Genomic DNA, 70680 nt, shown 5'->3' on the forward strand with positions numbered 1-70680 from the left:
GCGCCTTGAAAAAGCAACTCAATGACGCTGCAGGAGTCATCAGCATGAAGATCTGCAATCGACTCTATCCCAGCCTTGTCACTGAAGAAAACAAAGACAACGGCTTTCTCTTATGGCGAAAAATCACTACCCAGTACTCAAGGTACACGGCCCATCAATTCAGCAGATGCACCACGGCATGGGATAATCTCCGATTCAACGGACACATGCTCGACTTTCTAGATGGTCTTGACCGATGCCTCACCAATTTTGCCGCTATAGGCAAGCCACGCAACAGCCGAGACATTTGCGGATATATTGTTGCCAAGCTTGGATCCTCTCGCCGTGCCCTCACCAACTCATTTCTTATGCAGCCTGACCTCATGCGCAATCATGAGCTACTCATAGGCAAATTACGGGATATTGCTGAAGAGGAGGAACCAACCAAACGAAAATCTCCATCCGAGAAAACCGCGATTGCACTCAGCGCCCGGACCAGGCCTCCTCCTGGTTGCCAAAACGGTCAACACAATCCAGAGGCAGCACATACTGAGGATCAGTGCTGGGCACTTCATCCCAAGAAACGACCTGTCAGGAAGCCTTGCACCAACCCCACTCAGCACAATACCGTTGCCTCAGAACAACCACCTCCTGCAACATTGACATCCAATTTCAAGCGTCCGGCGTTTGCCAATGTTACCATGGCCAGTCTCTTTTCAGCCAGCCCCTCCTTACTTCCAACTGTCTTGGACTTGGGAGCCTCGCATCACATGTTCAATAACATGGCCTTCTTCGTGGAGACAATTGACTGCAACACTCCAATCAGCACTGGGAAGAACTCCATCGATCTCACGGCTACAAAAATTGGTACTGCCAGCATCGTGGACTCAAAGGGGAGAATTGTTTCCCTCATGGACTGCCTCTTCGTGCCAGGGTTGACTCGCAACCTGCTATCCATGGGCAGATTTCTCAGCAAGACCGTCAGCATGTCCAGGCAGGGTGATTCGTGCTTTGTTGCAATCGATGGATCCATCAGCTTCAACTGTCTTCTTCGAAATGATATTCTGGAGCTCAAAGACAGTATCGGCCCAATTCCTGCCACCACTACTGCCCTCGTGACCAGTACTCATTCGCAAGAGACCACCCCATTTCAAATGTGGCACGCTAGATTAGGACACGCCGGGATAACCAGAATCAAGCAAGCGGTGTCTGATCACAGCCTCATCAACGATGCAGCTTGCAACACATGCATGAAGGGCAAGGCCTGTCACACGTCCTTCAAAAGCCACTTTGACAAGACCTCTCATCCCCTGGAAGTTGTTCATGGCGATTTGGTTGGACCCATTACGCCAGCCACCAACGCCGCCGGCGCCAGGTACTTTTTGACCTTGGTGGATCAGCACACGGGATACATCAGTGTCACGCTTCTGAAACGAAAATCCGAAGCCACCGCGGCAATCGCCAACTTCAAAACTTTCTTCGAACGGCAAACTGATCATCTCATCAAAAAATTTGTGACGGACGGAGGCGGCGAATTTTGCAACAAGCTTCTGTCTGAAACTCTTCGAGCCGAAGGCATCCAGCACAACATCTCGCCACCCTACACCCCCCAGCACAACGGCATCGCTGAGCGTGCGAACAAAACCATAATTAACATGACCAGATGCATGTTGCTTCAGTCCGGGCTTGCGAAAGAGTGGTGGGGAGAGGCTGTTCTGACCGCCATGTCGACCACCAACTGTCTACCTTCCCTCGGCAAAAGCAAGATAAGTCCCATTGAGCAGCTCTTTAGCAAATCTCCCAATATGTCGTTCATTCGACCCTTCGGCTGCAAGATGTGGGTGATCAAGCCCAACCACCTCCGGATGACCAAGTTCGAACCCATCTCATGGGAGGGAATACTACTTGGATACACCAACAACTACTCGGCATACAGGATTGTGCGTCTAGAGGACAAAAAGGTGGTCGAGACAAAGCACGCATACTTTGATGAATTGAAATTCCCCTCCTTGACCGCCATCAACCCTAGTTCTGATCTCTGTCCCAACAGTCCACTTCCTGACTTCTCTGGTGATCCGCCACTCCCTCTATCCAACGACGATAGCAATGAAGATGAGGAACTTCCGGCTTCCGAAGAGCACAATGGTGAACCACTCCCCAGCTCGGACGACGACAGCAATCGGATGTCCATTGATGAGGAAAAGGCACCTGAGCGCCCTAGACAACGGTTAATTCTTCGCCTCGGTCCTCACCCCACGCAAGTCACAAGCGAAATTGACACCTCAAACATCGTTCATCACCCTAGACGAGCTCCTGTGTCGTACTCCACCTTGACAATAGAGCCCAGCAATCACTTTCAGGCCATGCAATGCAATGAGCATGAACATTGGAAGGCTGCCGAACTCAAGGAAATTCAGAACATGCGGGAGCACAACGTATGGACAGAGATTCCTCGTCTACCATCTCACTCAACCATCCCCTCCACCTGGGCGTACAAGAAAAAGTTGGGCGCGGATAACCAGGTCACTGAATACAAAGCCAGGATCTGCGCGCAGGGCTTTGGTCAAACCTATGGCCTCAACTTTGAAATGAAATACGCTCCCACTGGAAAACCTTCCTCCCTTCGCATACCGCTCTCTCACGCTGTCACCCATCGGCTCAAAATCCATCAACTTGACGTAAAAAGTGCCTTTCTTACCTGCAATCTCGAGGAGACAGTCTACATGTTGCCTCCCCCTGGCTACAAAAGTGATGACAACATTGTTCTTCACCTCAACAAGGCGATCTACGGGCTTAAACAGGCGTCTTTGGCTTGGTACAAAAGACTCAGCTCCTTTCTTGCCTCCATCGGTTTCTTGGTCTCGATTGCGGATCCCTGCGTATTCTGGCGCTCCCTCCCCAAGCCTCTTTGGATCTTTGCGCACGTGGATGACTTGATCATCGTTGGGGAGGACCCGGAGCCCTTTTGCTCTCAAATGTCCTCCGAGTTCTCCATCAAATACATGGGGGATGCAGCCTTTCTGCTTGGGATGAAACTCGATCGCGGGGAGTCTGGATTCACTCTACATCAATCACAATACGTGGAACGGAAGCTAGTCGAGTTCAACGTGGCCTCTCTTCCCAGCGCCTCGTGCCCGCTCGATCCTCGCACGCACCTATCCAAAGCATCTGAGTCTGTCATTTGGCGCTTGACACCCCTCAACGTTAACTACAGGGTGCTCATCGGATCGCTCAACTACCTGAGTATATTGACAGGCCCCGACATCTCTTCCGCTGTCAGTAAACTATCTCAGTTTCTGGAACATCCTGGGCTCTCGCATTACATGGCGGCTGTCCAAGTCTTTCGGTACCTAAAAGGCACCATCAACCGCGGCATCACTTTCTTCGCCTCCAGCCCGTCTCCTCTACTTGCCTCCGTCGACGCAGACTGGGGCAACTGCCCTGATACGCGTCGCTCGCACACGGGCTACGTTGTAACTTGGAACGATCACTTAGTGTCCTGGAAGTCAACCAAACAGTGCACTGTTTCGCTCTCATCGTCGGAAGCGGAGTACAAAGCTCTCACGGACGTAAGCAAGGAGTTAGCCTGGTTGAGCAACCTGATGAAGGAAGTCTTTCCTGATCCATCTCAAGGGCTGTCAGCGGCAGCGATACCAAGACAATAGTCTTCTAGCTACGCTGGCTGCAAGGATGAGATAGAGATTTAAGACTAAGCCCGGATGTTTCTAGAAAAACACCGGGAAGTAGAAATAGTTTTATTTTTAATACGGAGGGGCTTGACTTTAGAGAAAGTCAAGAGTATTTAAGTGCCCTCCGTTAAGATTTCAGGGCCTGTAGAACAGGGGTGGTAGAGTGCCTGAAGTAGCGGGGGCCTGTAATACAGGTTTGGTTTGCTAATATAACCCCAGAACAGATCTTTTCTAACAAAGAATCTGAGAAAAATAAGGAAAGTTAAGCAGACTCACTAAGAAACTAGGATTTCGAGGAAGCTAGCTGAGAGTCGGCTGAAAGTTCCTTTTGCGATGAACAGCGGAATCTAGAGGGGAGGCGATGAGAAGCGTACCACCACGTAAATTCTAAGACTTCAGGCGAATCGGACAAGACAAATGGGTAAGCAGGACGAAGTTTGAGGTCAAATGTTTACTGGGAAGGTTTTGTCGGGATGTCTGAAGATGTCTCCTCTTTCTTTGGCGGAGAATAGTCTCTTTATATAGAATTCTCTATGGATCTCTTACTTCACCGTAGAGATCCAGGTCTCTAGGGATCATTCGCGACTTTCCGCGGGAGCTCATCTCTTCGTCATGACTTCTTGTCACGGAGATGAGCCCTTCTTTTTTTTAGGGAAGCTAAGATGAGCGCTTTCTATGCTACCGCAAGTCTTCTTCGTAATGTTTTGCTTATGTCTCTTGTTTTAGCGATCATAGTCGCATGTCTCCCATTGCGAGTGTAGCAGCTTTCTTGAGCTATCTTAGTTTCAAACGTTTTTTTGTATTCTTTTGTACTTCTGTGCCTCCTTTCTTATTTTAAGGAGGCGCTATTTATTTATGTATTTTTCTCTTTATACTTAGATTTTTTATTACACATATTCCTTTTTAGAGGAATGTGCTTTTTTCTTTGGTTTTTCTATACTTGCTTTGTAACAGCATTCTAAACTCGCTTTGTAACAGTATTTTTTTTTTATGTATCTTTCAGCTAACTCTGGTACAGTAGCTAGCTGACATTCCCCCGCACAAAGATAAGTCTTCTTCGAAGAAGATAGGGAGCTAGGCATTTCTTTTTGTGGCTCTGTAATTTCTCAAAAGGATCGGCCCGTCTGGAATGTTATTTTCAGGGAGCCATTCATCTTTGTCGGCTGAAAGTCCTTTATATCTGACAAGGTAAAGCCGTGTATCCTTTCCGTTGAGTCTTGCTTTTTTATCTTTGAGAATCTTGGCTACTTTAAGGCGCGATGCAGTGGGTTCTTCCTCTATTGGTACCGGAATCCGGTCAGGGTGATCATTTCCTGTACGGTTGTTAAAGTGTTTGACCAGGCTGACTGGGAAAACAGGGTGTTTCTTGGAGAATTCCTCACTCAAAATCACTTCTACCGCATTGTTACCGTGCAGATTAATGATGGGAAAGGGTCCTACGAACGCTGGTTTGAGCTTTTTATTACCTCCTAAGTTATTAAAATTAACCGTAGAGAGCATAACTAAGTCGCCTATTTGAAAGTCAGGTTCTTTATGAGACTGATCCCATCTCTGTTTATTGTATGCTACAGCCTCTTCGACACATTGAGCTGCATGTTTCGTGGTAATGTCAAGCATAGCTTTGAAATCCACCGCGGTTGGGTGCGCTTGAGGTAAAGAGTTATTAATTGCTGCCACTGGCATACGCAGAACCCAACCTCTCTCGAGGACAAACGGGATCTCTTTTGTAGTAGAATGCCTCCGGCTATTGTATGCTATCTCAAGGGCTGGGAGGAGGTTAACCCAGTCGTGGGTATATCCATCATGGTTCTTAAACTCCAGCCCAAGGGCACAGAATCGCCGCAACATATCTTCCAATGTCTGTATCATCCTTTCGGCTAGTCTGTCTGTTTGAGGATGATAGGCAGTGGAGAAGGCTAACTTAGTACCGAGCATGTCATGGAGGTTCCTCCAAAACTCTGAGGTGAATTTCGGATCACGATCACTGATGATTACACGAGGTATTCCCACATCAGAAAGGATTCTGTTCCAGTTGGTCATCGCGACTTCCATCGCGGTATCGTCTTTATGATTCGGTATAAAGCGGGTTCTTTTAGAGAACCTGTCTACTATAACTATAACAGAGTTATATGAGTAAGGTCCTCCGGGAGGGAGTCCGGTAACAAAATCCATGTTGATAATTTCCCACCTTGCTTTAGGTTCTTCAATAGTCTGGAGCAAACCGAACCTTTTACCTGTTAATTTATTTGATGTTTGACAGGTGCGGCAACTAGAAACATACTCTTTGATTTCTTGCTTCCATTCGGGCCACCAAGCTGTTTGGCTAACTCTTTTGATCGTTCTATCTAACGAAAAGTGACCCGCGCTAATGTTATCATGACATTCAGACAAGATGTCTTTAATTTGGTTTTTATCCTGCAAGACAATAACACTGGAATGTCGGTGACGATAATAGAGTACTCCATCCAGCAATGTGAACTTACCTTGCTTGTACGGCACAAGGATATACTCAGGCATGCTCGCTATGAGTTCTGGGGAGCTGTTCTTGTTATCTAATATGTTCATGAGTTTCATTAGATCAGGGTTTTGCTCGTAACTGAGGCGGACTAGATCAAAGAAGGCGTCGTCAATATCACAGACGTGAATCCCTAGTATCGGAAAAACGTCTTCATCCTCTGGATTGTAAGCCGGATTATCAGGTGTATTAGGCAGCGCCCATCTACTGAGACCGTCGGCATTCAAGTGTTTAGCTCCCGCTCTGTGTAGGATAGTCATGTGCCCTCGATAAAGCTGTATAGCTATCTGCCATCGCAACATGTGTCGATTTGGAGTCTTCATATTCATCAGGGTTTTTACCGCTGTACAATCTGTTATAACTACTACGTTGCATCCTTCTAAGTAATAGTGCAACTTCTCCAGTGCCCAGACCAAACAAAGGCACTCCATTTGGCTAGCGCCGTACCTTCTCTCAGTCTTCCTTACTTGCCGGGATATAAATAGAATAGGTTTCTCTGTTGGGATACCATCTATTACAAATTCTTGGTGCAAGGCTGCTCCAATTCCTTCAAAGCAAGCGTCAATATATAGTATGAAGGGGAGACTGTAATCTGGTTGAGCTAACACCGGGGCAGAAGTCATTAATTCCCTTAATAATGCGTAGGCTTCCACTCGCGTATGAGTCATCTCGAAGATTGCATCTTTGCTGCATAATTCATATAAGCACTTTGTTACGTTTGCAAAACGGGGTATATATTGACGATAATAGCTGCAAAAGCCTAAGAAAGATTGCATCTCGGTGATAGTTTGTGGCATATCTTTGAGAAGGACAGCTGCGACCCTATTCTGATCAATAGCTAAGGATAGGCCGGACACTATATGTCCTAGCGCTTTCAACTCGGAAAACCCAAAATTGCATTTTTTGATGGATAACTTCAAACCAGCTTTAGCTATACGCTGTAGAATGATACCCAACTTTTGTATATGATCCTCCCATGTTTTGGAGAATAGAATAATATCGTCTATATAGACCATCAGCCATCCTTGGCGGATGAACTCCCCTAGTATGCTATCCATCATGCGCTGAAAGTTTGATGGGGCGTTCTTGATGCCGAATGGCATACGCAAGTACTCATACACACCTAAGTGACAGATAATACGCATATACTGTCTGCTGTCTGCTTTAATGGGGATTTGATGGAATCCTTTGAGAACATCCATAGTAGTGATGTATCTTGCTTGAGCCAGATTATTCAGTGAATGATCTATTCTCGGGATCGGATAGTAGTCAGCCTTGGTGTAGTTGTTAAGAGCCCTAAAATCACCTACCATGCGTGATTTATCATTGTGCCAAGCTATGAGCACCGGAGTGGTAATATTAACTTGTTCATTATGACCTACCTTCCTGATAACTCCTAAAAGGAGGAGTTCCTCTATATGCAATTCCAAGGCTTCTCTTGACTTTGGACTAGCTGGATAAGGAGCTCTTCTGAGAATAGGAGGGTACGGTGGTTGACAAGTAAGTTCTAGTTTAATATCGTGCCCTTTAACGTCACCTATTGGGTGCTCATTAGTGCAAAAAGCGTTGATGTGTTCATAACAGGTGTTTAAAACATCTAATTGTTGTTCTTTCGTAAGTTTTTCGCTGACCGCCGCTCGAGAAAGGTAGTCCTTTTTAAATTCTTCTGCTGCTTCTGACGGCTTTATTTCTTTAGAGGGATTGTTTTTTAGCCCTTGAGGCATGATATTACATATTTGGAATTTTCTTTTTGTGTCTCCTCCGATGGTGAAGAAGCGACCTCTACTTTGGAAGATGTCGAATCCGTACATACAAAAAGCATCATTGCCTAATATAAAGTAATCACACAGCGCGTCTTGTAGGACCACGAACTCAAGATCAAGTTTGAGGGATCCTTTTGAGTGAGGGAAAATCAATGGTATCGGTATTACTCCCAGCGGATTCATAGTGGAATTACAACTACTAAATTTGGCTTTAGGAGTGGGTAAAAGACTCTGCTTCCACTCAGGATATAAGGAGTCTAAAAATGGTGCGCTGACACACGAGCAGAAAGCTCCTATATCTAACAATATTTTGCATTCTTGTCCTGTGAATAATGCTGTCGTATAGCTAGTCTGCCCCAGGGTGTAACTCATTCCTGGTGCAGGTTTATTAGTAAATAATTTAGCTTGTGAGATATGTCCGACTGGCATCGAGGCATCCCATTTCTGAGGTAAAAGAGAATCTCCATGAATGGAGTTAATGTTGATTTCGTCACCCATATCAGCCTGTATTACCATAGTACGAGCTCCTTCCTCCTCGGGCTCTGTTCGGATAATATTGAACATTGACTCTTTATCTGATTCTTCTTCCGAATCGTAATTAATGTTATTAATTCTCTTACGGGGGTTAGGACACTCTGGTCGTCGATGTCCTTTCTCCCCACAATTATAACATTCGATAGCAGTATTCTTTTTAGGGATTTCCACTGAAGCGTTTTTAGGCGCTTCTTCTTTAAGGGTTTTCTCCAAGGTAGTCTGGGGTTCTTTATAACTTCTCTGTAATCCCGTATGTTCTACTATCTCTTCCATAACTCCTATAAGTTTGGTAAGATTGATATCTAAGTTATGTATACGGCATCGGACGGCATGTTCCATTGAACCTCTACATTGATTCAATATTTTCTCGTTTATTGTTAATCTGGAAGCGTTGCGGTCCATGCATAGAATCCTTTTCTTTTGAGTTAAACACCACTTGTGGGCTTGGTGTTTAGCTGCGTCAAAGTAATCGGTTTCAAAGGCTTTGCGCATCCTATTTTCCCATATACGTGTACCAAATTGCTCATGGATGAGCTCCTTCCATTCTTTCCAAGTTATATCTCTTTCTGATTCATTAACGTTAACAAACCAATCTAGCGCTACTCCTTCAAACAGGCGCGGTAATCGGCTAATTACTACTAGCTCATCCGCCTTATAGGATTTGAGGATATGATCAATATATTTTATAAAATTTACATGATCGTATTCTCCCTCTCCACTAAATTTTGGCCAATCTTTGATTGGGGGGAGTAGTTTGTTGAGGGTTGTCATGTCAGGGATTCCTCCTGTGTAAGGACTCCTGGTGAACTCTGTCCGGCGGAACTCAGGTTTTTCATCCATAGGAGGAGGATTCATAAAAGGATTATTAAAAAGAGGATCCTCTCTCTTATTTTCTTCGGGATCAGGGAATTTTGCTGAAGGGGTATCGGTGGAGAGATTGAAATGTGGGGGCTCATCTTTACTCTTCTGCAGTAATTGGTCAATTTTCAAAGAGTTTATATTGCTCCTTTTGATTAGTTCATTCACTGCATTTATTAGATTAATTTGTGAGCGGTTATCTTGTTTGGTTTTTGATTTATATTCTTGGAGAAATGTTTCTAAATCAGACCTAACAGGAGCTTTACACGATGATTTCTCCAAATTGCTAAGTCTCTCGGCTATGTCTTCTATGGCGATCTCAATCGCTTTTGAGTTATCTTCTGTGTTGCTTAGTTTTTTGTTAATATCCAACATGATAGTTTTTAACTCAGGAATAGCTATGTAGGGTTCTAAAGATCTTTCCAAAGCTCTCTTAAAAGTGGTTTCCATGACATTTCTTAAGTCAGTATGGCACATTTTAATACTGGCTATTATATTTTTGTGACTTTTAGTGTTATTCTCGCTCATATTGGCCATGTTATTATATACATTGGTAAAAAATGAAAGGAAATCTTTGCTGCTTAGTCCATGTTGTTGTAGGCTTGGTCTAGAGTCTCCGCTACTCGCATCAGCCTCTTCCATTGTTTGGGGTTGTGGCCCTTCTTCATATTGCTGGAAGTGGAGCTCCTCTTCTTGCCTTTGTCGGCGTTCTTTGCCGGAAACATGAACTTCATGACCGTCCACGGATTCCATCCTTGGACGTGAGCTTCGAGTTCGTGCTGCTTCATGATTTTCTGGCAGGATTTTTGTGATTCCTGAGCTTTGCAAAGTAACGCTCTGAGCTCCTCGCTCGCGCCAAGGGGCTGGGATTTCGCGCATTCTAGCCAGAGTTTCACGTGCTCTTTGACCAGGTGTTGGGTTAACTCGAGCTTTGTCATTTTCGAAGTGTCTATGATTACCTTTTCTAGGTGTCTCTGGGTACTGCCCAAGGAGGGGACTATCTCGTCTACTTCCATTGCTCCGGCTGTCGACGTACTCGGATTCGGAGCTGGAGCCGCGTTCTTTTTCTTCGGCTCTTGTCGGACTGTTACCACGCTGTCTGATCTTCCGAGTCGCGGCGGGGAGAGGGCCTTCAAGTTCAGGTCTGCTGGATCTGGTAGTCATTTTATGTATTAGTTTTTCTATTCTTTATTAATGAGTAAGAGAATGACTAACAGAAACCTTCGTCTAATTCCTCGTCGGAGAAAGTATCGCTGGCTGCGCGGTGAGCGTCACGGGAGGCAGTCGCTGAAGTCTGATCTATAGAAGTCACTATAGTAATGATACTAGTTAGTGAGTTTTCTTTAGATGAAATATGTTTTTTTTTTTTTTTTTTTTTTTAAAAAAAAAAACGTACTTTTAAGAAAACGTTCGTATTCTCTTTGCTTTCTAGTAGCTCTGTGGTTGGCTACTAAGAACTGAAATTCAATCTTAGCTTCTACGTCCCTAAGATGATTTTTCTCGATACGAAGATTGGCTATCTGAAGTTGTTCTTTGTAAGTGAGAAGCTCCCAGTCGGACGGTTTGTAGTTGGCTCGAAATTCTTCGGATCTGATTCTAAGATAATTGAGATAGTATCTTATTAGTTCTGCGTTTTCTTCGAGATCATGATTCACTTTTTTTTTTTTTTTTTTTTTTAAGGAAATATAAGAAGAATTTTTGTTTTTTAGTATTTTTATCAGGTAGGAAGAGGATGAGTTTTGATTTGTTTGGTTTTTTGTATAGTAGTATCCTAGGGTAGGCGGTTTAGAGGATAAGTTCCCGGCCAGACCCCCAATTGTCAGCGGCAGCGATACCAAGACAATAGTCTTCTAGCTACGCTGGCTGCAAGGATGAGATAGAGATTTAAGACTAAGCCCGGATGTTTCTAGAAAAACACCGGGAAGTAGAAATAGTTTTATTTTTAATACGGAGGGGCTTGACTTTAGAGAAAGTCAAGAGTATTTAAGTGCCCTCCGTTAAGATTTCAGGGCCTGTAGAACAGGGGTGGTAGAGTGCCTGAAGTAGCGGGGGCCTGTAATACAGGTTTGGTTTGCTAATATAACCCCAGAACAGATCTTTTCTAACAAAGAATCTGAGAAAAATAAGGAAAGTTAAGCAGACTCACTAAGAAACTAGGATTTCGAGGAAGCTAGCTGAGAGTCGGCTGAAAGTTCCTTTTGCGATGAACAGCGGAATCTAGAGGGGAGGCGATGAGAAGCGTACCACCACGTAAATTCTAAGACTTCAGGCGAATCGGACAAGACAAATGGGTAAGCAGGACAAAGTTTGAGGTCGAATGTTTACTGGGAAGGTTTTGTCGGGATGTCTGAAGATGTCTCCTCTTTCTTTGGCGGAGAATAGTCTCTTTATATAGAATTCTCTATGGATCTCTTACTTCACCGTAGAGATCCAGGTCTCTAGGGATCATTCGCAACTTTCCGCGGGAGCTCATCTCTTCGTCATGACTTCTTGTCACGGAGATGAGCCCTTCTTTTTTTTAGGGAAGCTAAGATGAGCGCTTTCTATGCTACCGCAAGTCTTCTTCGTAATGTTTTGCTTATGTCTCTTGTTTTAGCGATCATAGTCGCATGTCTCCCATTGCGAGTGTAGCAGCTTTCTTGAGCTATCTTAGTTTCAAACGTTTTTTTGTATTCTTTTGTACTTCTGTGCCTCCTTTCTTATTTTAAGGAGGCGCTATTTATTTATGTATTTTTCTCTTTATACTTAGATTTTTTATTACACATATTCCTTTTTAGAGGAATGTGCTTTTTTCTTTGGTTTTTCTATACTTGCTTTGTAACAGCATTCTAAACTCGCTTTGTAACAGTATTTTTTTTTTATGTATCTTTCAGCTAACTCTGGTACAGTAGCTAGCTGACAAGGGCCATCGGTGATTTGAATCGACAATCGAGGCGCCATTGATCTGGCTCACAGTCAAACCAGCCAGAACAGCTTCAGGACCAAGCATATGGACCTCAGGCTTCACTTTGTCCGGGAGCTAATTCAGTCAAAAGTCGTCCGCCTGCAATTTGTCTCATTGGCAGGCAACATCGCCGACTTTCCCACTAAACCCGTCGGCCGCAGCAAGATCGCTCGTGCTCTGCGATGTCTAACTGGGGACGCCTCCAGCATCTCTGCTTCGCGCTCCAACGCACGAAGCACGGCAGCCTGTCAGAATTCAGGCCCAAGAGACCCGAGCCCGAAAGACCCTGAAGCAACCCTCACTTCTTCATCTCCATCGACAGCTTCAGAACTTCTCTTGTCTCTCGCCGCCCAACTCAAGCCATCTCAACAGACAGGACCAGCTCATTGTAAGTAACCAGTCCCAAGTCTAAGTATATCACAACAACCAATGCAGCTTAACCGGTTTGGATAAAAATACTAATTAGTCCCTTTCAAATACCGTCTGAACCAGGCGACGAGCTCACCCAAAACAACCAGCAAGAACAATGTACCCTGGGCGATGAACAGCCCAATATTCAACCGAACACCATGGTTGTCTCGTAAGAAACACCAGGACCCTGTGGCTCAAACCAGGTCAAAAACACAACTGTACGTGTCTCGCAGATGAATCACCTGCATGACTCAAGAAGCTTAAATAGTTGATCTCAATCCTTCTTTTCGTTCATCCTCAGCTCTTGTCCACTTCCCTTTGACTGCACACAAGCTCAAATCAGCCCATAAACCCTTCCCCTTTATCTTAGCTCAGACCAGCCTTTTTCAACACCTCTCATTGACTCCAGTTTCATTTTTTCACTTTCATCATCAGCAGCTTGCAACGACCTCGTACCGCACTCGTGCCATTCTCGGACCTTTCCTTTTTCTTATCTCTCAAACATATTCTTGTTCTCATACTTAGCCGTTTCACCTAAAACCGTTATCTTAGTTGTCTACCACTGCCCTTAAGGTACAAATTGTTACTTGTTTCTTTTTCTTACTCTCTCCTCTCATGAAGATCACCATGAGCTGACAAAGATGAAATTAAACCCTTAAGTTTTGCTATTCTCACAAATAGGAAGAAAGTGGATTGAAGCCGTCAAGCTTGTTAGTCTTGACGACGATTCTGCGGGCAAAGTGGAGAGCATCCTGAACCTGGCCGGTCATGCTCAAGCCTACAACCGGCAAAGCAAAGCCGTTGGTTGGCCGTGCAGACGTACTTAAACAGTCTTTCAGGGGCACAAGCTTTGTCGTACTGCACCGGGCCGTTGGAATTAACCAGGACAACCTTGCAGGGTCGTGTACGGCTAACAATGGGAGAGTATAGACAAGCAAGTTGGCCGACCAGAATTCCGGCCGGATTGGTCCGCCCATACCACCAAAAATACACCCTGATGTTTCAGTCAAAATTTCCCCCGAGGATTGTGATCTCAATCCTACCTTCCACTGGTCCTTCATTGAGCACCAGCTTTCTAATTCAAGGTTGTGCCATTGTTGAATCGCTCCCAGACAATTGTGATTGATCAGGATTCAGCCCCGGGTGGATGCTGACTGATCCTCCACGTGCCTCGGCTGGATCCTGGGCAGCCGAAGCCTTGGGCCTGGCGCCTGTGGCTGAAGCTTGCAATAGAATACTTGACAAGACGTTCCAATTTGATAGAGTGCTACCTAATACGCACATAGAAGAGTTTTGAGCCTGAGACCTGGTCTGTGAGACGTTGTTGGGGTGATTGGATTGAGTGCTGATTTCGTGCTATCCTCTCTGCTACAGGAGGGGAGTAATTGAGATACTCTGGGACTCAGACCGGAGGCTCCCCCTATGGGTTGAAGCGCTCCATGCGAGGTCAGTGTCTTGGCCCTGAAAAATCAGCCAGGCCTGCATCAGGGTTGTCTCTTCTGTTTGGATGAAGGGGCAGAGGTGGGGGCGGTACCACACCAGGTGTTGAGCTCAATCTGGCAGTTCAGCGCCTTCTTGGGAAAATAGCTGGTCAGTTGTTGGAATGTGGAGTGGGAGACAGTTGGCCGGCCAACAGCCTTGAAGTGATGGAGAGGGCGAGATTGCAGTGGAATCTACCTTCATCGGCAGGGCTGCATGGTTTGTAACTGGGGCAGTGGCGTGGCGGTGGCTTTTTGTTGTTGCATGGGATGCGGTGGAGCTGCTGTATTGAGTTGGTCGGTGGGTATAAATAGGAGGTCCTTGGGTTCAATAAATCCCCAGGGCGTCCCCTGCCGCTGTACATTCAGCGTGTGGTTTGTCCTCACCCCCTCTCCTGTTGCACTTGCACAGTTTGAGGGGTTAAAATTGTTGGCCCCCCTTTGCATAATGCCTTCAATGCGGCGCGCTGGTGGTCATCCTCTCACCATTTTTTAACCCTGCTAGACAGGGATGGATGGTGGGCCACAGTGCATCAGCTTGCTGGGTGCAGATTATTGTCCTATTTTTGGCTGTTATAATATTGTGTTTTTTTCTTATTAATTTTGATATTTGTAGAGGAAAAACCCTAAGTTTTCTTTTCTGGAAGTTGTAGAAGGGAAACCCTTGATTTTTTTTTGTGTTTTTTTGTGATTTGTAGGGGAAACCCTTGAATTATTGTTTTGTGATTCAGAGGCTTTAATAAACTTGGATATGTAGTAACAGTAAAAGAGTAAAGACAAAACAATATACACTACCTTTTTGTATCATTAGTAGCGGCACAGAGCGCCGCGCACAAAAGAGAAAAATACATTTATTATTGAATATTAAGTGCGGAGCAGAGCGCCGCTCAAAAGAATATTTATTATGCATCCCCTTGACTGCGGAATAGAGTTGAGGAGACATTTGACAAAACTCCTGCCAAAAGAATTGGCCGGAGAAGGAACATATCTATGTTCAAAACCCGTTCTCAGGCCAAGAGAACGGGTTTGCAATTCTTGAAATATACAAATGACAATAGAAACTTCGATTGGAAACAGCCGGAGGAGAGTAGTACTGCTTCTCCCCCGGCTGAAGATGAACAACCAAAAAAAACAACACAAGGAGTAGAACTCTTCCTCGGACCGAGGAAGAGAACCACTTGTTGTTGAGTAAAAGGAACAGGAGTGATGTGAATAGAACACTTGATTACTCCTTTCAGAACTAGTCTTTCCCGCGGCCGAAAAGCTGCGAGGAATTTGCAAAACAAAAAAGGCGACCCCACCGGTTGCTGCAAGATTATATAAAGGGAGGCTTTTGAGCAAGTAAAAGCCTCCCCAGATTCATACCAACCATTTTGCAGTACCGCCAGCCTTGCCCTCGTCTATCCAACTTGTTTGCCAGCCTGCCCGTCCTTCGATCTCGGTTCCTTTGAGTCATCTGTTGCCTTTTTTGTTGCGGACTCTCTCTCCGAGTAAGTCTGCTATTTTTGTTTTCATATCGGGATTTTATCCCAAAGCATCTCCTGGGAACGTTTTATACATTCTAAATACCCCCTTAACTGGGCCCCAGACATCACAGGCTTTAAAACACCTCTGCGCACCCGTGCGCAGACCCTGTAAGACTTTTGGGGGGCACTTAAACACCCCAGGCGCTCCTGGCCCCTCCGTTAAACCCCATTTTGGGTTCATTAAAAATAACTTCAAAGTTATTCTGCACTTTTCACCGCGCTTTTGCCGCACGCACCACCGCACCGCTGCGCAGTCAAGGTAGCTCTGGGCTCATAACCTGTAAAGACTGTAAAATGAAGATGTGTCTGGTGAGAGTCGAACTCACGACCTCAGCTATGCTGAGACACATACTAGAGTGCTGCCTTTACCAACTAGGCTACAGACGCTGTAGGACTTGTGTGGGACACTAAATATAATTTGGTGAAAATATCCTCTGAGGGGGAAATAAATTGCTAATAGGTTGAAAGGCTATTACAACTTACGGGTGGTTTGAAAGACCTGCCCCTCTAATGGTACTATGCAAATAACTAAGAGTCTTGTAATCAATATTTATAAAGATGTGGCTGATTCCAAGATAGATCTTACTTTTGTATAGTAATCTCTATCAGACCTAGATTCCTCAAATCACTATTCTTGCAGATCTGTTACAACTTCTGATGCTGGAGGGATAATGTAATCCAGTGGGATCAATTATGTAAAATACAATTGTTGTTGATGTTGGGTTGTTGATGAGAAGGTTGGTAATGATCTCTTCCTTAAGCAATCTCTTGATAAGGCACTTTAATCAATACTAGAGCTCCTGGTTGCTACTACACTACTACTACTTGTTATAATTGTTGTTGATGAAGTTGGTAATAATCTCTTCCTTAACAATCTCTTGATAAGGCACTTTAATTACTACTAGAGCTCCTGACTACTACTACTACTACTGACTCAAACTTAACACTACCACTACCACTACCACTACCACTAAAATACCACTAAACTACCACTGTAACTAAACTAAACACTGTGACCAAACCTCTGTAGGCTGATGGGGAAAAGTCTGGTGAGGGGGGAAAGGGCCTCCTTATATATTGAAGGGTGAGGGATTTTTGCTCCAGGGAAGCTCCTCATGAGGGATTATTGCTGCAGGGGATCTCAACTACACAGCCTCTCATGCATGTACTGCGCTGCATGTGCAAACAACGAGGGGTTTATGCTGCAGGAGACACTCAACTACACAGCATCTGCATGCGTGTGCTGCACTGCCTTACAAACAATGAGGGATTTATGCTGCAGGAGACGCCTCCTATACATCTTATCTACCTGCATATGATGTGCTTCATGTACAAACAATGAGGGATTTATGCTGCGGGAGGCACTTCCTGTACAGCTTATCTACCTGCATATGCTTCACTATGCATACAAACAATGAGGGATATATGCTGCATGAGGCACTTGAGCTACACAGCACTTTCATGCATGTACTGCGCTGCATGATGTCATGTGTTGCTATGCAACCAAGCCATCTTCCATCCTCTTCCACACACTCTGCATCCACTGTCCAACCTGTTCCATTCCCAATGTTGAGGGTCAAGGCCTCTCCTCCCATCTTGCTCCTTCTTCCCTACTTCCCCCGCACTGTATTACACACTCCCTCTACTATAATACCTCTGCAATGGGCTTTTGGCATTGTCACGCATATGGAACACCACAACGCTTGTGGCTGCCAGCTGGGTGGTTGGTTGGTAGTGCTCATGGGTCAATCCAACAGCCCTCCATACTGTGGTGATACATCATGGTAGCAGACTAACAGACAACTCAACATGTAGCAATGTGATGGCTGTGCTGGACAAAATGGCCGCTTTTTTTATTGTACCGCGGCGGTTACAATATGCTACAGTGCTTGGCTATTCCCCAAAAATTTCAGGAGCTTTAGAACAACTCAAGAGTATTTGTGTCAAGATTGCTTGAAGCTGTGCCAGTGGTGAACTACACCATTGTTGTAAGAGACAGAGAACCAAGCAAGTCAACAGATACAACCAGCAGAATTTGATGTCAGCCAGAAAGTACAAAAAATAATATTCTGCACTGTCATTTCTCTCATTGATCAGAGCGGGAGGGGGTTTAGAAATTTACTTAGATAATTAACAATGTTTGATTTTAAAGTAATAGAGCTTTACAATCAAACATTGTTAATTCTAATTATTGGCCCATGTATATCAAATTCTGACTCAGATTTGATAACAGCTGGTGAGATACTTGTCTAGTCAGGATCTGACAGCTGCATATCACAGAGGAGGCCTATCCAGGATGAACAAAAAGGGTTTGGCCAGTCCGCCAATAAAATAGGAGGGAGGTGGTAGCATCAAGGCAGGGATCAGTGGTCGGGGACGTCCAAGATGATTGGCAAGAACATATGATGGGCAATTATATGTGCCAGTGTTCTTCCAAAGATCCTCCTTGATTATGCTGAGTGCCCCGGTCAGGCCAGTCTGCGTGAGAACTTCGTCGGGGATGAGAGTGGTGTCCGGAGGACGCGGCCAGCAGCAGCACTCACTGGGACGGAGAGCAGAATACAATAGGAGCTTGTCAATGTCGCAGACGGGACCATTGGCGGGGGTGTGCGCCAAACCAGGAACTTTTGGATCACTACCTGGGGCCAACAGATGTTTGGGAATCCCAACCCAATGGGCTTTGGCTGCTTCAGACAGGGATGAGCCAGCGGCTTCTGGGACTGAAAATTAGGCTGACGCTTGTATTGGCATCTGCCTTGGCCATGCTTGGGGTGCCTGGTCAAGCATTCTCCGGCTGCACGGTGTGGTGATCAATCTCGTGGCGCCGCTGGCGCATTCAGTTTCCAATCTTTTTCTTTTCACTCCCCTCTTCTCAGATTTCCACTCTTACTTCCTCTCAGCTCACCAGCTTTTGTTTTCAGCTTTCTTGGTCCTAACACAGCGCCTGCTGTGGGTTTTATTTCATTGTTTGGTTTTTGGTTTCTGTTTCTTTCTTGTTTGTCATTGCCTGCCCTAAGTGTTTTCTGTCTTTTCCCTTTTTCTCTTTTTCTGTTTTGTTTCACTTTTGGTTCTTTTCTTTCTGCTTCCTATCACTGTGTTTTCCTTCTTTCTGTGTTGTTTTCTTTTTTCCTTCTGTTTCTCCTGGTTTTTGTCGCGCGCTTGTGCGCGCGGGGGTATGATGACTTGTCCGCAGCATGTTACAGTCCCCAGAGTCTGAGTTCAGCTCGAACTCAGATGATGGGGCGGCATGGAATTCGTCTGAACCATAAAATTTGTCTCAGATCATCCATCAGTCAGAAGAATCCCGAATCTTAATTCTATTGATCCTCTTGTTTGCCGATATACTCGCGGAGCTTCTGAGTTTCTCCTCTCAGCCCCGCGCCAATCCTCTTCCAGATTCCCCCCCCCCCCTTAGATCACTTTTCTCCGGCTAAGTTCGCCGGCTTTTCTTTTCCCTCAGACTCACAACACCAAAACCACCGCCGACGGAAATCTACTTTCTGTCGTCTCTCAAAAATCCCCCTTCCCAAACGCTACCCCCTTCAAATCCCAGAATCCTCAGTTTTTTTCCCGGACCACCGCGAAGGCAGCGCATCAGCGCAACATCCCTTCCAGTAACTGCCGACGGCCCAGCACTGGTCGGAGTTCCACACCGGGAGGGACTCCTCCCGGTCAACAGTCTCGTATATCAGTCAATCAGGAGGAGTCCCTCCCGGTCAACAGCCATATTGAGCAGTCAACCAGGAGGAGTCCCTCCCGGTCAACAACTATATACAGCAGTCAACCGGGAGGGACTCTCCCGATTGACAGCCATATTAAGAAGTCAACCGGGAGGAGTCCCTCCCGGTTGACTGCTGTATATAGTTGTCGACTGGGAGGGACTCTCCCAGTCAACAGGTTTATATTGTGGTCGCCCGGGAGGGACTCCTCCCGGTTGACAGTCACATATATCAGTTGATCGGGAGGAGTCCCTCCCGGTCGACCCCAATATGAACCAGCCGACCGGGAGGAGTCCCTCCCGGTTGACGTCCCTCCCGGTTGACTGCTGTATATAGTTGTCGACTGGGAGGGACTCTCCCAGTCAACAGGTTTATATTGTGGTCGCCCGGGAGGGACTCCTCCCGGTTGACAGTCACATATATCAGTTGATCGGGAGGAGTCCCTCCCGGTCGACCCCAATATGAACCAGCCGACCGGGAGGAGTCCCTCCCGGTTGACAGCCATATCAAGCAGTCCTCCTGGTTGACCACAATATAAACCTGTTGACCGGGAGAGTCCCTCCGGGTCAACAACTATATACAGCAGTTGACCGGGAGGGACTCCTCCTGGTCAACAGGTTGTATTGTGTTGATGACCGGGAGGGCTTCCTTCTGGTCGACACGGTTGTTTTTGTTGTGTTGTCGACCAGGAGGGATTTACACGCGTGAATGTATGCCCTTGTTGACCAGGGGGGATTCCTGCTAGTCGACACGGGCGCGTATTCTTGCCAACATAGGGGGCATTCTTCCCAGGGGCTGGTCAACAAGCCAGCATGGATGACCTTGACGCGCAGGAGGGACAAGGATGTGTAGAGCACCCAGCTTAGCATTTGCCTCAGGAAGGATATGCACCTCAGACTGTTTGTACCTCAGTCTAGTGTGTTGTGCACTGAGGACTCAAGCTGAGGAACTTCCAAACATTCCAGGGTGTACCACCTGGGATTAATTTGTATGAGCCTGGTATGAACTAGGTATGAACTTGAGTATGCTGCATGTCAACTGACAGCACTTTCTTGAGTTTTTTTCATAGTGATGTGATCTGGGTAGATGTTTGAGACTAGGAGGAGGGTTTATCCAAGAGAGGGGTAGTGTGGGAATAGGTATCCACAGTATGGCCATTGAGTGGGGATGTTGAGGGCATTGGGCATTGCTGACAAGGGAGCCAGAGGTATGGGATTCACTCTTGAGGTGTGACAGCCTTTTGATTGATGGTTGCTGGTTTTCTGGGTAGATCAGGATTGGCTTATCACACCAGGGTGGTAAACCGGGTTGCTATCCCGCATTTACCAACCCAAACCCAAAAAACACCACCCACTGGGGGTGCCAAACGAGTTTCTATTTTGGCTTGGGAGCTAAAAATCTCAATTGGGTTGCTATGTTTGGCAACCCACTAGCAACTCAATAGCGAATTGCCCAAGCTCATCCACCCCACCCTACCCACCATCAGAAGTGCCTACACCTACCCTAGAACAACTACAAATATGTACCCTCCACCAAACTGGTCATCAAGAGCACTGCAAGCTATCAATGACTGGCTGTCCTGCTAACTGCCTGCCCGGTCATCAAGAGCATCAAAAGCAATCAATGACCAGCTACACATATAACCAACCATTGAGAATATTTCAAGATCTCAATGACTGGCTATACTGGTGATAAAGAGCTCTCTCAATGACGGGGTATACCGGTCATTGAGAGCCCTCTCGATGACTGGATATACAGTTGTTGAGAGCTCTCTTGATTGGTATATACCAGTCATCAAGAGTGTTCTCAATGACTGACTATACCATTCATTGAGAGAGCTCTTGATGACTGATGTGACCGTTCATCAAGAGAGCTCTCAATGACTGGAGAGAGCTCTCAATGACTGGAGAGAGCTCTCAATGACCGGAGAGAGCTCTTGATGACTGGAGAGAGATCTCAATGACTGGCTACACCGGTCATCAAGAGCAATGACTGACTATACCGTTCATTGTAAGCTCTCTTGATGACTGGATATACAGTCATTGAGCTCTCTCAATTGGCTATACCAATCATTGAGAGCCTTGCAAGCTATCAATGACTGGCTATGTATTCTGGTCATTGAGAGCCTTGCAGCAAGCCATTGACAACTGGCTATACCAGTCATCAAGAGCTTGGCAAGCCATCAGTGGCCAGCTATACCGGTCCTAGGGACCTTTTCAAGCTATCACCAATTGGTGACTGGCTGTATTGTTCATTAGGTTTGTTGTAACTCCATTTGATGACTTGGTCATCTTGGAGTTCTTCTGGATTATAGCAACCACAGGTGTGCGCCAGAGCTGCGCGGGTTGCTATATGCAAAAATTGAGTTGCCATCCCGGGTTTTTAGCAGCCTGCTTTTACCTCCCCGGGTGGAGATGCTCTTAGTTTGACCCCGCACCTGCATTGGGTTGGATCAACCGGGGATTAACTTAACCCGGAGCTCTGTTTGGAGCTAGTGGGGTCTAAATGTAGACCCCACTAATCCTGGGACCAATCCCAAAATGAATATGCATCATGCTTTTCAGCATGAACTTTATGTGTTTAGGTGCCAAACACATAACATATAGGCACCTAAGCACATAAACTCCGACAGCCTTGGACCCACTAATCCCCACCCATGCGGATGGCCAATAGTATTACCTTATTCCAATTCAAACTTAACCCAAGTCCCTTGCTGCTGCGGGCGCCTGGTCTTGCGAAGCAAGCCTCCAATAGCCCTTGGCAGGAGGGACTTCGGCGCTATCGCCCCTTTTTGGCATGCCAAGATTCTGAGTTTGGCTGGGTGGTTTCTTCAAACCATCACAGTTCCTTGCACTCAGAGCCTAAAGGCCTAAAATATTGCTAGACACAAAGCCTTGCGTCTTGCCTATCATCCAATACAATCTGAGTTCTGTTGCACAACCTCTTCAAGTGCAAATAAATCATCCAAGTAACTCAAACCTTGGAGTTTACCAAAGTTGAGTGTCAGCCACTGAGACAATTATCCATGTGTCTACAATGATAATTACAAGTCACACTGCGGGAATCTTGCTGTCGCTGCGGGCCACAGCAACATCATAACGCTGCATATCAGAATGCAGTGTCAGCTGCAGCGACATCTGGCCGGCTGATTTGCCTTTGGACAGCCGGCCACCAATACATAACAACCTCTCAATGACTGGTCCTTGTGCCGGCCATTGAGAGGATTACACACTCCTCTCACTCCTCTCGGTGACCAGCTCATGGACCGGTCATTGGGAGGAGTCCACACTCCTCTTGATGCCAGCACACACCGGCGTCAAGAGGAGTACAGACACCTCTTGATGGCCGGCACAACAACCGGTCACTGAGAGGAGTACACACTCCTCTCAATGGCTGTCCCAAGGCCCGGTCATCTGGAGGAGTACATACACACTTCCCTCAATGGACGGCACAGACCGGGCATTGAGGTGCATCTACTCCTCTCGACGCCGGCCTGTGTTGGCATTGAGAGGAGTATGGATTCCTCCTCCCAATGACCGGTCCTTGTGCTGGTCATTGAGAGGAGTGTGGACTCCTCCTCCCAATGACCAGTTGTTATGCTGGTCATCAAGAGGAGTGTGGACAACTCTCAATGGCCGGCACAAGGACTCCTCCTGATGGCCGGTCCTTGGGCCAGCCATTGAGAGGAGTGCGTACTCCTCTTGGTGACCGGTCGTTGTGCTGGCCATCAAGAGGTGCGTTGTGTGTACATACCCCGGTGGCCGGCTGATGGACAGCCGGCCAAGTGTTGCTGCAATACTTGTTGCGCGGGGTTTGAATCCCCACTGAATTGTCAGATGTCGCTGCGGTCCGCAGCAATATCGAGATGCCTGCAGTGTCATGTAACCCAATGGCTAAAGGCTACCTTAAGGTTGATCTTGATCTTGTGTAAGATCATGTGTTCAACCCCTCCCGTTGTCTTATAATATCACTTTTGTTGCAATCATTGATTTATATGTACTAAACTATATGATTTCACACTTATTATGTATTTACGTTGATTTAGAATAATAATGTACTAATGGAGTATATTTCTCTATGGATTTACCATACATAGAGAGATTACATAATTATTCATGTAATTCCTCCTCTGAATTCCGTGGACCTCTTCACCCTCCTTGGAGTTAAGGATCCCTCTGGTGCCTTGACTCAAAGGAGAATCAGGTCCCTGTAATATAAAAGGGGGGGATCTTTCCCCCAAGATTATTACCATACAAACCCGTGCACCTTACTAGAATCATAGTGAGTGGGGTTTTACAATAATCAACTAACCTTTCTTCTTTTACAGCCTCAGTCCCTTTCGTGTATTTTCCTAGGTACAGGTGGGTGTTATAACACCTGTAACCTAGAAGATAAGAAGCTCATTCCTTATAAGCTACGGCGCCTGGCTCAAGTTATTGCCATGTCCCCTTACATTTGTAAGGGAGCTAGCCCCTCAGCTGTTCAGCGTCGAGGTGTGGTTTCTTCCCATTGGTCTTTAAGGTTATAGTGTGGCCCCTCTTTCCGCTGGCCGCTACTCAGCTGCTACAGCGCGCATAAAAACCCATCAACTCCGTGTCACCTAAGAGACCAGAGCTGACATTGAGTAAAAGAGAAGATCTGTGCTCAATGAATTCATACACAGGGTTTTTTTTTTTTTTGACTTACAGTCAGCTCTCTGAGCCCTTGATTGCCGGCACAGACCGGCCAATGAGACCATACAACCCTCTGGATGACCGGTACAGACCGGTCATCAAGGGGATATGTACAACGCCCTGGATGACTGGTACAGACCGGTCATTGAAGGGATATGCACAACCCTCAATGACCGGTCTGTGCCAGTCATTGAGGGGACTCAACCTGACTGGCGGGTGCTCTTTGGAGACATCTGAGGTGGATTTGTTGTTGGGCATGTTGGGACAGTTTTTCCTAATGCTTGTTCGGGGGTTGCAGCCTTGGTTTCATCCATCTCTTCTCTACTCACCGGCGCATTGGTGAGCACAGTCCTCAAACTAGCTACACCTTAGGCAAGGTGGGGTAATTGAATGAGGGCCCGTGTTAGATTATGAATCTGGTAACTCAGGCTTCGTAGCTTAGTGGTAAAGCAGGCACCTAGAGCTAGCCCAACCCGGGTTCAAGTCCTGGTGGAGCCATTCCTTTTCTGACAGATTTACAGTCTTGAGCTCAAAGAGCCAAGTGTACCTGCAGAGGAGAGAGCACACTAGCGGGTTTAGGAGAGCCTTAGAGCATCCAGATTCTGGGAGGATGTTATATTATGAATCTGGTAACTCAGGCTTCGTAGCTTAGTGGTAAAGCAGGCACCTAGAGTTAGCCCAACCCGGGTTCAAGTCCTGGTGGAGTGTCAGCCGGGCTACCATTCTAGAATAGAGCCCCGCCTGCAGCTCCGGTAGCGCAGCCAAGAGCACCGTAAACCGGGTGCAGAGCAGACCGCAGCGCGGATCTCTGCGCAGCATAGATTTGTTTTAAATTGTTTTAAATATTACAAATAGCTTCCTAGAGAAGCTAGACACCAACGGGACCGCCGCGCGGTCCAGAATCTCTTCTGTACAATATATCCCAACTAGGTACAAGTAACAAAAACAAGGGAGCATGTATAAAAAGACCCACTCAGAAGACCCACGTAATACTCAGCAGACAGCCACTGGTTGCGCGAAAACTACGTGGGCTTGTTAGCGGCTAAATCACTCAGCCACGCGATACAGAGTACTGTAGTACCTGGTCGCATGGAAACAACAGCCGCCAGTAGGCGGCTAAACAATCAAGCCACGCGACTCAGAGAACTACAGTACCTGGTCGCGTGGTAGCAATCTTCTTCCGAGCTCCGTCGCAGCAACAGTAGCGGAAAGACTCGGACACGAATCGCCGAAGAGCTCCGCATAGGAACCGACTCCTAGTGATCCTCCACTCGAGAGCAGAGGATCTCTAGCGTGTCATTTCGAGTAGAACTCTTTAAACGAGTTCCGAGAAGAAAGAATCTTCCTTGTGACCGGTATCCAAGAGATACGGGTCTTGCGAGTAGCAAGACCAGTAAAGAGGCTGTGCCTTCCAAAAAAATGTATTGGAAGGCCATCCAGGAGAATAGCGAGCCGACGAGCCTCCCAGAAACAGCATAAAAGCCGGTGTTGGGAGGACTCTGGCTCCCCAGAATCGTCAATCACTTTAACCGCCCAGCAGCGCACTACTTCGCCGAACATATTCGTTGATCAGTTCGCTCTCAGCTTGTGTTAGATTGTTTTTAGATTCATTGCTCGTCGCTGGACTCCTGCTCCAACAGTAAGTCCAGCTCATTTTCTCTTTATCATCTCGGGAGTAATCCCCATCAATTATATACTTGGGAACTTGTCGAACAACCCCCGCTTGTCGGACCCCAGACAACACAGGACATACTACCCCTGCTTGTCAGGCCCTGTAAGAACCGCCCCGGAGGGCACCTTAACCATTCCGCTGCTCTCGCGGCCCCTCCGTTACATCCCATCAGGGATATAAATCTTTATAAACCATCATCTTACCGCATCTACAGACGCGCCCACTCGCCGCAGTCACTCGTGTAGCTAGAGGACTTCGTGTCTTGGCATCACCGAGCCTGACAATTGGGGGTCTGGCCGGGAACTTATCCCAAAAAACCAGAAAAAATCCTACTATTTCGTCTATCTGACGATTAACCAAACCAAACCTACCTCTAAAATTCTTTTAGCTTACATCACCGTTAGATTGTGTCTAGAAAACTCTGCAGTTTGAGCACGGCGCGCTATATCGCACCATTAGATTGACCTTTTAGTCTAGTAAAGCTCAAAAACCGCGCTCTTTCGCGCGCAACTTACCCCTGAACAATTCTGAAGCTACTAATCCTTCAGAATTATCTCCTATCATCTCTTTACTCGCTTTTGAACCTCCCTAACTTGCTTTTTGCGTTCTTATTTTTCCACATCAGTGGCTCATTTACAACAGAACGCCGAGCTGATTCAATATTACCTCCGCTATCTTAAACTCAGAAACGAAGAGTTTATTAAAAACTACCAGCCGGACGACTTTGAAAAGTTAACCTGCGAAGAAAGAATCCAACTCGGCACGATCCTAGTTGAAAAGAGCAAGAAAAAAGATTTAGAGGCTCGAATCACTCTGAACTTTCTACTCAACGAACACCGGTTGAATAGAATTCAAAGAAAAAAGGAAAGAAGTAAATCGCTTTTTTTTTTGCGTACTTAAAAATTTACTTTGAAAAATTCTAACAAATTATTGATTCTTCCGCTTAGTGGCCGAACAAAACAAGGAAAAAACAAGCTCCTTTACTGCAAAAGAAGCCGAGAAGTTTGAGAATCCCGTATTAAGCGATTCTGAAGCGGACGAACTCGGTTAGTCCAAGTTTCTCTTGCAAATAATCCGTATAAAAACACTAAAACATAAATAAATAAATAAAAAAACATAAACTAACATGTCCACCCGATCGAGCAGACCCGATCTCGAAGGACCTCTGTCCACCCCCAAGAGGCATCCTAGACAAGCCACCGGCGGCGGAAGCCGAGGAAGTGGCGGAAGAGGAGGAAGCCGCGGAGGAGGAGGAAGCCGCGGAGGTAGCCGTCGAGCCTCCCAAGGAGAAGACTCCGAAGCTGAGCTCCCTGAAGTTCAAGAAGAAGAACCCAGCTCCGGTTCCGAGTACCTCGACGACCACCTCGACCAATCCGGCGAGGACTATCCTCAAGACGAAAGAACAGCTAATCAAGCTGGACAAGACCAAGGACTTAGTCCGCGACCACGTCCTGAACTGGCAGGAGTGTGTAGCTCTCCAAGCGAAAGGAGGAGCGACAGAAGAGCTGCGAACAGCTCTCCGCAGAGCTCAAGAGAGCCAGAAAATGGCGCAGAAGTTGATGGCTCAAAAACAGCTAGAGTCTTACGTCGAGGGTTGGAATCCTTGGACGGTGATGAAGCAACTCTACCCAGCCAGAAACACCGGGAAAAAGCGCAAAGCACCCCCAACTCAAGCAGCCAGAGACAACGTCATCCGATGGAAGCGTCTGATGAAGGTGGCGGACACACTAGACAAAGCTTACGATCACCTACAATAGACAGAGACTTTATTTTTTCTTTGTTTGAGAATGTATACAGTAATCTAGACAAATTACATTACAACTCAAATAATTACCATAAAACTACTGTCTCCAAAATTATTGATTGTTATAAAGCCACGAGTAACATGATTGAGACCGGCGTAAAAAAATCTCTGGAATTGTCCCAAGAACCTTTTGTTAAGATCCCAGAACTGAGAGAAATAGTTCAGAAAACTGAGAGAGAACTCCGTGACATAGTTAAAACTGTTGCTGCAGTAAGAGACTCCAATCTCACAGCGCAGGACAAATTAACTGATCTTGACATCAGCCTGGCGGACTTCAAAAATGAAGTAATCACCATGATTAAATCTGAGATAATGGTAGCTCAGCGTGAGCGTGAGGAGCACCAATCTGCTCAGTTACGAATTCTAATTGACCTTGTCAGTAACCAGGATGACACAATCAAAGAAGTTGCCAAACAAATCACTCAGTCTGTTTCGGAACAAATTAGCACTTTGAAACTTGAGATTAAGTCCCTTAAACAGGCAGCCTCTGGGATTCAAACTCCGCCCCACATGACCAATAAGGCGGAATCCATTGTTCAAGAAGAATTACAATTTAATAACCCTTTCTTGAACACAAAAGAGAGAGTCTTTCAAAATAAAGAAAGATCAATGCCTCCCAAAAAAGAGGAACCTGTTGAACAAACCCCTCCTTACCAAAACCAAGCAAGACAGACCACATCATATTTGAGCAACTTTGATATTTTCGCAATGAACAAACTCTTGCCACCCATCAAAGAATGGCCCAAATTCACCGGCGAAGGAGAATATGATCACATATACTTTATGAATTACATAGATCATCTCCTTGAGTCCTACGAAGCGTCAGATGAAATAGTGACATCCAGATTACCCCGATTGTTTGAAGGCATGGCCTTAGATTGGTTTGTAGGAAAAAAGAAATCAGTTGGCAAAATCAGCTGGAAGGAATGGAAGAAACTGATCCACTTACAATACGGCACTGACGTCTGGGAAGATAAAATGCTTGCCGCATATGAAACCGATTTCTTTGACCCTATGAAACATGTGCCTTACAAATGGTGCTTGACACAAAAGAAGAGAATTGACTGCATATATGATCAACCTTCTCAAAAATTTGTCACCAAGAAAATATTGAAAAAGTGTCGGGGTGACTTAGAGCATGATGTAATGTGTCGCCTGCGGGATCCTGACGTAGACTTAGCAGAGTTAGCCTCAGTTATAGAATTGGTGATTGCTGCAAAAGGTTTAGATAAGAAGCCCAAATCTTATGAAGAAAGAAAGAGTGCTGTGTATAGAGATAATGCGCCCACCGGCACAAAACCTGCTGAAACTGCGCCAAAGAAGGCTAATATTCCTGAGTGTTATAATTGCGGGGAAAAGGGCCATAAGAGACCTGAGTGCCCCAAACCCCGCAGAAGGATTAATAACATTGAGGTGTTTACAGATGACGAAGGCGACTCTGACACTGGATCCCAGTTTGATATAGTACATTTTGAAAATGACCGGGAGAGTGTCACCGGGGATTGTGGCTCCGAACCAATAGCCCGCTGCAACGTGATTCAAGCAGACTTGGGTGACCCCCTTCACATTACAGTAATCCAAGGTGATTCAAACTTGCCACAAAAATGGAACCCTTCCGCTGGAGTCGGACATGTATCTGATGCCAAATTGATGACTAATAAGCCAGAAGAAGGTATGAGTTATACCCTAGGCAAAACAAGTTACACTACTGTTCTCTATGATGGTAAAGAAGTTAAAGCTCTCCTAGACATTGGAGCCTTCTGTTCATGTACCAGTACCAACTTGTTGAGCCGGTACTATCCAAGATGGCGGGAGAAATTACTCCCAACCCCGCGTGCCAAGTTTAGTAGTTGTAATGCTGCACTTAAGCCTATAGGAGTTGTAAAGATGCCACTAATTTTCCCGCACACCAAGGGTTCACTTAGACTACATATAGAATTTGTAGTGTTAGAAGATGCTGTGTGTGATTACCTAATCTTGGGGAATGATGCATTCTGTCTTTACGGGATAGATGTTTTCCAAAGTAAAGACAGGTTCTACACTATAGGTGGAGATTGGAAAAGGAAGTTTGAGATATGTAACATCAATTTTCAGAGCCCTGTAAAAGGAAACCAAGACGAGAAAGAGCTGAACCGTTTCCGTCAAGATTACATGTCTCAAGCTGCTGTCAGTGACACACTGAGCAAAGACCAACATCTAGATGTGTTAAAAATTTGCTTTGAACATGAAGAAGCTTTTTGCACAAAAGAGGAGCCCATAGGCAATATCTCCGGACATGACATTGAGATAGAACTTACTTGCAAACCTCCTTATCCCCCCGCGCTAAGGAGAGCGGCGTATCCCTCGAGCTCTAAGTCCCGCGAAGCACTAGAAATTCACATTAAGGAACTTCTAGAACTTAAAGTATTGAGGAAAGTAGGCCATAATGAGCAAGTGGAAATAACTACACCAGTAATAATAGCATGGCATAATGAGAAGTCCCGCATGGTAGGAGACTTTCGAGCGCTTAACAATTATACGAAAGCGGATAATTACCCTATCCCCCGTATAGACCACTCGTTACATAACTTGGCTAACGCGAAGTTTATCACGACAATGGACGTGCTTAAAGGTTTCCACCAAATTCCTATTAAGGAAGAGAGTAGGCAATTTATGAGAATTATCTGCCACTTAGGTGTTTACGAATATTTGCGCATGCCTTTTGGTATTAAAAATGCGCCGTCCCACTTTCAGCGTATGATGGATACCATATTCGGATCTTTTATCCGACAAAGCTGGATGATGGTGTATATAGATGACATCATCATATATTCTACGGACTGGGAGGAACATCTTGAGAAAATAAGATTAGTACTCAAAACGGCAATAAAATCCGGTTTGAAAATGTCCATTAAGAAATGCAACTTTGGATTCAAAGAACTTAAAGCCTTAGGCCATATTGTCTCAGGTTTATCACTAGCTATAGATCAAAATAGAGTGGCGGCAGTACTACTCAAACCTATGCCACAGACTATTACGGAAATGCAGTCATTTCTTGGATTCTGTAGCTATTACCGTCAACACATCCCTAGGTTTGCAAACATAACCAAAAGTTTGTATGAACTATGTAGCAAGGATGTATTTTTTGAGATGACCTACGGGAGAGTAGAAGACTATGAGCAGCTAAAGAGACTCATAACCACTGCCCCTGTCTTAGCTCAACCAGATTACGCTCTACCATTCATCCTGTACATAGATGCTTGTTTTGAGGGAATAGGCGCCGCGTTACACCAAGAATTCATTATAGATGGAGTACCGGTAGAAAAACCAATCTTGTTCATATCAAGACAAGTCCGTAAAACAGAGATGAGATACGGCGCTAGTCAGATGGAATGTCTCTGCCTTGTTTGGGCATTAGAAAAATTACACTACTATCTGGAAGGTTGTAAAATCATAGTAGTCACCGACTGTACTGCTGTGAAAACTCTCATGAATATGAAAACACCTAACCGTCACATGCTCAGATGGCAAATCGCAATTCAGCAATATAGAGGCCACATGACTATAATTCATAGAGCGGGAGCTAAGCATACTAATGCCGACGGACTAAGTAGATGGGCTCTACCCAATACTCCAGATAACCCAGCGTACGACCCAGAAGATGAGGATGTATTTCCAATCTTAGGCATTCATGTATGTGACATTGATGATGTATTCTTCGAAGAGGTCAGAGTTAGTTACAGTGAAGATATGGAGCTAGTTAAATTAATCAATATATTGGACAATGAAAACAGCGCGCCAGAATTGATTGCTAGTCTACCGGAGAAATGGCTGACTCCTTACAAAGCCGGACAATTCACACTCTTAGACGGCATAATTTATTTTCGCCATAGACATTCTAGCGTAATTGTGCTAAGCAAAGAGAGTCACATAAAAAATATGTTACAAGAATGCCATGACAATGTTGGTTCCGGTCACTTCTCCGAAGAGCGTACCGTTGAAAGAGTCAAACAAACCGCCTGGTGGATTGACTGGAAAACCCAGGTTAAAGAATATGTTAAGTCATGTGAAATTTGCCAGAAGTCTAACAAGCAAACCGGCAAGAGATTTGGATTATTACAAACCATTGCGGAACCAAAAACGCGGTGGGAAATAATCAACATGGATTTTGTAACTGGCCTACCCCCTGGAGGACCTTTCTCCTACAACTCTGTTCTAGTAGTAGTAGACAGGTTCTCAAAAAGAGCCAGGTTTATCCCGCATCATAAAGATGATACAGCTATGGAAGTAGCCATATTATTTTGGAATAGAATAATGGCTGACGTAGGTATCCCAAAAATTATTATAAGTGACAGGGACCCTAAATTTACATCAGAATTTTGGCGAAACTTGCATGATATGCTGGGTACTAAACTAGCTTTTTCCACTGCATACCATCCGCAGACAGATGGCCTAGCAGAACGCATGATACAAACATTAGAAGACCTACTCAGAAGGTTCTGTGCGTTTGGATTAGAGTTTAAAAACAGTGACGGGTACACGCATGATTGGGTCAACCTGTTGCCAGCATTAGAGATGGCATATAATAGCAGCAAACATTCTACTACAAAAGAAACGCCCTACATCTTAGAAAGAGGATGGATACCGCGGTTACCTAAGGATACTATTAATGATAAATTACCTGTAGCCCACCCAACCGCCGCGGACTTCAAAAAGATGTTAGACGCAACAAATTCTCACGCAGCCAGATGTGTCCAAGAAGCAGCAGAGTATAGTAAAACTCGCTGGGACAAAAGTCACAAAGAACCTGAATTCCAAATAGGAGATCCAGTGCTTCTGTCCACAGTGAACTTTAATAATCTGGGAGGTAGCAGAAAACTGAAACCCGCGTTTGTGGGACCTTTTGTCATTAAGAACCTACACGGTAAAAATGCAGTAGAAGTAATTTTGACAGAAGAATTCAGTAGGAAACACCCTGTGTTTCCCGTAAGCCTTATCAAGAAATATGTTGCAAGAGCAAATGAAGTGGTCCCCAAACCGTTACCGGTACCCATAGAAGAACCTTCAAAGAAAGAACAACTTAAGGTACATAAGATCCTCAAAGATAAAAAGGAGAGGATTTCAGGAAAAGATACAAGGTTATACCTTGTAAGATACAGAAACCAATCTGCAGATAAAGATGAATGGCTGCCAGAAGACAACATCCCGGACGGTGCAATTCACCTACGTAGCTACAGAGCTTCTAAACGTAAATAATTTTAGAAAGTCAGCTAAGTTAAGAGTAACTTATCTTGGTGGTGGGGAATGTCAGCCGGGCTACCATTCTAGAATAGAGCCCCGCCTGCAGCTCCGGTAGCGCAGCCAAGAGCACCGTAAACCGGGTGCAGAGCAGACCGCAGCGCGGATCTCTGCGCAGCATAGATTTGTTTTAAATTGTTTTAAATATTACAAATAGCTTCCTAGAGAAGCTAGACACCAACGGGACCGCCGCGCGGTCCAGAATCTCTTCTGTACAATATATCCCAACTAGGTACAAGTAACAAAAACAAGGGAGCATGTATAAAAAGACCCACGTAATACTCAGCAGACAGCCACTGGTTGCGCGAAAACTACGTGGGCTTGTTAGCGGCTAAATCACTCAGCCACGCGATACAGAGTACTGTAGTACCTGGTCGCATGGAAACAACAGCCGCCAGTAGGCGGCTAAACAATCAAGCCACGCGACTCAGAGAACTACAGTACCTGGTCGCGTGGTAGCAATCTTCTTCCGAGCTCCGTCGCAGCAACAGTAGCGGAAAGACTCGGACACGAATCGCCGAAGAGCTCCGCATAGGAACCGACTCCTAGTGATCCTCCACTCGAGAGCAGAGGATCTCTAGCGTGTCATTTCGAGTAGAACTCTTTAAACGAGTTCCGAGAAGAAAGAATCTTCCTTGTGACCGGTATCCAAGAGATACGGGTCTTGCGAGTAGCAAGACCAGTAAAGAGGCTGTGCCTTCCAACAAAATGTATTGGAAGGCCATCCAGGAGAATAGCGAGCCGACGAGCCTCCCAGAAACAGCATAAAAGCCGGTGTTGGGAGGACTCTGGCTCCCCAGAATCGTCAATCACTTTAACCGCCCAGCAGCGCACTACTTCGCCGAACATATTCGTTGATCAGTTCGCTCTCAGCTTGTGTTAGATTGTTTTTAGATTCATTGCTCGTCGCTGGACTCCTGCTCCAACAGTAAGTCCAGCTCATTTTCTCTTTATCATCTCGGGAGTAATCCCCATCAATTATATACTTGGGAACTTGTCGAACAACCCCCGCTTGTCGGACCCCAGACAACACAGGACATACTACCCCTGCTTGTCAGGCCCTGTAAGAACCGCCCCGGAGGGCACCTTAACCATTCCGCTGCTCTCGCGGCCCCTCCGTTACATCCCATCAGGGATATAAATCTTTATAAACCATCATCTTACCGCATCTACAGACGCGCCCACTCGCCGCAGTCACTCGTGTAGCTAGAGGACTTCGTGTCTTGGCATCACCGAGCCTGACATGGAGCCATTCCTTTTCTGACAGCCCGTACTCTGGCAATCTACTGATCTCTCTTACTGAGTTGGTTAATTCTTTGTGACTATTTTTGCTTGGTTAATTTCTCAGAGGATATATGTGGCAGTACATACAGATAAAAAAATACAAGGCTCTTGAATAGTATCTTGCGCTGACAAGCAGTCAAAAAAAAAAAACAGGAATGTTGTCCTGTGAAAATTGTACAAGGAAGAGAGTGAAAAGAGGCATAAAAACCCATTCTTGGTGCGCCAGAATGGGGAGGTACGGTCGTCCCTCCTGACGGAGGCTCGCTTCGCGAGTTCAGCCTACCCCCTGGGGGCCCCAAGTCTTGAGGGACTTTGTTAAGTTTGATTCCAATTGTAATCCAAGCTAGTTAGCCCAGGCTAATCTAGCCACGGATGTGGATGCTCTCAGATAGTCCCGCACGGTGGAGATGCTCTAAGCCTTGCATGCACTTCACGCATGGCTCTCGCCAGCAAGTGCTCGCGAGGCTTTGTTAAGCTAGAAGGCAGCAGGCGGTGTTTAGCTGAACCTTTTTAATAGGTTACTTCAACAATGCTTCTATGCACAGTGACTGTGCAAAGAAATATTGTTAGGTACTTTGGGGGAGTTTGAATGGTCATTATCCTGAAGCATCTTGCATGTCAACTGACAGCAGTTGCCCAACTTTTTCTTGTAGTGCGCTGCCCACCCTGTTACTGATACAGAGCACAAAGGGAAAGAAAGATTCAAAGACAAAAATCATAAAGTGGTTCTAAACATCCCAATTGTTGTGACAATCAATAAAGCAGAGACAACAAAGGTGGTGAGGCCAATCGACCTTCTGCTGTGAGGAAATTTTCCCGTTTGTAAGACTTGCTGAACCCGAAAATATCTATGCGTACCTGAAGATTGGGACCCCCAAAAACCGAAATCAGTCCACAGTTGCGCGTAGGAACAGAAAAGGTGATGCAAAAAGAGTTACCCACCAATGAAAAGAAAGAACAATCCAATGCACACATAACAATTTCCGATCACGCTGGCAAGACTTTTAGTCCGTTTTATCGAATCAACATTTTCATGAATCTCGTCGATTACGGATTGAAGGTTGATCAAATTCTGATTGATTTGGTTGAGCGAGAATTGAATTGAGTTGGATGGGTCAGAAAGCCCAGACAAATTTCCACTTGAAAATGATGGATGTGATAAGGGATCGATGATTGGTTGGACCAAGGTAATTATTTTTTTAACTTGAGCAACCTTGATTTGTTTGGAAAGTCGTGATAATTGAACAAGTGCTGTACATTGTCAAAGCCGAAGACATCGAATGCGATAAGTTTAAGATGATGTTTAACGGACGACTCAAAATCATAAGCAAAACTCACCGATGCCTATGGACGTTAGGCTCAATGAAGTCCTGAACCAGGCCAGAAAGGTTCGCTCATTGGCTAAATGGTCTCTATTGAAAAAGAGCAGAACAATAGGTAAGCAAACTGAATGCTGTTTTGAAAGTTGACGCCGATGAATAGAGACACCAACCTGGCAACACTTGACTTGTTTTCAAGCCACGCAACGGGTGAGAGCACTTTTGACCAGGATTTCAACCCTGCAATTAACACGGGTGGAAATAAGCGGGGTTCAGCACTAGCATCAGCTAGCAGATGGGATACATAGCTTGGAACAGGCATACAATGTTCAGAAGTTTGTCCAGTCTGAGTTTGATTGTTCAATGGATGCTGTGAATCAATGGGCGATTGAAGTTCTTCATGTTCCTGATGATGGCATGGAGTTGATGCTCGATCAATCGGGCAAGCTTCCGTCAGCCCTGGCACGTTTTTGCGTCTTTCGTCAGTTTCCTGGGTCGTGTCCGTTGTACTATGAACCATGGAAAGTCTCCGTCGCTTTGTAGAGCTCCTTTAATAGGGCTTCGTTTCCGTTGATCAAAGGGTGTCATTGTCATGAATGTCTGTACATTTGTCAGCTGCGCTTCGGGCCTCCGAAACTCCGAAACTCTGTTGGCTCGCGTCTTGTCACTGCTCGGGGAGCCTACCTGTCACATCTGTGTAGTGTGACAGTCCTGAGCAAATATATTCTGCACGGTCCGAGAGAGGTCCTCGAAGCCCATCGGATGCTCTGCCGGACCGGACCTGTTTCGGATCAATACCCGATGGGTTACATGTTTGCCAACAGTCGCATTTCAACAGGATTTATCCGCTTGTCCCGCGGAACAACCTGACAAGAAAGGCAAGAAGATGGCAACCACTAACGCCCTGTGGACCGAAGCAACTGACAAGACCGTACAAAATCAACTGAAGAACTGGACGCAAGAGATCGAGCAGAAAGGCAAAGAGGCAATTCACGTTCGATTGCCAGCAAAAGTTAAGCTCTATTCATCCTCTATAATCCTTGAAAAGTTTGAGATTTCAAAGCTCCGCCAATCACGCGGCATTTTTCGTTCGTTTGTTAATGTCCGATTTCAACTTTTTCAGATATTGGAGATCAATCATGTCCTAGAGAACTTTTCCGACTCTACTCTGGGACAGTTAGTTCCTACCGAACCAGCTTTATCTTCGCCTCCTGATGAGCCTGATAACAACACAGGTCGGAAGAAACGAAAAGTTACCAATGGCAAAGAAACCCAACCACCAACAACCGATCACACCGCTCCTGGTGGAGTTAAAAACCCTAGCCGTGCGACATACATCCGTTTATCAATAATTTGCAACCTCATCAACAAGCTGCACACTAACGATCTATCATCGACTCCTCTTATTTTCAGACGTGGCCAGCAATCCAAAAGTGAACGCGCACTACATCTTCTTGAGGACACATTGGGAGGAACTGATCAATATCACGAATGCAATCAAAATTCACATCAATTTATTGGTTCCTAAGATAGTGAGATCATACTTATCGTTCTGATATGCTTGGACAGGCGATCAATAACCGATAAACAATTTTGTGCTCCATTTTGATCTAAAAATCGAAATACGACAAAATTCAGGAAGATGGAGATACGTTTGGTGTTCAAGTCCAAGAAGAGTGTCTCTCAGAGCTTTCACGCGCACAGGACAGTGGATATAAGTAGGTAGAGCTTTTCAACTCTTGTCTAATACAGCCTGAAATTGGTGATTGAAATCACTACGGTCGTATAAACTAGTCTGCTCGAAGCACAGCTCAAACATAACATGTCGCGAGCCAAGTTGGCGTCTAAATTGATCAAGTACCCAAATGTTGAAGATTATCAACTTGCCTTGGTTTGTCTATCCTCTCACAATCAGTCATTCTGAAACCAGCCACAAGTGAAGCAGCACGTACAACCTTGCATGTGATTTTTTATCAAATCAAAGTCAAAACAGCTCTGATCCTATTCTTCTTCACCACTGTCCCAGCAAGAACATGATCGCAAATCGATTTTCTTATGTCGTCAACATCTACTGGATCTCAGAAACATCTACGCCCTTTTGACCGATCTACTTCATAAGAACATTGTCAAAATTACCAAACCGAAAGGTGCTAACTCCGATGGCATGTAGGTTGTTTCATCCATCAATCTCTTTCCTTTATTCTTAACCAAAAAACTTATAAATTATTTATTATGTCACAGGTATTGAAGGTGTTGACGAATCAGTCACTTTTTCAAAAGTGTACTTGCTTACCTCCACCAATTATTTGGCACGATGGATGATGGTCAAACTCCTCAGATGTATCTTTCTCCGTGTTCGTGATTTCCAACCCAGTGCTACTGGATTTCCAAATGTCACTTCTCCGCTCCAGGTCTGCTCATGAAATGAAAAGTAGGATACATCCCACGGAAGAGGTTTGAGAGCTTCGGCAAAAATTGCCTAATCCAACTGGCATGTCCACCGGATTACCGTTTCATTGAACCCATATAATTTACTTAAGAGTAGTGCAGAAGCTTATCACATTGGAAATATCTGTCATCTCCGTGGTGCTGTCTATATCCCTCAATCACAACGCTATGTGTAACCTGATCTGACTAAAATGTATTTTGAGCAAGATGAATTTCATCAAAGAAGCCTGGAAGTGAACAATCAATTTACAAAGCCAAGCTACATGAGCGTCCAATTCAACAGGTGTGGTTTGAATCTTGGTTTGGTTGGAATGGCAGCCCACCATTCCAAGACCAGGAGAAAGCTTCAAGTTCTGCGCAATTATCACCCATCCCAACACTGATTTCAAGCTATAAGCTCGCCTCCGTGTTCCCCGGGCCTCGAGCTCCCTTGCGAAGGAGGACTAGACGACTGAACTACTTCCGGCCGAAGGCCACTCGGTGGGTCAAAATTATTCACGCCAAGTTCAGGTTTTCAAGCAGTGGAAGGCATTTTGCTCAAATCTTTTTACTGAGCACGGCCCCAGGTAATCAAGCTGTAAAAAATGATCAATTTGAAGGGATGAAGTTCATCAACAACAGTTATTTACTGAAATATCTGCCACGGGCAAGATTTAACCACAGACTAGCAGTACCTGGCACGGGCAGGGTTCAGCCAAAGTGCAACTCGGAACCATCATCCACCACGCACTCATCCTCCAAGGAGGTATGTAATGCCGCTCCTCATGACAGACAAAATTGGATAAGATCAACCCGAGAGTACTTTTATTTCATTGACGAAAGCCTTCGCGTTTTTGGTGGGTCGGGTTCAACTGAGCGTCGGGAGAATCTTACATTAGGGACAGTAGTCGTCAGCAATCCTCCGAGCGAGTTGTTGTTTTCAACTTGGTACTTGGACAGCTCGATGTCTTTCCGGAGGCTTTGGCCACTCCCAACCTGATTCAGCAAGTTTTCGTTTTGAGTACTTTCTCGAATGTCCAGTGCTTTGGATACGTTCTTGAAGTGAAACGCACCAGAGCGAACATATTTATTGTGAACTCCACTATGCATCGGAAAAACTAGTCTGGCCTTAAATCGCACGGGATTTTTCAGAGCTCATGTTGAAGCTTGCTTCAAGGCGACTGAGTTGCTGGGCGGCTGGTCACGATTGGACCAGCCTCTCCCAGCTCCCTGTTGCGATTCACATACAATGAAAGGAGATCGTCCAAAAGATCATGTCAAGGAAAAATTAGAAGTAATGAGTCAAAAATTTAAGGCACTGTGTTGGCTTGTCGACCCAAGACTTGTCGACACTTGTCGACGAATCTCAATCAATGCAATTGGGATGTCGTTCCGCAATTTTCGGGATTCGCTGACGACGCATAATCAATTTCAGCCCCCCCCCCCATGGCCGGTCAAATCCCTAGATACCGAAAATGATAAATTACCGTCATATGGGCTCGTTGGCCAAACTAATTAACGTCTTGTATCATCTATCATCTAATTAACGAGGTCATTGAAAACAGTAAAATGAATGCCAAGATGAAATAAGCCTGGGTACGACAGTAAACTTTCAGAAGCCTTTGGGATTGACCACTCCCGGAGGTAAGCGTTAAATGGTGTTCCGTCTTCTCAGTAGAGTTGACAGTCTCGGTCGCAGATAAGGTTCGGTTTGTAACTCCGCTTGCTCTTGCTAGTAGGATTAACCTTTTCCGATCGATTACAGTGCAGTTCAAACAATTCCTCAGGATCTGCGCAGGTGAAGAACAAGAACAGTAAGCCCCACCGCTGCTTTTTGTACAGCTGCTCATCAAAATGCGGTACGTACTTGAGTCAAGTAGAATTCAATTTCCCTCACTTTTCCCCCCAACCTGGCTCTTTGAAAGTTGAGAACAAATCCTGGCCTGTTTGGTTTGGTATCGAAGCCAAAAATAATAGGGGCGCTTGATTTCATAAGCTGATCAAGTTGTCGGTAAAATCAATCCCAAGATTTGGTGATCAGACATACCCTTTTGATAAGCTCAAAATCTTGGCTGCTGACTGGTTGCTTAACACACGTAGTGCAATGTCCATGGCGCCATAGATTTTCCAATAAGTTGTCAGAAGTAAAACTTCATCCTTCGCCATTTGCTTTCGTCTCTCTCCTTGCCTTATGTGTTCTTCCTCGTCCGTCAAATTTTCCCCAGGCTCAAACTGAGAGCTACCTCCAGTGCCTGATCCTTTTTCCAACGCCACTTTGTGCTCCAATTGAAATATAAATTTATCTATCGCGAATCCCACGGAGCTCTTGTTGTCTAAGGAACTTTGAAAATCGATAGACGACTGGTATGAAACAACACAAAATTCATCAGTTTTTGCTTCTGCTATTACTCCAATTCCGTTTTCTTTGATTAAAGATGTGATAAAATGATCGTTAAGCGAGTTATCAAGAGTCAAGTTGGGAATTATTTACATAAGTGACTCCATTCAGTTCCAAATCCGGTATTCCTGGTATGGGCTGTTTCTAATCAAAAGAAGATTCACACCGAGGAACATGAAATGAAGAAGAGGGAAAAAATTGGTTCAGCTGTCCACAACCATGTCATGTCACTCGTAAAGCTTGTTATACCAGAAGAAAGTCGAGAGAAAATATGATATTGTTACCGCATCATTGACACATGAAACCTCTGAAAACCTGTCTATCGAAAGCGGGCTAACTTTCTCTTTCCAGTACAACGAGTTGCCGTTCGAGTTGTTACTACCAATTACGTCGCTGATGAAACAAGGAATTCGGGATTTATTTGACGACTTGAAATTGAAACTGGAGGAGTTGTAGGTACTAAATATGCTTGGATTTTTCAACAGCTCAGTCGAAATCGTTTTTGGGATATTAAATGATGCGCAGATAAAGAGTACTGTGCGCATGGAGCAGAGGAGGCGATTTTTGTCATAAGTCAGTTTCTTGACTTCATCCTTTGGTATATTAGTTTTAGAAGAATCATTTCAGTGAGAATTTTATTATTGTCCTGAAGGGATCATGCTTTCCAATTTCGTAGACTATATTACTAACCAATGAAATGAAATTTTGCTTTGAGTAGTAAAGATCGAGGGATCCTGGGGCGACCGGCTATGGATGGTATCATTGACTCTATTGTCAAACGTTAAGACCACTAATTGAACTTGAATCTGTTGGTTTTTACAGGAACCTTCTGTCTTGTCTCTGATTACTACGAATTTTCAAGCAACAACGGTCAAATTGGAGGCCCTATCAGGGTAAGATATCTGGTGGAAAGGGATGCTGAGGACACGCCAATTGGATTGAAGGAGGAAACAAACAGTTTTCGGGAATGACCTGGAAAAATGACTTTGAAAGGTCACCTTTTATGTTCACACATTCAGCGGCTGTGTTGGAGTTCAAAAACTTCAGGCATTAATTTGTCCATCCATCCAATGAAATTCTTGGTTTATTAAAAGATGTGCTACATCGTAATCAAGCGATAATTGCCAGAGTGTTCCGTCAATTCTAAAGGGAAACAAGGTCAAGAATTATTCGGGCTCCGTAGGGAAGACCTCAACGAAACGCCACTTTTCTCGCCATTGGATCAGAGCTTTCTAATTTTAAAGTGATTGGCGACAACGAAACACATGAGAGGGATCACCCTGTGTCTAACTGCGCTGCGCCTGACCGTGTAGAGCTTAACAGTCTGGTGAATCGCCCAACCTCTCAATTGCGCTTCAAGCTTTGAAAGTTTCTGCAAATCTCGAAAGCCTGCCGCCTCCCAGACCATTGGCTGTGCAAGCGGGAAGGTAAACGACTAGCGAGCCAGGCTCGTCGTATTGTGGGGGAGAATGACGCAGCAGGTATTAAAATCCTGCAATTTCCATCCAAATGTGCAGGGGACAGCTTGCAGTTTATAATGCGTGCGGATTAATGTTGGAGACTCGGATTCGGAAGGCTGCAGCTTGAGTTACAGGCCCGTCATTCTGGATCAAACACAACTGGAGAAAAACTGAAGCATATACCCAATTTCAAGATACCTGTTTACTGCCGACATCCTCGATACGAGGCAGGATGTCGGCAAAAGGCCGTACCAGGCCGTACCGACATCCTCGTCGATTGATTGTGAAACTTCAACTTGAAAGGTGCAGTGTTCAGTTTTATTGCGCCGCCGGCCCGCCCCCCGGGAGTGCTCGGTTGCCATGGCTCGCGCGCACACAGGCCACCCCGGGTCAATGTCACCCAATATGCCGACCACTCGACCCGAACCGGTGAGTGAAAGTCACAGAAGCTAAGGCCCCGTTTGGCACTGAAATAATCGGTGAAATAATCAGTAGTGAAATAATCAGTGACATTTTGATTATTTCACCTGAAATAAATTTTAATTTAATATGTCGCTAGCGTTTGGCAGTACATCGTAATAATCCCAGCCGCTGCAACAAACCACCAAGCAAATCAGCCATCCACCCACCTTAAATCAACCTCGAAAACTAATGGACCTCAATACGGAAGATGATGATTTTCTTCTTGATGAAGAAAACATTTTTATGATTGCAATCACACTTCTGCTGACCACTTTGACTCGCTACGGAGGTGTTCGAAGGCCCTACAACGACCTGCCCTTATCTGGTGCAGACTATACCCTGGCAGTTCTTCAGGGAAATCCTTGCCGTACGGTTGATATCTTTTGAGTAACCACATCAACTTTCCTTTTCATATGCGATGAGCTCTTGGGTGTCCAAAATGAACCTGTCTCGAAACTCCTCCCGATGGAAGAACAACTAGGAATTTTCCTCTACATCATCGGCCACAATAACTCAAATTGACAGACTCAAGACCGGTTTCAGCACTCTGGGGAGACAATATCAAGGTATGCAATCTTACTTTGGAACCTTTGATGTTCAAAAGCTAACAGATTGTGCCATTAGGGTCTTCCGGCACATACTCGAACTCATAGTCCAGGTTGCTCCAAAGTTTTTCATTGCTCCGTTGCCTGATCGAACCCATCATCACATAGCATCAAATCCGAAGTTCACTCCTTTTTTCAACCAATGTCTTGGGGCACTCAATGGTGTTCACGTCCCGGCAAGTGTACCTGCTGAAAGAGCAGCGGCGCACCACAATCAAAAAGGTTTCTTGTCTCAGAATGTGCTAGGTGTGTGTGACTTCAGCATGAAGTTCACATACATGCGAGTGGGATGGGAGGGCAGCGCGCACAATGCCCGAGTACTTCAAGATGCACAATCGCAGGATTTCAATATTGATCCCGGCCATTTTTATCTTGCCAATGCTGGTTATGCTCTGGAACCTTGGTGCCTTATTGAGGTACAAGTTATCACTTACGAGAGCAAGCGATTGTTGGCAGAAGTTCAGTTTGAATAGCTCTTCATCTTATCAAAATAGATACACAGATCTAATTAAATTTTTCGGCTTCTAGACCAGCAAACAAAGAGGAACTATTCAATTTAAGACATTCAAGTCTACGGAACGTTATTGAGAGCGCTTTTGGGGTGATTAAATGTTGATTTAAGATTATGATGCAGGCCAGCAAGTACAACCTCGAGCAGCAGTATGATATTGTGTTTGCATGTGCTTGCATCCACAATATCAACATCATACGGAACGGTCAGACCAATCAAATTTTTGATCAGGCAAATGCCGATAGCACCAATAGCCTGTTCCACAATCAAGAGGTCATTGATCCTCCCCCCACAGGTGTATACTCGAGTGATTGCAAGAGGGAGGAGTGTGAAAATTGGTGAGACTCCATCGCCAAGGGTCTATGGCAGCAGTACCTCTCAACCTTGGCCAGAAGGCAGCAATGATGATTGCTCTTGTACTCGCTCCCATACATTATTTCTCTCACATAATGTTTGGACCTCTCACTTTTTTTGGATCTCTCACATTTCAGATATCACAGGTGTTTTTTTATTAGAGCAAGCTGGAATTTCATTAGAGAGAAAAAGAAATCGTGTTTTGTTTAAATTGAGGAAATCATTTGAAGTTGAGTGAAGTACAATGAAAATTTAGTTGCCGTGCATCTTATCAATCTGCTGTTCAAGCCATTTGGATCAAAGATCCTTGTCTTTGATGCTCGAAAACATTTGTGCATTTATATCGTCTCGGAAGATTGCGAAAGCATCCAAGGCCTTGTGTTGACTAGCCTCTTTGGCGTGCGCATCTTGATAGAGCTCCATCGCAAGCTGAAGATTGGTCTTGCAAGATTCCCTTTTCTCAAGTCGTTGGGAGTCCATGAATCCAACCAAGCCGTTGATTGCACTTGCAACGGAGTCTTTCTTGTGGCCGCGAGAGAGGTAGTTAGTTGGACTGTTCGCAGGTTTGTTCTGACAATCAACTATATCACCCAAAGTTTTCGGATCGTTTGGTTGGGTCTCCATGAGCAATCGCTGAGAAAGTGATTGAGATCCCTTGCCGGTTGCCAAGGAAGTCCCAATTATTTTATTCAAGTTGCGAAACTCAGGATAAGGGACTCCCCAGAACTTCCTCGTGTTCGGGTGCACCTTGAAACCAAAAAGAAGCCAATTGATGTCAGTTCTTATGACATGGCAATGAAAAAATGGACAACGGAGTGGCTTACAGCACAGTACCGTTCCCAGACTTCATCAGATGCTGTGACCTTGCACAATGTTTTGTCCCAACCAAACCCACTCAATTCCTTACATGCAAGGAATAGATTGTAGTCTTTCTTGAACAATTGGTTTAGCTTTGTCTTGCATTTGTTGTAGTCAAGTAGCTGTTTGGTTTCAGGGAAAGCCTCCCTCAGTTGTTGTGCTACGTGTTGGTGAGAGGTGTTTTGGAAGCCGTTATTGGATTGTTTTCCTTTCTTGACCTCTCGGACATAAATATCCAGGAGCATCACCTCCATCGGTCCAGTCCAGCATAGCTTTTTTGGGCCTTGATGGGAGGGAGTCGAAGCTGTAATTGTTTGATCTTCTGGGTTTTCAAAGTCTCCTGCTGTACCGCTTGCTTGAGACTCTCGAGATGGTGTACCAAGGCGCTCAATTGCATCAACAGTAGCTGCATGATTCCCTGTAGTGTGACAAATAGGTCCTCCCGCACGTGAACCTCTTGGACAACCCTTCCCGCCGCCGCGGCCGCGATAGTTAGGTGTACGAGGCAATTGCAAGGTGGATTCTAGGTGTTGAGTGTCTCCAGATTGGTTGGGTGGAGCCTGGTTGTTCATTGGTTTTTGAAAGTTGCGAGTTGTGAGGTTGTTGGAAGTTACGAGTTGTGAGGGTTATGGGTCTCACTTTCTGAGCTGCCGATATATCAAGCATTAGTAAGTCTAATTACACGATATGTAAATGTCACTTTGCCAAACACCATCGGCATTTCACCGACATAATCATGAAATATTTGTGTGATATGTTGCTGATTATTCCGGTGCCAAACGGGGCTTAAGTCTTGTGACAGGGACTGTATCCACACAAGGATAAAGTATGGTCTAGATTCAGTGAGGAAGTCCAGTTTGATCAGTACTATCATAGACTAAATACAAAGCATGTTTGATAGAAGCATACCATGAAATATCAGCATCTTAAACAATATCTCTGACAAACAGGGCCTTAATATTAAACACTCACACCAACCACTTTGGGAAAGCCTTTCAAATGTGATAATGGATGGCTTCCTGTCACATCTGGGACCCTCACAGTTGTGGATATAGGCACAAAAAGTCTAGATTTTGGCAGGGAAATCTAGCTTCTGGGGCTCCAGAGCACTTCTTGGAGGCCCTTGGATCTCAACAGGAAGTCACCCAATGCAGCCTCATGGTGTTGTGAGATGGTACATCAGTACTATCAAGTTAAAAAATGAATGAGTTTTGTGAGAAAGTTCAATCTTGAGCTTAATACATCTTGGTGATTATCTCATTCATTTGACCAACAGAAAAAAAGGATATGTCTTCAAAAATGTTGAGAAATTCTTCTTTGAATGATTGGTTTGGAACAATTTTATATCATTTTTATCCTTAGCCTCATCCATCCAAGTTTTTATGGACTTCCAAACCCTCTTATTGGAAGGAGGAATTCTTTCCAAGAATTGACTTACATCTGTATTGTATGTAACTTCATTAAGTGAATACTGGTTTGTCCAGTACCCTAACCTTTGAATAATTGATTTATAGTTATCTGAAACATTTCTAAGGGTACCAAAAAAATTTCTCTTTATCATTTTTCCTGGTGAGTATTTTTGGTCATCTTTCATGATGATAGAGGTAATTGTATCTATGTAGAGTAGAAACAAGAGGTAACCATTATCCATATACATAGCACAACATTTATGGTAGTTTATTGAAATTTCTTTAATGTTAATTCCACATTTCTGTTGATAAAATTCAATCCATTGCCTTCTATTTGACCAGAACATTTCAACCAATTGTTTGTGTAAATAGTTTCTTCTTCTTGTCTGTCTGTTTTTTTTCTTCATCTCTCTGTGCTTTAACAATGTTCCTTATGATGGGTAACTTAGTGCAAAAGCTCTTGTAAAATTTCAAAATTGTTGCCTCCAGTTCACTTTCAAAAATACATAGTTTATTTCCCAGTTGCTTTTTCTCAATTAATGATATAATAAATTGTACTTTCAGTTTTTCAGCCGCATATAGATCTACATGCATATGAAATAATCCTGTGTTAAAGTGAGGTGACATTTCCCCATCAATAAAGGGTATTATTGGATTCTGGTGATGACTAGATTTTGGTTCAGAACAGCTGGCCTGAATCTAGGCCCAGAATTGTCTGGTGGATTTGGAATCTCCTTCCTCACAAGTGATATACCTTTGGTTATTAATTTTGAGTGGGAGCTCTTTTGTTCTGGTTTATGTAAATTGGTTTTGTATTTGATGCATGATTGGTTTGGCAATGGAAGCTTGTTGCATTCCATTGAATTGTGGCTGATCCTCTGTTTCTTTTTTGAGTCATTTTTCAGAAGAACTGTTGGTCTTGGTTGAGCCCCTATTGGTGGGTGTGGGTGAAATCTATCCTGGGAATAAGGTACCAATAGTTGTGCTTGAAAGTTCCTTAAAAGTTCAGCTGATGAAGATTTGTGGCTCATTCCTGTATTGCTTTCAGGGATTTGTGAAATCCTAAACATATCTTGGACGCAGTCCAGTCTTTCTTTTTTTTTGTGCTTTTGCTCTCTCTCACAAAAGAAAATGGGTGTTGGTTTTAGCATCCATAGTAGCAGACCTTACTGAAAATGATGGACTGTAAAATTCTTTTTTTTGGTGTGAAAGCTCTTCTAAAGTGGAATATGAATGTTGGAAATTATATTCCTGTTGGTGTGAAAGCTCTTCTAAAGAGGAATTTGAATTTTGGAAATTATATTCCTCTTGACCAAGCACCAGGAAAAATCAGTAGTCACTAGATGACAACTGACATGACACCTGCTCCAGCTGGCTATCCAGCCTCTAGTGCAATTTTCACAAGCTGATCCTCAGCTTTGTCCCAGGCCCAGCTGCTGCTCAGCCTTGGCCCAGGCCCAGCTGCTGCTCAGCCTTTGCCTGAGCAAGAACGGGCATTGATAAATGCACACCCGTCCCCCGGGGGCACGCCCACGCCCACCCCCTTTGAAAAGCTTTATCAAGGGCGTGCGAGGGCGTGCACGCCCCCACATAGGCGTGACAAGCGTGCACCGTGCCTGCTCGCCGAGAGCCCCTCGGTGGGCAGGTGCATGTACATATATATACCTGCTCGCCGAGAGCCCCTCGGCGGGTAGGTGTATGTCCCTGCTCGCCGAGAAGGATAACTCTCGGCGAGCAAGTATACAAACACCTGCCCGCCAAGCCTGCTCACCTAGAGCCCCTCGGCGGGCAGGTACAGATCCCACCTCGCCGAGAGCCTTGCCTGCTCGCGAGAAGGATAACTCTCGGCGAGCAGGGCATGTATACCTGCTCACCGAGAGCCCCTCGGCGGGCAGGTGCATGTATACCTGCTCGCCGAGAGAAATTATCGGCGAGCAGGCATACAGATCCCACATCGCCGAGAGCCTCTTGGCGAGAAGGTATACATATACCTGCCCACCAAGCCTGCTCACCGAGAGCCCCTCGGCGGGCAGGTGCATTTATACCTGCTCGCCGAGAGGAATCCTCGGCGAGCAGGCATACAGATCCCACCTCGCCGAGGGCCTCTCGGGAGCAGGTATACTTGAACCTGCCCGCCGAGGGGCTCTTGGCGAGCAGGCTCGCCGGGCAAGTGTTTGTATACCTGCTCGCCGAGAGTTATCCTTCTCGGCGAGCAGGCAAGGCTCTCGGCGAGCGGGGATATGTATGCCTGCTCGCCGAGAGGTGTATGCCTGCTCGCCATGGATTTCTCTCGGCGAGCAGGTATACATGCACCTCCCGCCGAGCCCGCTCGCCAAGAGCCCCTCGTCGGGCAGGTGCAAGTATACCTGCTCGCCGAGAGGCTCTTGGCGAGGTGGGATATGTATGCCTGCTCGCCGAGGAGGTATAAATGCACCTGCCTGCCGAGGGGCTCTCGGTGAGCAGGCTCGGCGGGCAAGTGTATGTATACCTGCTCGCCGAGAGGCTCTCGGCGAGGTGGGATCTGTATGCCTGCTTGCCGAGGATTTCTCTCGGCGAGCAGGTATACATGCACCTGCCCGCCGAGGGGCTCTCGGTGAGCAGGTATACATGCACCTGCTCGCCAAGAGTTATCCTTCTCGGCGAGCAGGGATACATACACCTACCCGCCGAGGGGGGCGGGCAGGTGTTTGTATACCTGCTCGCCGAGAGTTATTCTTCTCGGCGAGCAGGCAAGGCTCTCGGCGAGCAGGTGTATGTATACCTGCTCTCCGAGAGGCTCTCGGCGAGGTGGGATCTGTACCTGCCCGCCGAGGGGCTCTCGGCGAGCAGGTATACTTGCACCTGCCCGCCGAGGGGCTCCCAACGAGCCATGGTGCACGCCCGTGAACGCCCATGTGGGGGCGTGCACGCCCTCGCACGCCCATACAGCGGCGTGCATGCCCTTCGACTCGCACACCCTTGATAAAGGGCGTGCGGTCCACCTGACCGGTCCGCATATTCCCCCCTTGAAGGATTTTTCCCGCGCGCACGGGAGACATCCTTCAAGGGTGTGTTACACCCAACCAGCGCCACACGCCCTTTTCGAAGGGCGTGGGCGAGGGTGTGCCCCCGGGGGACGGGTGTGCGTTTATCAACACCCGTTCTTGCTCAAGCAAAGGCTGAGCAGTGGCTTTTCCTGTGCCAAGACTGAGGGGCAGCTGGGCCTGGGCCAAGGCTGAGCAGCAGCTGTGCCTGGGACAAAGCTGAGGAGCAGCTTGTGAAAAATGCAAGCTAGAGGCTTCAGCTGTGCCAAAATGGGCACTGAGCTGTGTGCCAGCCAGCCCTTAACTAGCAGATGGAGTAGCTTTGGAGCTGAAACCAGAGCTGTGTTATGTCAGTTGTCATCAACTGACTACTTTTTTTTCCTGGTGAAGGGGGCACCAAATCACCAGAGGTGGTTGCTGCAAGATGAGTCGGATCATGCAGTGATTGTGGTCTTTCTATCAGTCTTTCTGATGCATGGGGCCAACTTTCTGGAGTTTCCTTTTCAGCTTGGCAAAAATTGTTCCAATCATGTAGGATTTTATCTATCTGGTTGGCATTTTGCTCAAGCCCATATTCATCCCAATTAACAGGAAAAGCTGCATGTTGGTGGGAATCGGTACTATCTTGATTGCACCTGGAAGAGAAGTTGGATTCAGTAGTTCGAAACCTTGGGAGGAGGTAGATGCGAGGGGAGGGGAGACTCGACACTGGAGAGCTGAAATCTGATGTTTGTAGCTGAGATGGTTTCATGGGACTGAGGACATCTTCCAAGGTAGGGGGTGCATCCGTAGTCGCCTGAATCCAATGAGAAATGTTTACAGCGTTGCAAGTAACACATAGCAGCATAAAACCACTGAGGAAAGAGGGCATCGGCATAATCCTGATGAGGAGAAGTGGAGATTTCTTAGAGATCCTGCCACTGGCAACAATTGGCCGGGCAGAAGGGGAAATCTCTCCGCTTATTTACCTTCGGCTTCTGGATGAAACCGAGAGCCAGATAGCATTTGTTAGTGTAATTCAAAACGCTTTTGCCCTAAGTAGCTCTCTTGACAGTTACTAACCCCGCTGTCATTAGAGAAATGCATAAATATATCTCCAAATTAAGAGTGATAAATGCAACACAGAATTAACTGGCCTGTTGGAACATTGGAAGCGCGATGGCCGTGTTCTCGGATTCTATCCACGTGTGTACAGCTCGTTCAATGAAAATATTGATTGACAATGCTTTGGTCCGTCAGCCGCAGTTCATGAGGTCCATTGAGAGGCGCCCTTGAGGTGTACGAAGGGATCATGATCTGAACCAGCTCTGCTCGGAAAGACAAGAGAGCAAAGAAAGAATTGTTCTAGAATATATTGGAAACAATTCATTCCAGCAATTGTTATTCATACAAGTCGGCATAAAACAGGCATCGAAGTATATCCCAACATATCATGGTGACCAGCGACATGATGATGAAAACGACATCAAGCATAGAACGACTGGTTGCTGCTAAATTGGTTACCCGAGCTGAAAGCATTGTAGCTATTGCTAGTCTTTTTGATCAGATTGGAATGCAACTTGTTGAGCTCGGAATTCCATTTTTCTAATGCTTTATAATGTCGGGTTTCAACTTCAGAGCTATAATTGAGCGTGAGAAAATTTAAAACAAGTAGAAAAGTTAGATCCCAACGTGATTGACCTACCAGCCAATAATCAAAAAAAATGAAACCTTACTCTTGATTGAGCTCAAGTACGCCATTGACTTGATCTAGTCGACCTGCAATTTTTTCATCAAGTATCAAGAGGAGCATGATTTCCTCTACCTCACCATCTGAGATTTTCAATTGCTGGTTCGTAAATTGAGCACCTGTCAGATGTAAAAAGGACAATTATTCGGACTTCAGATGTAACATAAAAAATCACTTACACGTGCGACGTGAGAAATTTCAATCTTCCTGTACGATTGAAGAATTCCTAAAATCCATTGAGTTCTGAGAGACGTCAAGACATCCTGGATGTAGTTGGCAATAAATGGATCATCGAGGATCGTGGCCCGATTATCTATAGAGACAGTTAACTACGTTGATTCCCATGGAAGCAGGGGCGGCTAACGGATGGGAATCGCTTACTCTTGATAATTTTCTCCGCTTCGTGGACGTCTTGCCTTTGATAGGCCGCCACCAAATTGGTCATTGCAACGATTTGGGGATCTTGTTTATATCTATTGTTCAGAAGAATGACCGAGGAATTAAATGGGTGCATTGAGTGAGGTAGCTGAAGCAACTTCAGACGAACGGCTTAGTTTCTTGAGAGTCAAACGGATCGATTCCACTATTCATCAGCATGTGTGCCAGGACCAAATACTTCAAGGACGATATTCGCTGCGGCGAGCCTGCTTCATCGTAGTTTTTGAACGCTTCGAAGAAATCAAACTGTGCATCTGTCCAATTTTCTAAAGAAAAGAAGGGTTATTTGTTGGCTCAACAGTTGTGATGCCTAACCTATGGTAAATCTCAGACTGACTTTCAGACATATGCATTTTGCCCCCGCACTCTCTGATAATCCCCATTATTTTCGGATGGGGGATCGTTGATTTGACAGTCAGGGTTTGATCGTAAATTTCCTAAAGTCAAGGATGGATAAAGCAGTGTGAATTGCTAAGATAAGATAAGTAGAATGATGATGGCCTACCCTCAACTTCTTATTCTCTTTTCGATCAGTATACATCTGGATCTCGATAGCCAACACTTCCAATAAAAGCGTTCCGATAGAATTGTCACCGTCAAAGCTTTCCATTTTTTGATTAGATGAACCAGATGCCGAATTAGGCGCGTTGATGGCCATCCGCAACTTTTGAATGACCTAAATGACAATCCATTGAATACCTCGAGTGAGAAAGGTATCATTAATGGTTATCCAGATTGCACGTAAAAAGAAAACAAACCAGTTCTAGTCTGGCGTATTCTTTTTTGTCCATCCATATCTTGGCCAATTTTAATTCGATTTTGAAGTTCAACCTCTAGTCCAGGAACAGATTTAACGGTCCGCCATTAGTCTCAAGTTTTGAGGGCAGGATGTTTGTCGCCGCAAAATAAAAATTCCCACTCACGTCGTTTTTAGCAGCTTTTAGAGCCTGTTGGGTGACCTCATACCATTGTTGCATCAAGGAGGTATCTAAATCCTGAGCGACACCAACATAGTCCAGGATCCCGTTGATCGCCTTTTCGGCCGCGTTTTTGGTAACAGCAGTTTGGCAATAATCCAGTAGTTCGGTATAAGTCTGTACAAAAAAACCATGATCAAAAATAGTTAGATAGGGCGGTGAAGAAGCAATACAGGGACCAGGAAAGAATTGCAGCTAGTTAAGACATGCTCAACTTTCAAGGCTTCCTGATATTTCCCCCTGTGGAAGTTCAATTTTGTACTCTGTTTCAGCGCTTTGAAGCCCCATTCGCCCTTAGGGCTTTCAGTCTCGACGATCGATCGCCAATCCGCCAGTGCCTTCTCTGGATTATCTGTTTTATAATTCTTGGCTTGGTAGTACTTATTTTCCATATCCGTGTCCACATCCTCCTGGTCATCGTCCTCATAATCGAAATCGTACTCCTGTGGAATAATAGTTCAAATGAAAATAAGTGTATAAGCCTTCTCGCGTGAACACCTTGTTGCTCGTCCTCACCTCATCGCCACCTATCGCAAAACATATGCAACAATGAACGCGGAAACGACGGTTAGAGAAGAGCCCCACGATTGTTCAACACCTAAATGGAAATTGAAACGCGAACCTTCATCCATCACTGCAGAACCAATGAATCAGCAAGAGACTCGGACAATCAATACAGTAATCACGTACTGAAGTCATCGTCGTCAGACATTTTTCCAGGATCTGGACAAGTTAGGTCCTCGAGCGAGTTGAGAAGCTAAGTGCTTGACTTGAGCAACGTTTGTCGGTGTGGGGTTGGCAGCGCCGTCAGTCAGCGGGCCGTTTTGTTCTTGGTGCGAAACCCAGCCAAAAGGTTTTGCCCACCAGTTTTTATCCAAACACCCCAGGCTGAGCAGAGCCATGGCCATCCCACCGCCCCATCACCAACGACAACCACCTCCACAATGGCAATGGCACCCGAAGCTGGCCTGGTGAACTATCAGGTCGACCCGATCACTCTCCCCGTCAAACGCATGTTGGCACTTGGAATCGAAGGTTCAGGTCAGTGTCCGGGTATCGATCGGGCCACCGTCGAGAGATGCTTGTGGGTCATCATGATGAGCATCTTATCGTCTCACTGCCTTCCCTGCGTCATACTGACCCATGACACTTGGTTTGCATGTATTTAACTAGCAAACAAACTCGGCGTCGGAGTGATCGAGCACCTTCCTAGCGGCCAGATCAACGTGCTTTCGAACTTGCGCAAGACATACGTCACCCCTCCCGGGCATGGCTTCCAACCCGGGGACACTGCCAAGCACCATCGAGATCACATCATCGACTTGGTACAGCGCTCAGTCAAGGAGGCCGGCTTAGAACTATCTCAACTGGACTGTATCTGCTTCACAAGAGGCCCCGGGATGGGCTCGCCCCTCCAGACCTGCGCCCTGGTAGCTCGAACGCTATCATTACTATACGACTTGCCCTTGGTCGGTGTCAATCATTGTGTCGGTCATATCGAGATGGGCCGGTTGATCACCCAATCTATGAATCCAATTATCCTCTACGTCTCCGGTGGAAACACCCAAATACTTGCCTATTCCAACCATCGATACCGGATCTTTGGCGAAACCTTGGACATCGCGGTCGGCAACTGTCTGGACCGTTTTGCACGCGTCATCGGACTGTCTAACGATCCCAGCCCCGGGTTCAACATCGAGCAAGCCGCCAAACAAGGCCGAAAATTGATCACCCTGCCGTATACTACCAAAGGGATGGATATCTCACTCGGAGGAATCCTCACCAAAGCCGAAGAATACACAAAGAGTACGAAATTCAGACCGAAACTCGATGGCCTCAGTCACCCATCCGAACCCGATGATGTATATTCTGCCGATGATCTGTGTTTCTCGCTACAAGAGACGGTATTTGCGATGCTGGTAGAGATTACCGAGCGAGCGATGGCCCACGTAGGTGCGACTGAAGTGTTGATCGTCGGTGGGGTAGGCTGCAATGAGCGATTACAGGAGATGATGAAGACAATGACCGAGGAACGCAACGGGAAAATCTTTGCAACCGATGAAAGATTTTGTATCGATAATGGGATCATGATCGCTCATACCGGCCTACTCCAATTCAGGATGGGCTTCACAACACCTATTGAAAAAAGTTCTTGCACTCAAAGGTGAGCGATTCGACATCATCTCCACCTTCTTCCCTGTTCCCTTCACGTCCTCTACTCCAAGTTTGATTTTATAATTTTTGGCTGTCATCCAGGTTTCGGACTGATGAGGTACTAGTGGATTGGAGACAATAAGTCCCTAAATGCCCGACTTCGCAGCAACTGATACGGAAGCAGACCCTCACAAAGTTGTATTTCACTGTCCCGTCTTTTGGATCAAGTTAGTTTTCTGGTGTACAATTAACTCCAATTTTTGAACCTGGCTCATCCGTGCAAGGTTGGAGACTCCGCCGCCTCATGCGACCCTCCAAATCGGTTCACTTCCGAACTCAACATCTACCCCTGCCCGAATCGTATATCATCTATAAGTCGCCAGTTTACTGCACACTCATCAATCTGTCATGTACAGGGAGACTTCATTCGACTCTTCATGCTGCTTGTGTACCATAAGCATTCAAATTCTAGCTTGCTTTGAAAAAAAGTCAGGTGACCTAATTGGGTCCCAGAAATTAACCACAAGAATAGAAGGCTGGAATGTTTTTGGGGCTCTACGCAACTAAACATTTCCCAAAGCTTCATTGCAAAGTGTGAGGGGAACATGACAAGTCCTCCAAGCTTGCGATTGGCGAGCACTTTGAGCAAAGTGGAGATATCCAGAAAAGACGTTGTTTGTCATTTCGAATTAAGTGAATTGAATGACACCCGGCCATGTTCGGAATGCAAAAATGTTCATGATGTACTTAATTGTAAGAGATTCGTTCATGTTACATAGGCAAAACCCAAGTATCACTCGTGGTGATAGTTGTTTTCAGTTGCGCATTGAGCACCATTGGTGTATCTGTTGCGCTCCGAGTATGTAGAAATGGTATATGTGTGAATCTTGTAGCTGTGTATATGAAAAGCTTGACGAGTCATCATTTGAAGGGATTCGATGCGCAGAGTGCAAGACTCGTCAGGGTGCACTTCGCAACATGAAGAAGCGACGGAATCGGTTAAGGACGCCATTTGGGCGATCGAAATTAGTTTTGCTTCTGATTTTCTCTAGAATTTCTCGTTCGACCTCTTCATCATCAAACTGTTCACCCCGGGTGTACCACACTATGGTCAGGACGCCGATCAAAGAAGAGATGATGCATGCCGCCATCGATAAAATACCCCGAGCGTGGAATCCAGGTTTTTGTGGGAAAGGCCCATGTGGTGCAGTTGAGAGGTCATAAATCTTCGAGCCCGACAGTCCTCCCGCATTTCCACTCGTTGGAATATTCATCATTCTGCACTGATCCTTCACGAATTGAGGTACCGGGGAGTTCCTTTGGTGAACTTCCGGAGCTACTATAAACATTGCCGCCAAACCGGATTGCAAATGCCACTAAACCAAACGACTTTGATTAGACGAGGTTCGAGAAGGAATAATTGCTTATTTACTTGAAAAAATTGTATCTTACTTCTATGTGACAATGGAAGAGCCATGCGCCAGGGTTATCCGCTACAAACCGAAGACTGGCAAAGCCTCCACCTGGAATCTGAATAGTATCTCGTCGCATAGGGTTACTCAGCGTCTGGTTTGAGTAGGTTGGATTGCCAGAATCAATGCTTGTTTGCTTATTAACTACTTGAAACTTTTGGCCGTGTAAATGGACTACATATGGAATCATTCAAGATATCATTAGCAAAATTGAGTTTTCGGCTTTGGAGTAAAAAATTCAAACTCACAAGGGTGATTCCCTTTATCCCAGTTGAAAACGGTCAATTCAACCACTTCTAGATGATCTATGACAAAAGCATTACTCTGAGGACCATAGATGACCGGGTTTTCCAATGCGTTTGCAGGAGAAGAATCAATCGTCATGACCGTTGGGACCCGAGGTGGAACAAACGTGACGTTGTTGAAAGCCCCGCGGTTAACTCCATTTTCAAAGGTCGAGAAAAATACACTGGATATGGCAAGCATGTTAAAGTTGAACCTTCAAAAGCCATTCATTGAGAAAGTCCATTCTTTCTCACTTCAGTTCGACGGTCTTTGTTTTTGGCAGAATTGGTAAGGTCGTCGTTGGTTTAAAGGCGAGGTCATCTAAAGCTTTATACTCCGTAAATAGTTCTTCGGGCGCGGTGGGTGCTCCAGGGGTGTAGATGATAGAGGAGCTGTAATCTGTGGACTCAGTGATGATTGTAATTCAGTGCTGATTATTTTCGACAGTCGCAAGGATCAAGAGAGAATTGACGCACTCAATTGCAACCCTTCAGGGATACTATCAAACATATCTGGCTCAAAGTTCGCGTGGAACAGGAAATTTTCCTTCGTTTCATTCTTGGCCGTGACCAGCACTGAGTACCTCTGAGCGGCGGCCAAGGACAACATATCGGTGGGTAGCGCCTCTACGTCGGTCTGGGGATTGGGAATTACAAAGGTCATCAACAAAGTGTCTGGATTGTAACATAGCTTCTGGATGGTCTATCATGCAGATAAACTTACGCCGTCAACTTCAACGATGGACATCTGATGGCCATCTATTTTGAAATAGAACATTCCCAGCGCACCCGCGTTCAGGATGCGCAATCGATATGTTTTACCGGGCGAAAACGGGATCGTGGCATTCTCGTTAAAATGCTCGCGATACGTATTATTTTGGACGATGTATATGAGTGCACTGTCTAACGACGAAAAGGGTGAGCCATGCCATAGATTTCGCTAGTGGGGCCAGTGTGACTAACCAGGGATGGGCTCGGCCCCCAGAGGGTTGCTTCGGCTTAAGAATGTGGATATGAGTTGCGAATGTTGTTGGTGATACCAATCGGACAATACGATCTAATTCAAATGGACTGCTTGTTACTAACACGCGTCATGATAAGCTCAAGGGATTGGTTGAATGCTTACCGTGAATTCATCATCGTATGGGCGCTTCACAGGTGTCGCTGGGGGTAAAATAACTACCGGCGAACGGAGTCCATCGACATATTGCCCCTGGGATTGTCGGACATCAATCATCTTCATTGACGCAGAAGTACATGCGGGAGATTTTGCACACCAGAGAATGGGCATGGACCCAATAGGTTCCGACTTGAGTGGTAGTGTTAACAAGGTATACAAATTCACTCCCGGGAGGAATACCGCTACAAGATCAATTGCTCGAAATTGGTCTGAGCTATGTATTGAATCTTCTGAACAAAGCAACTTCACGTACCACTGTGTTACACCCATGGCGCCGTCGTAGAAACTGGTCCCATTGAAGAACATTCCATGGAAACTGATTGAAGTTGTCACACCGCAATCGATCGGTCAGTACCCGCTCCAATGAATAGAATCCTATAGATATCCACCGACTTACTGAAGGGTTGTCGGCTTATCCGGGAGACCGTTGAAGGCATGCATCCTGATAACATCACCGGATGTGACTGTGATCGGAGGGGGACTAAGGAAAACCCCAGCTGGATATTTGAGCCAAAAGGCCTGCAATTTGAGAGTGTGAACCAGTAAGCGCTACCTACGGCCACGTGTGATTGACGCCGATCACGCTCCGCTCAAAGAGGCCGTCGGGGTTGGCGGTCGCATACGTAATGTTCCAATAAAAATCCACTATCGCGGAGCTGGCTTGGGACACCAGGCATGACAGGCATGTCAGACGATTGAGGATCTTGGCTCGACGCATCGTCCGGTCCAAGAGAGTGGCTTTGTGTCTTGTCCTTCAGGTCCCCGAACTTCAACCGTAAGGCAGGATATCCGGTGAGCAATCCGGCATATACAGGAGATAATCCGGGATATCCGGTGACGGCCACGGATCACACCAAGTAATTGCAATCCAAGGGTCCCAAACATGACCTGGTCAGATATCGAGATATCCAGGGATATTTCTGAATCCGAAATTCCTAAATGGAGTGTTGGAGTGTGCTTTGACACTCCCTGCATAGGGTTGGCAATTGGGCAGGCCTGTCAATGGGCCTCCCATGTGCTAGCTATGCACATGAGAGCCTGTGCTAAACTCATCTTGAGCCAACCACTCCTACCACTTCATGAAAACTTGCCAAGCTTACCTTGGTGGGTCTTGTTGCCTGATAGCCAGAAGAGCAGGGTTTGCACCTCCACCATCCCCTTCAACATTCAGCAAAAGGGTTTCACAACCACTTTTGAGTCTTACACCACAAAGTAGCCGTGAGGTGCAAGGAAAACGCAAGTAAAGAAGCAAAATATGATATGGGTCTTAACTATCCCAACTCCCAAACAGTGCATACATCAGGAGGATGGCTTCTCAATGTTGCAGCCGGGTTGGGTGGACCAAAGATTGACCGGGGTGCATTTTGGGAGTCAGAAGTCAAATTTATACCCTCTCAAGAGCACATGGTGAACTGCACACACCTCAGGAAAGGGGTGTGCTACTGTGCCCATGGAAGAGATTTCTTAGTACATAGAAGATGATATGCGCAAACTGTGTTTGGCTTTAATGGTGGTGTTCCTAGGGGCAGCGGCTGGCCGGCCGGAGCTCGCCCGCAAGGAACCAACCACCCACGCCAGCGATGAGCCCCAGACACCTCCCCGCCTCGACGAGCACGCTGCGGGTGGACATCCGCGGGGCGGAGATCGTGGACGAGGCCGAGGGGACGGAGACGAGCGACATCTACCTGCCCAAGCACACCGAGTTCATCTCCCACATCGCCCTCGACGTACGTCCCCAGCCCCTGCCGCGCCCAGGATGGATAGCTGACCCCCGCCCCGCAGATCGGCGGCTCGCTGGCCAAGGTTGTCTACTTCACCCGTGCCGCCGGCCCCAGGGACAGCCCGCCCAGGCGACCGGCCGCCGAGCAGAGCCGCCCCCGGAACACGGAGCGCCCCCGGCCCGGCGAGCAGCCCTCCCGCTCCCAGTCCGCCGACTCCGCCTCCGACCCCGAGCCACCGCCGACCCGCCCCCACTCCTCCGCCCGCTCCTCCGTCAGCCAGCCCAACGGCATCCTCATCCCCACCGCCGTCCGCGACGAGCTCTACGCCAGCAGCAGGCCCACATCCAGCGACCCCCAGCCTCCAGCAGATCCGCCCAGCAGCAGCCTCGACGACCCCCTCCGCAACACGAACACGGCCACCCACGACCGCCTCTCCAGCTCCGCCTCCATCTCCGCGATCCCCGGCGGCAGACTCAACTTCATCAAGTTCGAGACCGGCGCCATCGAGTCCGAGTGCATCACCTTCATCGACAACCTCATCCAGCTCTCCGCCGAGTCCAACCGCGTGCCCATCGCGACGATGAAGCGCGCCGTCAAGATCATCCTCACCGGCGGCGGCGCCTACATGTATGCCGATCTGATCAAGAACGCCCTCGGCGGGGACGTCGAGGTGCTGAGCGAGGACGAGATGGACTGTCTGATCACCGGGCTCAACTTCATCACCGAGATCCCAAACGAGGTCTTCTGGTTCTCCGACCAGCTCGTCCAGGAGATCATCCACAACACCCCGGCCGACCCGGCCAACGACAATCTGCTCACCAAGCCCGCCTCCACCCACGAACAGCCAGACCAGGCCATCGAGCAGTTCCCCCGCCCCTCCCCGAACCCGCCCCAGTACTCCCTCCTCTTCGACTCCAACCCGACCCCACAGTTCCCATGCATGCTGGTGAACATCGGCTCGGGAGTCTCGATCATCAAGGTGACCCACTTCGGCAAGTTCGAGCGGATCTCCGGCACCTCGCTCGGCGGGGGCACCCTCTGGGGCCTGCTCTCGCTGCTCACCGAGGCCAAGAGCTTCGACGAAATGCTCGACCTGTCCCTCAAGGGCGACAACTCCAAGGTCGACATGCTCGTCGGCGACATCTACGGCCAGGACTACGGGAAAATCGGCCTCAAATCCTCCACCATCGCCTCCAGCTTCGGCAAAGTCTTCAAGAAAAAAAAAAAAAACGCGCCCCCCAATGAGCAGGGCCAGCCGCCGAGTAAGGCCGAGTTCAGGCCCGAGGATATCAGCAAGAGCTTGCTCTATGCGATCAGCAACAACATCGGCCAGATCGCGTCCGTCTCCCTATCCATCTCCATCTCGCTTAACACATCCCATCCTGATCCTCTGTTTCTTTTTTTTGCTTGTGTGGAACAGCCATCTGAATGCCGAGAAGCACGGGCTAGACCGGATCTACTTCGGGGGCTGTTTCATCCGAGGTAAGTAGCCAAAAAAAAAGCAACCTTAAATACAGCGATGCGTAGAGCTGACGAGAGGCCATCCAGGCCACGCGGCGACGGTCTCCACGCTCTCCTATGCGATCCGCTTCTGGTCCAAAGGCTCCAAACGCGCCTTCTTCCTCAGACACGAGGGCTACCTCGGCAGCATCGGCGCCTGGCTCAAGAACATCGGCCACGAAATCGACGCCGCTTCTAATCCGCCGTCTCCGATTCCTAAGCCTGCTTGATGCTTCCTTTCTTTGTATCTGTGTTGCGGTGTATTTTCTTGGCTTTGTTCATAGATTGAAGCATCATCTCACTACAAACAACCACACTGTTAGATGTATTTAGATTGGTTTCTTTTTTTTCTTGTATTCTTTTTTCTCACTGCGTGAACTTTCTTTCTTTCTTTTTATAGATATTATAATCAGCTCTCTCGTAATCGGCATTTCTCTGAAATGTGTACAATTGACCAAGTGATTTCCAAATGACCTTTTTGTGGCTGAATCCAAACCATGTGCAGCACGGGAGAAGAAGCTTCAGCTCCGGCTGAAAGAGCATCATGGCACTCCCATTGGTTGAGGGTGCAGCAGCCTTCCGGATCTGCCGGGTGGCGCTCGGACGGACGGAAGAAACCAGCACACTCGCTGCAAGTCTGTCTTTCCTGCCGTTTTGACGGCGGCACCATAGGCATACAATCTCTGAACAAGACACCGCTTGCTTGAGTCAGCTCAGGTCCATCCGCTGTGACGATCCCTTAAACACTTGGGCCAGGCAGTGACACAACTCAAACACCCCTTTCTTATACCGTAACGATGCCGCTGGTAAGAAAAATCACCACAGGGTCGCATGGCCGTTGGCAAGACCTGTGTTAGGATATGGTTGCTTCCATCCATCTGCGTGCCGACATACAGCTGGCTTGTGTCAGGGTAGGACCAACGAGTAGGGACAATCACACACCCTCGATACGCCTCTCTTACAAAGCCACTGGTAAGAAAAGGGGATGTTGATTTTTACAACTTATCCTTAACATCACATCCACATTGTAAATCCCGCCCAATGTAAAAATGTAGTATAACGTGCTACAGTTGAATTTTACATGTGATTACCAAAATATGACCCAATGCAAAGAAGGCCAATGCAAAGGGCAACATGCAAAATTACACCCGGGTTAACCCAAGATATAATTTTACAGCTCATTAGGGGGGTTCACAATTGAAATTTACAAAACTTTGGGACACATTTTAAGGTGTTTATGAACAGTTTTTTAGAAAACTGATAGATTGCACTGATTGATCTGTATCACCTGCTGCTGTGCATTTTCCCAAAATTTTGAAATTTTGTTCATAAAGGCCTTAAATTTGGCTCCAAAGTTGAGTAAAAATCAATTGTGAACCCCCCTATTGTCAAAACAGCATATGCCATGCAAAAAATGTCTAATGTAAAATTGTAGCCGCATCTGAAAAGTTCGAGATTTACAATATGTATCACTACCATGCAAAAGATGTGACATGTAAAATTGGCATATGGGCTAACCAACCTGCAGATTTACATGTGATGTAAAACAAAAGGAGCGACAAAATACGGCCAACAAGCCCTCATTATAAGAAAATCAAAACCCAGAGTACGGCCAACAAGCGCTCATTATAACAAAATCAAAACCCAGAGGAGAAACAGAAAAAGGACAAGAATCACTCTTGTTGAAACAAAGAGTAAAAACAAAGTTAAACTCAAGCACCTCACACCCTCCTACTAGACCTCCGTATGCCTACCTCCTTCTTGCCTACCTCCTGATCACCTACCAGATTCTCCCCTACCGCCTCCTTGGCTGCCTTATTATTCCAGTAATGTGCCTCAATTCGATCCCAGTCTGCGTCGTCCAAAGGACAAGGCTGGAAACCTGAGGCAGTTGGAGGCTTCTTGACAACGCTCGAGGAAACTTTCTTTGTCTTCTTCTTGTTGTTTACAACAGATCTACCGGGCGCCGGCGCAGCAGGGATGGCCTTAGTTGCGTCGCCAACGTGACCCTTGTGCTGGCTGTCCGGAATTTTCTCAATCGGGCGAAAATGCTTGGCACTGGGACTGGACTCCACTCGCGCTGGAGCAGTCGCTGGCGGGGGAACAAAGGCAGCGGCCAATAGATCAGGAGCTGAACCAGGTGGGCCGCAAACAGCAGTCGATTTTGCTTCCTTCCTCGGGCGACCCCGTTTTTTTGCTGGTTGGTGCTGTCAAAGGCAAAGCAGCCAGATGTTCCCCCGCAGGTAAAGTGTCTCCTCAAGACTTATTTGGAAACTTGATTTTTATCTTCAAGGTCGTTTGCGGCTCTGCTGGGGGTGCTGCTTCTTGGGCAGGTTGCGCAATGATTCCTGCACGGTTTGGATGAATTGAGGGGAAGGAAAAGTTAGCAATTCAAAAATGTTGTGATGCCAACGGAAGATAACAGAAGATCAAGATTACATAAACTAAGTATAACATAATCATGTACTTAGTCTGTAACCTAGTTAGTGATATTCAGGGTAGTTCAACCGGTTAGGGCTAGAATCATGTATTTACACCAGGAAAAAAAATAGTCACTTGATGGCAAGTGACATGATGCAGCTTTGGTTTCTGCTCCAGAGCTACTCCAGCGCTTCTCCAAGTCTGCTCCACCAGCACTTGTAGAGCTTGCAGGACTGCACCAGAGCACTCAATGTGGCACAGTCAGCTGATCCTAATTCTTTCCCAGGAACAGCTGAGCAGTAGGCATTGACTGAGCCTGGGCCAAAGCTGAGCATTGGCTGAGCCTGGGCCACAGCTGAGCATTGGATATTCCAAGCCTGAAACAAATTCAAGTGTCAGCTGGACCAAGAATATTCCAAATCTGAGCATCAGCTTAGCCAACAATGGTCCAAAGCTGAGCATCACCTTGGAAAAGGCTTGTGCAGAGCTTAGGATCAGCTGGGACAATACTGTTCCAAAGATTAACACCAGCTTGGCCAAAAAATTTCAAAAGCTGAGCATCAGCTGAGCCAATGCTGGTACAAAGCTGAGCATTGGCTGAGCCAAGGCTGTTCTAAAGCTGAGTATCAGATGTTTTGAGACTATTCAAAAGATTAATATCACCTGAGCCAAGGCTGTTCCACAGCTGAGAATCAGCTGAGCCAAGGCTGGTCCACAGCTGATGTGGACCAACCTTGGCTAAGACAATGGTCTTAGCCAAGGTTGGTCCACAGCTGAGCATCAGCTGAGCCAAGGCTGGTCCACAGATGAGCATAAGCTGTTACAGGAGTGGTCAGACTCAGAATCTGAGCATTGGCTGGGCCGAGATTTATCCAAAGCTGAAAATCAGCTGAGCCAATACTGGTCCAAAGCTGAGCATTGACTGGGCCAATGATAGTCCTAATCTGAGTCTAAGCTGAGCCATGACTGGAATAAAGCTGAAAATAAGCTGGGCCAGGACTGGTTCTGATGATGCAACAAAGCTGAGCATGAGCTGGGCACCAAAGCTGAGCATAAGCTGGGAGCTAAAGCTGAGTATCAGCTGACCAGAAATGGGGATCAGTGGTGCCCAGCAAAAACTGAGGATCTCCTGTGGAAATTCTTAAACTGGTTAGATGGTGGGTAAATGGTGGGTAGATGATGGGTAGATGGTGGGTAGATGGTGGGTAGCCCGCTGGAGCTGGCATGATGTCACTTGTCATCAAGTGACTATTTTTTTTTCCTGGTGTTAGTCTAACTGATCTCGCGCTCCGGCTCCAGTCTCTTTCCTCACTGAGATTGGAGACCGGATCCGCAAGTGCCAATAGCTAACCCGCAACGGGACTATTTTGTCTAGGTTAGTATGCTCTTTCACTATCTTGATACTATGCAATTTACCAAGATTGGAGACCGGATCCGCGAGTGCCAATAGCTAACCCGCGACGGGACTATTTCGTCTAGCTCCCATTTGCCTGAGGCATCTAATAGGTTAAAAGCCGGCTTTACGTGCACTGCGTTGATTCCTTGGTACTCATGGTCGCTTGATGAACTTTCTGGATAAACAAAAAGAAAGACTCAAGCAAATTGAAGAAGATCAGAAGAAGAAGAATAGAGAGAAGCACATTGATCAACGAAGATCTGATATTCTCAACTCACCCAACATTCCACCACAACCCACTCCAGAACCACAACCCCAACCCTCTTCCTCTAACTCCTACACCATCCCTCCGTCACCGTCTCCCATTCAAGCAATGGAAGACGACCTGACCCCGGCCCAAGCGCGGCAAATCTTCGCCGACCTACGCAAAGAAATAGCAGTGCTTAGGAACCATCAACTCCACAACCAGATTGCACCCGCCCCTGTCATCCAACATTGTCAGCGTACTCGGCAGGAACTGATCATGGAGAATTTCGTCAAGAACCCCCTCCAGGTCCACTATCAGCTCAACCCCAAGAAGCCAGTTCTGCTTTACGAAGGAACGAACTTCCCCGCCTGGGAGGCCGCACTTGACCAAACCCTTTGCCACATCCTTGTCCGGCAAGAGCCATTCACTGATAAACCGGCAAATTTTGACTCCTTGACCATTGATGAAGGCTCCACAGTGTCAAGTCTCATTCGTAACACTGTGGCGGACGGCTTGGGCGACATATTGGAATCCTCAAAGCTATTGTCCCCAAAGGAAATCTTTGTTTTGTTACAGACCAAGTGCTCTAGGTCCAATCAACGTCGCAAGATTGAACTCCTGAACGAAGTTGTGGCACTCATTGTCAACAAGTCTCCGGCAACGGACATCACCTTATCTGTCTGGGCTAAGTTGAAATCCGAGCTTGCCCAACTTAAGTTAACATGGGATGAAGCTTTCGGGATCTTCTTGCAGTCGTATTTTGTTCCACCAGTCAACGTTAAGCCAATGACTTTCGAGTTCTCCATCAATCAACAACTCAACAACAAGGAAGCGCCGGCCTTTGAAGATGTCTCAACCATCATCCAGTTTGCTGCCAACCAACTGCGACACAAGACAGTCGCATTGGCTCTGGCGTTGATGTCGTCGGCTCCCCCTGTTGATCCAATGGCGATGGACCTCGACCGCATCCAAGCTGTCCAATCACATCCCCGATACATCGCCCCCCAACGCCAAACACAACAAGCGACCCGCAAACAGCCCAACTTGTCAATTGAGAAGGGTCAATCCGATGCGCTTGTGAAGAAGCATGGGACTCACTGCATCTACTGCGGTGAAGATGGTCATTGGTACCCGGACTGTGCGGAATTCTGGCGAGATGTGGCGCTCAAACGCATCAATCCACCAGATGCTGACTACAAGATGAAGGGCTCAAAATACCGACCGCCACCTCGGCCTGAAAACTCTGGCAACTGTCTTCGACAGGTCAACATTCCAGAAGTGACCAATGGCGTTCTCCTCAATTCTGGCGCATCAGCACACGTAAGCGGCACCTCGTCTCTCTTCAAGGTCACCAAGAAGCTGACAAGGCCCCGCACTTTCTACCTTGCTGTGTCCGATTGCAATGTGACTGTGTCTGAAATTGGCAGAGTGACAATCCCGACTCCAACGGGTCCCCTGACAATTGAGGATGTGTATCACTGCCCAGGAGTAGACGGAATCATTCTTTCCACGGGACTGTTGTTATCAAGCGGATGGCGCCTAATTTATGATGGCACCCAGGCTAGACTCTATGACCCTTGTAATAATGTTTATGATACAATTTTTCATAATTTCTGCTGGTCCCTCAAAACCAGCGCATTATTGCAACTAGAGGCCAAGGCGGCTTCGCCGCTGCAAATTTAGGAGTTCAGGGAAAATTTATCATCAGCCCCTTTCCCCATTCTTCTCCACAGGCCAGTAAATGCCCTCTTGAAAGCAAATGTTAAATATGAAATGCATTCATAAACTCCAGAATATGTAAAAGGATAGATACATAAATAAAACCCTGAGACCTGTATCAGCATATTATTAAATTTCCTTATCCTATTCCAGTACTGATGGGTCTTTTCATTTCAATTTGAATGGACATCTGCATAGCCTGAGTAAGTTAGCCTTGTTGCCTGGAACTGGGAGTTGAATTTGGCGTTGAGGTTAAATGGGAATCCTAAAGTACACATGATAAGCTTGATGCCTTCCCATCATTGAGATCAAAATCATATCTGCTGAACAGATTTGTCATTCCACCAGCTCAAATTTTGACAGTCTCCACTGCTCCATTAGAAAAAGCTTTCAGTTTGCCTAAGTAGCTGGAGAGTTTGAAAGTCCAATATGGTTGTCACTGAGTCTTATTATAATTTATTCCAACTTTAAAGTCAGATACAAGAAAAAATTTCAAAACAACAACCCTTGTTTCCTGAGGGAAAAACAAAATCAGATTGATCACTGGTATTCAAACAGTGGCATCAAGAAGACCAGAAAACAAGAAAAAAATTCAGGCCAAGGACAGGCAGGCCAGCTTGATAATTGATTGCTACAATGTGGAGCTAGGAAAGATTTTAACCAGTGAGCAAGGGAGAAGGAATTAAAGAGGTCAAGACAGACTGGTCATCGAGGGTAATAACACCTCCTCTCGATGACCGGCCATCACCGGTCATTGAGAGGAGTAGCACCTCCCCTCAATGACTGGTACACACCGGTCATTGAGGGGAATCACACCTCTTGATGACCGGTCTGTACCGGTCATCGAGGGGACTCACAGACCGGTCATCAATCACACCTCTCGATGACCGGCGCGGACCGGTCATCAGTCACACCTCCCGATGACCGGCACAGACCGGTCATCGAGGGTAATAAGACCCCCTCTCGATGACCGGTCATCACCGGTCATCGAGGGGAGTAACATCTCCTCTCGATGACCGGTCTGTGCCGGTCACCAAGGGGAGTAGCACCTCCTCTCAATGACCGGCCAGACCGGTCATCAAGGGGAATAACAACTTCTCTGGATGACTGGTGTGTACCGGTCATCGAGGGGAGGTGCTACTCCTCTCGATGACCTGTCTTTACCAGCCATCGAGGGGACTCACACCTCCTTGCGTTGACCGGTATACACCGGTCATCCAGAGGAGGTGTTATTCCCCTTGATGACCGGTGTGTACCAGTCATCGAGGGGAGGTGCTACTCCTCTCGATGACCGGTGTGTCCCGGACATCGAGGGGAGGTGCTACTCCTCTCGATGACCGGTGTGTACCAGTCATCGAGGGGAAGTGCTACTCCTCTCGATGACCTGTCTTTACCGGCCATCGAGGGGACTCACACCTCCTCGCGTTGACCGGTATACACCGGTCATCCAGAGGAGGTGTTATTCCCCTCGATGACCGGTGTGTACCAGTCATCGAGGGGAGGTGCTACTCCTCTCAATGACCGGTGTGTACCTGACATCGAGGGGAGGTGCTACTCCCTCGATGACCGGCACAGACCGGTCATCAAGGGGAGATGTTACTGGTCACCAATAGGTTTTGGCTTTGGCCGGCGCGTTTCCTGCGTTTTCTGTACATATTGGTGGTGGCGTTTGTTCCATGGCGGTGGCGTTTTTGCCATGGTAGTGTTGGTCTGCGTTTGCTGTACATATCGGTGGTGGCGTTGGTTCCATGGCGGTGGCTTTTTTGCCATGGCAGTGTTGTTGTGGACGCGGTGGCAAGTCCAACTCGAAGCCAGAGGCCTGCGGGCTCGGGTATATAAGACCGCGAGCTGGCCAGTCAGATTCTCCCCCCAGCCGCATCCGTTTTGTCTGTAATTCCAGCTGGCGGTGCGTCTCACGCTCTCCCGCTGCTGCTTTTGCATTTGCACAGCCTGGGGGGTTAAAGAGCTGGCCCCCACTTAGCAGATTGCCACCGCGCTGCTGGGGGCCTTCCTTACATACTGTTTGACCCATCCGGTGAGTTGGGCGGCAGTATGGGCCTGGGTGCAGCAGCTTCGGCTGGTGTTGGGCTAGGTTGTGTTTTTTGCAGAGGCTTTCCTGATCAGATAGGGGAAGCCTTTTTTGCTTTTGTGTGATTAAAAGATAGGGAAAACCCTTTCTTTGTTGTTTTGTGGATAAAAAATAGGGAAAACCCTTGAATTTTTTTCCCACAAAACTCTGGTTTTAATAGACTTGGATGTAAAAAAGTCTCCGAAGTTCGATCCTTCAATCCTTACACATGGCATCTTCGCCTCGGCCACGTCTCTGACCAATGGTGGGCCGCTAAACTAAACTAAATAAATCTACACAAATCTACCAGTGTAGCTTTCCTTACCATGCTCCACTACAGCCAAAGCACTACTCCAGAGGGATGTTTGTGGCGCTACAATAACACCCATCTAGCTTTTTAGCAGTTTTTACTTGCGTAGATTTGTGTAGTTTGGTGTAGTTTAGTTTAGCGGCCCACCGTTGCTCTGACCAAGTGGTTAAGAACTTTCTCAGGATTAATTACCCGGATAAGAAGATCACCTGGAGAGATTTCTTTTGCGAACAATGTGCGAAATCCAAAATCATGGATAAGAAGGCTCTCGGGATGGAAACTCAGATTCCTCGTGATGATCCCCTTGACTTCTGCGTGTCGGACGTCATTGGCCCATTGAATCTGGACATCAACGGTTGTTGATATCTAGTCACGCTGCGTGATCACGCTAGCACTTACACCTTCTGTGCTCCAATGGTGAATCGCAGTGAAGTCCTGGCAAAGATTATGGTGTGGATTTGACGCCTGAAGAAAGCCATTGGGAAGGCTCCCTCCTACCTCCTGTGTGACAATGCTCTTGAATACACTAAAAGTCTCAAGGCGCAACTTGAATCTGTTGGGACAGTGCTGGCGCCCGTTACCCCACATTCTCCATCTCAGAACGGCGAGGCGGAGCGAGTTAACAGGACTCTGGGTGACATGGCGAGAACCATGCTTCATGCCAGCAGTGACAGCTCTGTTTATGAAGCTTAGGGCAAAAACCCGTCAAAATTAAGGGTTTTGGGCCCTAGCACTATAACTGTGCTGATATAAACACTAGTAATGTAAATTACTAAGCTTTTTACGTGGTAATTTAGCCACTAAAAGGGTTAAACACTCTTTTAAAAAGAGGAGGATTTATTATGTAATTAATAAAATATAATTATTAATTACAGGGAATAAATTTGGCGTAAAAAGTAGGTGGTAAGCGCTTAAACTGATTGGCTGCTTGTCAGAGGCAGAAGTCTTACAGCAACTACTTTTAAGGATAAAGCTTGTAAATATGCTAATAAGGGATTTTTGATATTTAAAGGTTTAATCCAGTGGATTTTACGTGCTGGGGATGGTTTAAAGGGAAAAGGGGCTACAGTAGTAGCAGAGGAGAATATTCACTGCAAACTTACGGTTTATTGGGCGGTGAATGGTCTGGGGGATCTTTTCCTGAGGGCCAAATAGGCCTCTATTTATAGAGGGGACTTCAGTGGGCGTAAACACTGAGTCCTTTTCTCCCTATGGGAGTATCCAGGGGTGTAGCCGTGAAAAGGGCTTGGTTGTGGGTAATTTAATTGTATTGTAATAGACTAATTTCCCTGACTCTGTCACATGACATGTTTATAACCAATTGTCATGTGAAAGAGCTTCAGTAGAAGTCTACATAATACTTTCACAGGGTATTTTTACACGAGTAATATTACTCATTAATGTACAACAGTTTAATTTTATGTACATTGTTTGTTTTACTAAATTTATGTATGTAATATTATTTTTGGGCGCTTTCTGGGGCCAATAGCAGATCATGTTAAAGCTTGGAGAAGAGAAAATTTCAGAACAAGCTGAAGAAGAAAGATGTCAAATGGGCTTACTATCAACGGATGAAGAGCACAACCTTCCGAAGACAATCAAGCAGGCTTTGTCTGGTCCCGATTCCCATCTATGGCGCGCAGCTGCGGAATACAAAATGCTGAAGTTCGATCAACTTGAGGTCTGGGTCCCAACAGTCGCGACGAAAGGTTCCAAGGCCCTTGGAGCCAGGTGGGTGTTTTCAATCAAAAGAAAGCTGGACGGGACTGTCGACAAATACCGTGCTTGGTACGTTGCCAAGGGTTTTGGACAGCAGATGGGTCTCAACTACAACAAGACGTATGCTCCAACCACGTCACTTAACACTCTGCGACTTCTGATCTCAATCAGCATTTCCCACAACCTCCCAACGGCAACCTTCGACGTGAGCTCGGCGTATTTGTACTCTCCAATTGAGGAAGAGGTGTATATCCAACCTCCGGTTGAGATCACTCCCTCACTCAAGGGGAAAGTCATGCACCTTAAAAAAGCTCTTTGCGGGACAAAGCAGGCAGCCCGCTGCTGGTGGAAGTTCTTCCACAAGACGGTTCAAGACCTGGGATTTGATGCAAG

General features: G+C 46.3%; 7 protein-coding genes across 7 annotated transcripts; 3 read left to right on the forward strand and 4 right to left on the reverse strand.

Annotated features, from left to right (window-relative positions):
- Positions 1-34841: 34841 nt before the first annotated feature.
- Positions 34842-35965, reverse strand: PtA15_3A173 (uncharacterized protein; the record flags this gene model as incomplete). Its single annotated transcript, XM_053167115.1, has 5 exons — positions 34842-34984; positions 35069-35377; positions 35465-35538; positions 35619-35685; positions 35770-35965. The coding sequence occupies 5 exons, from the start codon at positions 35963-35965 to the stop codon at positions 34842-34844; spliced, it is 789 nt and encodes a 262-aa protein (XP_053018364.1).
- Positions 35966-36331: 366 nt separating this feature from the next.
- Positions 36332-37615, forward strand: PtA15_3A174 (uncharacterized protein; the record flags this gene model as incomplete). The annotated part of the gene is made up of 6 exons (XM_053167116.1): positions 36332-36457; positions 36569-36770; positions 36859-36977; positions 37084-37163; positions 37240-37336; positions 37472-37615. 6 exons carry the CDS (start codon positions 36332-36334, stop codon positions 37613-37615), a joined length of 768 nt encoding a protein of 255 aa, XP_053018365.1.
- A 1792-nt stretch (positions 37616-39407) lies between these two features.
- On the reverse strand, positions 39408-41033 carry PtA15_3A175 (uncharacterized protein; the record flags this gene model as incomplete). Its single annotated transcript, XM_053167117.1, has 6 exons — positions 39408-39662; positions 39740-39815; positions 39920-40233; positions 40364-40414; positions 40555-40805; positions 40961-41033. 6 exons carry the CDS (start codon positions 41031-41033, stop codon positions 39408-39410), a joined length of 1020 nt encoding a protein of 339 aa, XP_053018366.1.
- A 9384-nt stretch (positions 41034-50417) lies between these two features.
- On the reverse strand, positions 50418-52728 carry PtA15_3A176 (uncharacterized protein; the record flags this gene model as incomplete). The annotated part of the gene is made up of 12 exons (XM_053167118.1): positions 50418-50571; positions 50668-50780; positions 50861-50994; positions 51063-51154; positions 51229-51385; positions 51457-51556; positions 51625-51795; positions 51878-51952; positions 52043-52213; positions 52312-52539; positions 52613-52623; positions 52719-52728. 12 exons carry the CDS (start codon positions 52726-52728, stop codon positions 50418-50420), a joined length of 1416 nt encoding a protein of 471 aa, XP_053018367.1.
- Positions 52729-53040: 312 nt separating this feature from the next.
- Positions 53041-54392, forward strand: PtA15_3A177 (uncharacterized protein; the record flags this gene model as incomplete). The annotated part of the gene is made up of 3 exons (XM_053167119.1): positions 53041-53137; positions 53270-54260; positions 54353-54392. The coding sequence occupies 3 exons, from the start codon at positions 53041-53043 to the stop codon at positions 54390-54392; spliced, it is 1128 nt and encodes a 375-aa protein (XP_053018368.1).
- Positions 54393-55209: 817 nt separating this feature from the next.
- On the reverse strand, positions 55210-57904 carry PtA15_3A178 (uncharacterized protein; the record flags this gene model as incomplete). Its single annotated transcript, XM_053167120.1, has 12 exons — positions 55210-55626; positions 55703-55896; positions 55971-56191; positions 56262-56406; positions 56484-56643; positions 56731-56909; positions 56970-57063; positions 57133-57219; positions 57284-57368; positions 57440-57502; positions 57584-57667; positions 57744-57904. The coding sequence occupies 12 exons, from the start codon at positions 57902-57904 to the stop codon at positions 55210-55212; spliced, it is 1890 nt and encodes a 629-aa protein (XP_053018369.1).
- Positions 57905-58766: 862 nt separating this feature from the next.
- On the forward strand, positions 58767-60637 carry PtA15_3A179 (uncharacterized protein; the record flags this gene model as incomplete). The annotated part of the gene is made up of 4 exons (XM_053167121.1): positions 58767-58913; positions 58969-60245; positions 60328-60389; positions 60456-60637. The coding sequence occupies 4 exons, from the start codon at positions 58767-58769 to the stop codon at positions 60635-60637; spliced, it is 1668 nt and encodes a 555-aa protein (XP_053018370.1).
- Between the last annotated feature and the right edge of the window lie 10043 nt (positions 60638-70680).

Source organism: Puccinia triticina, chromosome 3A (genome assembly GCF_026914185.1).
Source record: "Puccinia triticina chromosome 3A, complete sequence".
Lineage (NCBI taxonomy): Eukaryota > Fungi > Basidiomycota > Pucciniomycetes > Pucciniales > Pucciniaceae > Puccinia > Puccinia triticina.